The sequence below is a fragment of the Chiloscyllium plagiosum genome, chromosome 1 (assembly GCF_004010195.1).
Source record: "Chiloscyllium plagiosum isolate BGI_BamShark_2017 chromosome 1, ASM401019v2, whole genome shotgun sequence".
NCBI classification, from domain to species: Eukaryota; Metazoa; Chordata; class Chondrichthyes; order Orectolobiformes; family Hemiscylliidae; genus Chiloscyllium; species Chiloscyllium plagiosum.
In genome coordinates, this window is record NC_057710.1 from 114,372,333 (window position 1) to 114,444,421 (window position 72,089).

A 72,089-nucleotide genomic window follows, 5' to 3' on the forward strand; every position below is an offset into this window, starting at 1 on the left:
ACTCTTTGCCTTCTATGGCAAGCCAATTCTGAATCCATGCAACCAAGTCACTGTGGATCCCCTGCATCTTAATCTTCTGGATGAGTTTACCAAGGAGGACCAAGGAGGTTTAGGATACATTTCAGGTTGCGAGCAGTGCTGAAATATAATCGGCATTGCCATTAATTTAGAATTTGAGCAGAGTTCAATTTGATTGGACATCTGCCCATTTTGCACCACCCATGGGTTTCTGGCTGATATGTAATCTTGTATCTTCAATCTAATGGGGTACGGTTCAATATCAGGAAGAGACTCTGAGATGTCCCAGCCAAGTCACATTGAAAGACAACCATTGGCAGCTGGGCACCATGAATACACCCAGACCTGTTGCCGCCTGTTGAATACTTGATCATCCTCATTGGCCCCACATACTCAGCTGAGACCATTTAAGGAAATCGGTTGGCACAATCTCGGTCTGAAAGCCATGAACATGACCTCATCAATTTCACCTTAAACCTAATACTGTATATAAATCGATCAGATTGAATGCATTTTAACTTGGGGGTAATGTTCTGCAATTCATATTGGAGATGTGCTGAGCACTAAACGAATTTATGTGAAATGTGCAATGTTCCTGGTAAATGGGACTTCAAACCTGGAACTGCAGTGCTCTGAGAAGAATATGAGAAAACAATGTTTTACTTTTGACTCATGTTGGCTTTATTCACAGCATTTGGTTTTCTGAGATTATTGATTTAAAACTGTGGATATCTCTCTTCCTTTATTATCTGAAAGATTCTATGTTGCCCCCATGCTACACATTACAGCAGGAGGCCATCACAATTGTCTGTGCCAATTTCTTTTACTGGAGTTAGTAAAAGTAATCCTGCTGCACCCTTTTCCTCATAGATATTTAAGTCAATTTACTCTTAAGAGATAAAATGGTTTCTGATTCAAACATTATCTGTGAAAATTATTTTATCTTTCAACAGCCTTTTACAGAACGTTAGAGTTCGACAAGACCACATCAACAAAAGAAGCTTTGTAATGTCAAAGGCAAGTTGCCTTTGCAGACTCTGCTTCATCAGCCTTGAATTTATTTCCTTAATCTGACCTACAATCAAATCAAACCGTTGGAGGATATTGTTTGGTGCACATCAATGATACCACAGCTTTCAGCATTTATGCATCTGACATAAATTTTAATTGCTTCAGAGGACATCGGCAATATCAGCCAAAAAGAGCACAAATTTATCAAACAGATGACTGGAGCATTGTTCTTCACATGAAACTGCAAACAATGTCATCTGTGTTGGCAACATATATTTATTTTGAATGGCAGATTACCCAAAGTCCAGGATATCCTTGACAGTATACAATTCACAGCCTTTATGAACATTAAGGCATTCAATTCCATCAATGCACAGGTTATTTATGACAATCACAATGGAATAATGGAAGTGAATGCTGCCTCCCCAGTTGTGTACTTTTGTTTTACATAACTCATGATCATTTTTAAAGGTAGAAGTGTTCAAGGGTTTCTTCTGGAGATTGAAGTTGCCACTGTAGCTCTAACATATTAGAGCTGCAACTGCTATTGCCTGGAAGGACAGAAGCATTTGATGGATGGTAAAATCCTCATGTACAAGTTCCCCTCCAAGCCACAGAAAACCCTGATTTGTACTGAATTGCCCTTCTTTCACTGTCACTGGGTTAAAATCCTGAAACTACCTTCCAAACAACACTGTGGGCTTCCCTATCCCACGCAGGGCAAGGAACAAAACTCGCAGGCTCCTATGTGTTTCCAGTTCGAAGCTGGCCTAAACACAGCAACCTAGTCATAGAATAGAGACAAATCATAGAATTCCTACAGTGTGGAAACAGGCCAGTTGGTCCAACAAGTCCGCACTGACCTTTGGAACAGTAACCCACCCAGAACCATTCCTGAACTACTCTACATTTACCCAATGTACTAATACACCCAACCCACACATCCCTGAACACTATGGGCAATTCAGCATGGCCAATCCAGCAAACCTGCACAACTTTGAATTGTGGGAGGAAACTGGAGCACCTGGAGGAAACCCACACAGTCATGGGGAGAATGTGCAAACTCCACACACAGTCGTCCGAGGCTGGAATCAAACCCGGGTCCCTGGCGCTGTGAGGTAGCAGTGCTGCTAATTACTGAGCCACCGTGCTGCCTAGAGCAGGTACTTGGCCTGAGTGTCCAAGACCCCTGGACTCCGCTCATTGGGCCTTGATGTATACCTTGACTGGGGCCGCCAGCCCAAGGACTCCGGAAGTTCAAGAAAGCATCTCTCCATAAGCTTCTCCAGGGCAATTAACAATGGGCAACAAATGTAGCCTAACCAGCAGTGCACACCTCCCATGAATGAATAATAAGAAACAGCAGCCATGAACAACAACAGTCCTGTAAGAATCATAATCAGGCAGGCCATATATATTTTAAATACAGTTTCAGATGCAAAGACACATAAAGGAAACATTCACCTACAGATCATGACCTCTTGAATTGTAATATCAAGCTTTTGTCACATAGGACAGATTGATTGTGGTATGCAGAGGGTATTATCTGTTGAAGGATATGTGGGTAGCAAAATAACTGTTGGAAAATTTGTGCCTCTTGAAAGAACTGGTTTGCGTCTTCGTTTTTGTTAACTAGGCTGGAACACTTGCTTTAGAAATTCTCGATTTTCTAATATCCCATTTACTAAAGTCAGACAGAGACCACCCTCTAAGTGCACTCCAGCTGACTCAGGCCAAGGTAGTGAGAGAGCAGGGAAACATTTTTTCTTACCACCTGGTGGAATCAAAACGTTGCTGCAGACCTGAAAGGGAAGCAACAGAAGTAATGGTGGGAGTTTCTGGCTGCTATCCAAAAAAAAGTGAGTAGAAGAGGCATGAAGCCCAGAGAACAATTTTTGTAACCTCCAAAGAAAACATGACACTTCCTTCTTGAGCTATGCAGATCCATACTGATGTATGTTCGCTGGGTACTTTGCAAAGCAAAACCAAGCCTTATAGGTTTAAATTCTGCAGGTTGCTGAAATATGGATGACATACTGCTGGCTGGGAATGGTTTAACAACAGGGTGACTGTTTTGTGAAGCTGCAGCTGGAGGATTCCCTGCTGGGACAGAATAGAGGCGGAGCCTAAGCGTTCACTTGGACATGTGCCAATTTTACTGAAGTGCAGCTGAGGTAAACTTCAATGCTGAATTAGATTTGGTTGCTGGTACGGAAAAGTGACATGTGGGGAGATTTTGATATTAAGCAGTAAACTGGACAACACCGATAACTGAAAAAAAAGCTACAACTGTTTCATTAATTTATTTGAAGATGCTTATACTTACTTTGCCATTGAAGTATTAATTTACAAAGATCCACAAAAATGCAAATTCTTATTGATGTAAAATAGCTCCATCTTCTAACGATAGTGGCTAATGGAGTATATGTTGACATATCCAAGTTCCTCAGTAGGACTTTATTTGTATTGGAAGATGAGCATTCAGAGATTTTGATCATGGTTTCTGGTGCAAAAGCTGGGCCTCAGCAAGGGGGATGGATTTGCAGACCAGTGACCCTGTCAGCTGAGGCTGCAGCCCGTGACCACAGAGTGGGTTGTTGCAGTTTCCAGTTCAGTTTGTTGTACTGTCCACGAAAGGTTTTGGACTGTTTGGAATTTCACAATTTCAGGCAGATGACAAACATGACCCATTCTAACTGATATGTATCTTGCATGTTCCATATTTTATTTTCACGGAGAGGACTGGGCGTTGCCACGGGGAGAAAGACATGTAGGCACAGCCCTTCATTTTCCAATGGCCCAATGTAACAAATTGGTCCAACCTGAATTCTAAAACCAATCATTACTCTGCTCGATTGGTATTCAAAATGGTTGGTTATAGGACCATCAGCATAGAAGGAGGGTACATGGGTGCTGGGGAAAATAAGAACTAGCGGTGTTGAAAACAAATAAAGAATTTTTTTAAAATATAGAAGGAGGATGTTTGCTGGGCAACATCAGTTACCTTATGTAAAGGGATGAAATTTGCAAGGTACAAGCTATATAATGCACAAGATTGTGCCAAATCTCTGGGCTGAAGCTAGCCATATTTTGCCTAATAGTCATTTTCATTGAGGCTCATGAGGGTTTCTATCCACAAGGCTTAGTGTTTTGTTTTGCACTTTCATTCCCAACCTCGCCTCATTAACCAGCTAGCATGTCTGTATGCAATACCTCTATGGCACTACTCTCATCCAATGCCAGCCCGATTCTCTCACTCTGTCAGTGGACGTACTTGACACTGTCAGGACATTCCAGGATTCCCTGTGCTGGTGACATATTTAAAAGCTCCTGTTAGCACACGGTCAGTCCAGAACCACCCTGCAAAGTTTGGGACATTTGCCCAGACTTAGCAGACAAGGAGATATTATGTAGCTGCTTATGGACAGCAGACAGGGTGGCACAAAACAGGAACATCCTCTTGACATTTATTTCGAAAGGACTAGAACATAAAAGCAGGGATGTATTTCTGAGGTTTTATAAAGCACTGGTCAGACCACATTTAGAATGTTGTGAGCAATTTTGGACTCCATATCTCAGGAAGGATGTACTGGCCCTGGAGCATGTCCAGAGGACGTTCACAAGAATGATCCCAGGAATGAAAAGCTTAGTGAATGGGAAAGTGGAGTCTCAGGTAGAGAGGATAGTGAAGAAGGCTTTCAGTATGCTTTCCTTTATTGGTCAGAGCACTGAGTACAGGAGTTGGGAGGTCATGTTGCAGCTGTACAGGACATTGGTTAGGCCACTTCTGGAATACTGTGTGGAATTCTGTTCTCCCTCCTCTGGGAAGATGTTGAGAAACTTGCAAGGATTCAGAAAAGATTTGTAAGGATGTTGCTGGGGTTGGAAGGCTTGAGCTTCAGGGAGTGGCTGAATAGGCTGGGACTGTTTTCCCTGGAGCATCAGAGGCTGAGGGGTGACCTTATAGCAGTTTACAAAATCATGAGGGGCATGGATAGGGTAAATAGACAAAGTCTTTTCCCTGGAGTCCAGAATTCAAGGGCATAGGTTTAGGGTGAGAGGGGAAAGATATAAAAGACACCTACGGGGCAACCTCTTCACGCAGAGGGTGGTGCATGTATGGAATGAGCTGCCAGAGGAAGTGGTGGAGGCTGGTACAATTACAATATTTAAAAGACATCTGCATGGGTACATGAATAGGAAGGGTTTAGAGGGATATGAGCCAGGTGCTGGCAAATGGGATAGATTAATTTTGGATATACAGTCAGTATGGACAAGTTGGACTGAAGGATCTGTTTCCATGCTGTACATCTCTATGACTCTATGACACGCTCTGCCACCAGACCCTGACAAACGTCTCCACTCTGCCATCAACTTCTCTCTGCTACCACAGACTCACTCTATCTCTGCTACTGCACCCAATTCCAAACAAGGCTCATGCTCTATCACTCTCGCTATCTCACCTCACTAGCTTTCCACTACCGAATTCCCCCAGACTACTAAACCTAGAACAGAGTACAAGATGGGGAGGTCTTGCTAACACTATGCAATGCAAACCACACCGAGAATTCATTGAACTGTTTCGTTGCCTTTATCTAAGGAAAGATGTACTCAGCATTGGATGCTGTCCAGAGAAGGTTCACTCAGTCAATCTCAGGTATGGAGAGATTTTCTTATCAGGACAGTTTGAGTAGGTTAGGTGTAAATGTATTGGAATTTAGAAGAATGAGAGCAAATCTTATTGAAACATAAGTTTTTCAGGAGGCTTAACAGAAAAGATTTTCTCACTTGTGAGAGAACCTAGGAGGAGAAAGTGAGGTCTGCAGATGCTGGAGATCAAAGTTGAAACTTTATTGCTGGAACAGCACAGCAGGTCAGGCAGCATCCAGGGAACAGGAGATTCGACGTTTCGGGCACAGGCCCTTCTTCAGGAAGAGAGCCTAAGACGCAAGGGCAGAATTTTAGAATGTGGGGTCGTACATTAAACATTGAAATAGGGAGAAAGTCTTTTCTCTCCAATGTTGGTGAAATTATGAAATTCTTTATTGCAGAGAGCTGTTAAGACTGCATTGTTAAGAATATTGATGGCGGAGATAGATTTTTAATCAGAAACGATATCATGGTTAGGAGATGAAGCAGGAAAATGGAGTTGAGGATTATCCCATTGGATGGCAGAATGCACTCAATGGGTCAAATGGACTGGTTCTGCTCCTTTGTCTTACAGTCTTGTAGATACCAAGACTGTTCTGGCTGGATATCTCACCCAATCTTTCCAAATTTCTCATGATGGGCCATATCATTCAGGGGCTAGGAAGACTCTCTTATTGGCTGTTAATGATGTTGGCATTTACCAAATTCTATAGGCTTCATTAATTGACTTCCCTCAGGCTATCTGGCCCTTGTCAAGCTTGGAAGTGAACAGTTGGAGCATTCCTTTTGGCCCCTGTTTGTGAGTGTGGAGGGCAGGAGGTGGAGTTGACCTTATACAAAAAGCATGCATAAAGTATTGCAGGGTGTAGAGATAGTCCTGAGATGATGGCAGAGCATGCAGATAATCTTTTTCAAAATGACTTGGAGATGTCAGTGCTGGACTGGTGTGGGCAAAGTTAAAAATCACACGATGCTAAATTATAATCCAACAGCTTTATTTGGAAGCACTAGCTTTCGGAGTGCCGCTCCTTCATCAGGTGGTTGTGGATGTTAAGATCATGCTCACAGAATTTATAGTCAAAGGAGTCCAGTGTCGTGGAGACGTGATACAGTAAACAATCTTTGATTAAAATGTTCATCGTTTATAATGGGATAGGCTGGTTTCTGTTCTTTGATATGTAAATTCCAGAATTTTAAATTACATTCTCAAGTTGTCTCAGCTTTTTAAACAATAAATGTGAAGTCTGTCTGTCCCAATGTTATGTCAGACTGACAAACCCTCTGTATAGTTTTAGAGTTTAACATGGATTCATGCAGTTTTTGAGCAAAATAAGATGTAATTCTGCAAAGACAAATTCACCCCCTACATGTGTACACATGTAGGAGCAACAGATTGATTGTGCGTATGAGTGTGTGCATGTGGGTGTGTGCATGAGATAGAGTGTGTGTGTGTGTGTATATATGCGTGTGTAAGCTTGGTTAAGTGTATGTGTGAGTGTGATGGGATAAGTGTGAGAGGGTGCGTGTGTCAGTGTGAGTGCAGAGGATGCATGCATATGCAAATGAAAAGAGCTTGTGTATGACGGTGGGTGTGTGAGTAGATTAGATTAGATTACAGTGTGGAAACAGGCCCTTCGGCCCAACAAGTCCACACCGACCTGCCGAAGCAAAACCCACCCATACCCCTACATTTACCCCTTACCTAACACTACGGGCAATTTAGTATGGCCAATTCACCTAACCTGCACATCTTTGGACTGTGGGAGGAAACCGGAGCACCCGGAGGAAACCCACGCAGACACGGGGAGAACGTGCAAACTCCACACAGTCAGTCGCCTGAGTCGGGAATTGAACCCGGGTCTCTGGCGCTGCGAGGCAGCAGTACTAACCACTGTGCCACCGTGCCGCCCACAAATGTAGGGTGTAGGAGTATGTAGGGGTGTGAGCGTGTGTGTCCTACATCCACACACATCCACGCAGACCCTTCCTCATACGCAAGTTGTCTCTTATGTGGACACATATACAGCACCTGCACTCACACCAACACACACACCCTTTCACACATATCCCATCAAACTCACACACACACTTAACCAAGCTTACACACAGTCACATATATACACACACAGACTCTATCTCACACACACACACTCAATCTGTTGCTCCTCCATGCATACACATATAAGCTTAGGGGGTGAATTTGTCTTTGCAGAATTACATTTTTGCTCAAAAACTGCATGAATCCATGCTAAATTCTAAAACTATACAGAAGGCTTGTCAGTCTGACATAACATTGGAACACAGTCAGACTTCACACCTATCATTTTTAAAAGCTGCACTGTCTTGAGAATGTAATTTTAAAGAAGCCCTGGGATTTACATATCAAAGCACTGAAACCAGCCTATCCCATTATAAAAGATGAAAGTTTTAATTGAAAATTGTTTATTGTATCACGTCTCCATGACACTGGACTCCTTTGACTGTAAATTCTGTCAGCATGATCTTAACCTCCACAACCACCTGATGACGGAGCAGTGCTCCAAAAGTTAGTGCTTCCAAATACTGTAAACTTGCTGGACTATAACCTGGTGTTGTATGATTTTTAACTTTATCAAAATGTATTGCTTGTTATTAGAAGTGTTGGTCTGAACTGCTAACCTTTTATCTTTCTACTAGCTCTGAATCTATCTGATCCGACTGAAACTGAGAACTCCATTTATATTAGATTGAAAAACAAGCTTGATTCAAGAATTGTTTAGTTCTGTACTGAGTCTTACACACGTCTCCAGAATAGCAGGGATATAGGAAGTTTTTTTTGTGTGGCCTAATAAAGAATTCCCACTTTATTGTCTGGATTTCAATTTTGTTACTTGTGCTGTTTTTTTAACACTTTATTTTTCATCAGGTGTGGGCAATACTTGCAACGCTAACATTTCTTGCCTATCCCTATTTGGTTTGCTCGGCCATTTCACTGAAGAAAGGTTACACCTGAAACGTTGACTTCTCCACCTCCTGGTGCTGCCTGGCTTGCTGTGTTCTTCCAGCTTTCTGCTTGTCTACCTTGGATTCCAGCATCTGCACTTTTTGTCTCCAGCCATTTCACAGTCAGTCATTTTTCTTATTCATTCATGGGGCATGGGAATAGCTGGCTTGCCAGCATTTATTGCCCATCCCAAGTAGCCCTTTAGAAGGTGATGGTGAGCCGTCTTCTTGAATTGCTGCAGTCCATGTGCTGTAGGTACACCCATTATGCTTTTAGGAAGCGAAATCTTAGGATTTTTACCCAGCAACAGTGACGTATTTGCAAATTGGATCGTAAGTGGTTTGGAGGGGAACTTGCAGGTGGTGGTATTCCCATGTATCTGTAGCCTTTGTTCTGTGGTCATGAGGGAAGGTGCTGTTAGGATCCTTGGTGAATTTCTGCAATGCGTCATCATGATATTACAAACTGCTGCTGTTGCGTGTCGATAGTGTAGGGAGTGAATGTTTGTAGATGTGGTGTCACGAGCAGGCTGCTTTGTCCTGGATGTTGCCAAGCCTGTTGAATGATGTTGGAGCTGAACCCATCTAGGCAAATGAGAAATATCACAATCCTGACTTGTACTTTGTAGACGGTGAACAGGCTTTCGGAAATCAGGAGGTGTGTTAATTGCTGCAGGATTCCTAGCCTCTGATGGGCCCTTATAGCCACTTCATTTATATAGCTGGCCCCTCCAATTCAATTTCTGGTCAATGGTGACCTCAGCAATGTTGATAGTCAAAAGCTGATTGGGTGCAGATGTTCGCAGGTAAAGGGACGGCTAGAAATTGGGAAGCTTTCAGAAATGAGATAATGAGAGGCGAGGCAGTATATCCTTTTTAGGGTGAAAGGCAAGACTGGTAAGTGCAGGGAATGCCTGATGACTAGAGAAATTGGTTTTGGTTAAGAAAACGAAGGAAGCATATGTCCGGTACAGACAGCAGAGATCAAGTGAATCCTTACAAGAGTATAAAGGCAGTAGGAGTAAACTTAGGAGAGAAATCAGGAGGGCAAAAAGGGGATAGGAGATAGCTTTGGCTAATAGGGTTATGGACGATCCAAAGGGATTTTATAAATATATTAAAGACAAAATGGTAACTAGGGAGAGAATAGGGACCCTCAAGGAGATGGGGGAGATACTAAACAAGTATTTTGCATCAGTGTTTACTGTGGAGAAAGACATGGAAGATATAGAATGTGGGGAAATAGATGGTGACATCTTGAAAAATGTCCCTATTACAGAGGAGATGCTGAATGTCTTAAAACGCATAAAAGTGGATAAATCCCTGGGACCTAATCGGGTGTACCCTAGAACTCTGTGGGAAGCTAGCGAAGTGATTGCTGGGCCTCTTACTGAGATATTTGTATCATCGATAGCCACAGGTGAGGTGCCGGAAGACTGGAGGTTAGCAAAAGTGGTGCCACTATTTAAGAAAGATGGTAAGGAAAAGCCAGGGAACTATAGACCGGTGAGCCTGACATTGCTGGTGGGCAAGTTGTTGGAGGGAATCCTGAGGAACAGGATTTACATGTATTTGGAAAGGCAAGGACTGATTAGGGATAGTCAACATAGCTTTGTGCGTAGGAAATCATGTCTCACAAACTTGATTGAACTGTTTTAAGAAATAACGGAGGATTGATGAGGGCAGAGCAGTGGACATGATCTATATAGGCTTCAGTAAGGCATTCGAAAAGGTTCCCCATGGAAGACTGGTTAGCAAGGTTAGATCACATGGAATACAGAGAGAACTAGCCATTTGAATACAGAACTGGCTTGAAAGTAGAAAACAGAGGGTGGTGGTGGAGGGTTGCCTTTCAGACTGGAGGTCTGTGACCAGAGGTGTGCCACAAGGGTCATTGCTGGGTCCACAGTTTTCATCATTTATATAAATGATTTTGATGTGAACAAAGGAGGTATAGTAAGTTTTCAGATGGCACCAAAATTAGAGGTGGACAGCAAAGAAGGTTACCTCAGATTACAACAGGATCTTGATCAGATGGGCCAATGGGCTGAGGAGTGGCAGATGGAGTTTAATTTAGATAAGTGTGAGATGCTGCATTTTGGGAAAGCAAATCTTAGTAGGACTTATACACTTAATGGCAAGGTCCTAGGGAGTGTTGCTGAACAAAGCAACCTTGGAGTGCAGGTTCATAGTTTCTTGTAAGTGAAGTCACAGATAGATAGGATAGTGAAGAAGGCGTTTGGTATGCTTCCCTTTACTGAACAGAGCATTGTGTATGGGAGTTGGGAGTTCATGTTGCGGCTGTACAGGACATTGGTTCGACACTTTTGGAATATTGTGTGCAATTCTTGTCTCCCTCCTATCAGAAGGATGTTGTGAAACCTGAAAAGGTTCAGAAAAGATTTACAAGGATGTTGCCAGAATTGGAGGATTTGAGCTATAGGGAGAGGCTGAATAGGCTGGGGCTGTTTTCTCTGGAGGATTGCAGGCTGAGGGACATGGATAGGTTAAATAGACAAGGTCTTTTCCCTGTGGTGGGGAATCCAGAACTAGAGGGCATAGGTTTAGGGTGAGAGGGGAAAAATTTAAAAAGGACCTAAGGGGCAACTTTTTCATGCAAAGCGTCATGCTTGTATGGAATGAGCTGCCAGAGGAAGTGTGCAGACTGGTACAATTACAATATTTAAAAGACATTTAGATGGGCATATGAGTAGAAGGGTTTGGAGGATATGGTCCAAGTGCTGGCAAATGGGACTAGATCAGGTTTGAATGTCTGGTCAGCATGGACGAGTTGGACTGAAGGGTCTGTTTCCCTGCTGTACATGTCTATGACGCTATGGAGGAAGTAGTGGTAGCACTGAGTGTGGTAACAATGTTAAATGTTAAGAGGCCATGGGTTAACTTCTTTCTTATTGGAGATGGTCATTGCCTGGCACCTGTGTGATGTAAATGTTACTTTCTAGTTAGACGGGTTATGCTGTATTTGGACATTGACTCCTTCAGTATGTGAGGTGAAATGTAATAGTTAAACCTCTAGGAAATGACTAGATCACAGTCAGTGATCATCACAGCTATCACTGAAGCAGATCCACTTTCACTTTGTTTCAAAATGTATTTATGATTCAATTCAAAAATTTCATTATACATTTAATGAATAAGGTTTGGCTTAAACCATTTTAAAACATCTGGAAAAACAAACATAATTCATTTCACCATAGCAAATTTGGTCAATGTGCTCCCTTCTCATTTGTACCAGGGAGAACACTATGTGGCAAACTGTAAAGGAACCAGGAGGCAATCTTCAGTTCCATGTACACATTAAACTTAATCTGCCATGACAGGTGTTGTCTGCCTGAAGACTCCCTAAATTCAATTCAAATATCTTTAAAAGTGTTTACACAACAAATATGCTGATAATGTAAGTTGTGGTGGGTGAGGTCAAGGGTGTGGTTGGGATATATTGGAATGTGGAGAAACCATGCTGAGTCATGCCATATCTAACCTAAGATTCTTTTAGTGCTATTAACTCTTAGCTTGACCTAAACACGAAGGGCTTGCAGCTGTGTGAAAAGAGGTGATGATTTTCCTACAGAATGAGTAAATTTTCCTTCCTTAGGTTGTATTCGTTACTGCTTTGTTATATTCAAGCTGGTGTAACTTTAATACATCTGGTTATAATATATTCATACTATTATAAACACCGCAGGAAACTTCCCTCTGGTGGTTAGTTTAAGCAGATTCACTATCCTGTTCCTTTCAAATTGATTCTACAATTTTGCTTGAATTATCAATGCAGGAAACCTTCCTGCTCTGTTTTTTCTTGATAACACAGAGAGCGGATTCCACAATCACTTCACAATCATATTTGTGCAAACAACTTATGATTTTGTGTCCATTATTTCTGATGCATGAAGCATTGACTACAAGGTGCTTCCTGTGAGAGGAGCTGCTCACTGGAAATGACACGTTGTGGAATCACCGCTACAATGACCAGCAGAAATCATTCCTCTCGATGGCTGCATAAAAAGCAAAATTTGCTATCGTATCCAAACAATATAAAAATACATACAAATAAATCAAGGTCCTGAAAGTGGATTACAAATGCAAGAATTATTTACATGTTCACCTGATATTCTTTCTATAATTTAGCAAAAGGTATTATTTCTTTGCCACTATTTTAATTGAGGCATTAAATTTGTTGAAAAGAAATTTTAAATAATTATATTAAGTCTCCAGATTTGAGTATCCTGTATTCATAATGTCAAAGGCCAAAGAGAGAACATTTATTTCATTCTGCCTCTTGTGCAGCAGGAATGTTTTACCATGTTTCAGTGTGTTATTCACGGTTTTGCATTGGGAAAGCCACTTGTGAGCATTTTATTGGGTTGATTTATAACAATGAATATCATGCAGTTTGCATGGTTTACCAGCGAGAAGGACTGCCAACAGCTGCAGTAGTGATTAGATTTTACATTTATGTGGTTCACACCCTTCCTTTCCACACCCATGGCAAGGTTTCAACTCCATCCAAGCATGTACAAACACAACATTTTCAAAAAAACTTCTGCAATTCATGCTGACATGACTCTTCAACTCAAATGTTCCTTTCGCCAGCACATTATGCATAAGTACCCTTGCATCGTCGGGTCCGACTGCATTTTATGTTAATTAGAAACAAGCAGACGTTTTTAGAAAAATAAATTTCATCATGTATAAACATATATACATTTAAGTGTTAATTTTAACTGAATATAGTAAATAAAAAAGGCACGTGCATCACAATGCACACTGATCAGTCTATACAGAGATCTGGTTCAGGGTCCGTGTACATATTTAGAGCTATTGAATTTAAAAGCCAGATTATGTTGACAGAACTGGGAGCGCACATCCCATTTAAAGAGAAAACAAATTGGAATATTGAATTGAAAAGATTTCTGAAAATTGTTATCTTCATACAGCAGAAGTTGCACGAATGGATATATGCTTGAAAATGTCATCTTTGACATCTCAATTGCATCTCTGAAAAAAATGCTAGTTAAACACAATCAATCTATTGGATAACTGTAAGTGAAACATTTTAATTCGTGTAAGCCTGATGAATCCTATATTCCTTAGCCAGAGTGTGGTTTGCCAATGTTGGAGGTGGGGTGCTATCAATAAAAATGGCCACCGTGATCCATTTGTGCACCTGCAAGGCATTTCAAAAGGTCACAAGCCTCAAGATCATCAAGTAACAGTTGTTAAACAAAAGCTGAGGGACTATAAAGTACAGTCAAATCAATTTCCAGCACAATGAAATCAAAATTGAGTAAACAACAGTAAATTACTCAGGATCTGTTAAAATATGGTGAAAACATGCATACAAAATTCGCCATCAGCACTTTGAATGTTACTCCCAAGGGCATCGCCCTAATGTATTTGCATTTCTTTGGCCCTGGTGACCTTCCTTATATTTCTTTATAATGTTTGTCACTTTTTTGCAGGATGCAAGTTCAAAATCAATATTCCAAGAGTTCTTATGGTGCAGTAGTAGTATCCTTAATTCTGGGTTAGAAAGTCCTGGTTAAAGACCTGCCTGCTCCAGACATGTGTCACATCATAACTGAACAGGTTGATGAAAGATATATCAAAACAATACACCGATTTAGCGCCTGCGCATATAGTGCTCCATCTAGTGGTGCTGATAACCACAAGTAGCACTGATAGCAAGCTCAGAACTCACCTAGAGCCCTGACATTGGGACATCCACCAACCAATTAAACTCCAACCCATCTCTTCTCTGGTCAGGAGCTTTAATTCAGCATTGTTGAGATGCAACCAGAAAATGCTGAAAGCATTCAGCATGTAAAACAGTATTTGTGGACAGAAACAGGGTTAATTTTTCAGGTCAAGTTGACTTTTCATTTAACAATATCATTCATATTCATAGAATCACATCTTAACAGCCAAAGTCCCAGTCACTTCCATCTATGGATATGTCATGTCCACTAGCAGATCACATGTACTGGGATGGCAAGGTAATGATACGTATAGGGAAGTGGTTGTCCTGGGACTCCTCAACATTAACTCTAGACCCAATGAAGTCTCATAGCAAAAAGTCAGACTTGAAAAATGAAACATTCTGTTGATTACCACTGACCACCCTCCCTCAGTTTGCTGAATCATTGCCACCAGTCCTCCTTTCTCAAAGCTAAGTCTAATTATCAGTGATGGAAGATAAATTACTGGTAAAAGTATAGACAGTTATCTTACATGTCAATATAGTTTATTACATGACAGCAACATGTACAGTTCACATTAACTTGCCAAGAAGAATTCCTAAAAACCCTGAGAAGCTGTGCTGAAAACATTTGCTACCTTTGGTATTTGAGCAGAACTCCTCTGTTTCCAACCAAAGACTGTATGGCATCATCAGATTGGATTGAGCTCAGTTTAACGTGAACATGATCTCCTTCAGAACCATGACATGATAAAATATTACCTTTCGCACACTACACAAAATGGTGTTAGGCTGGAAATGAAGGCTGCTCTAATCAGAAACAATTTATTTTTCTTGCTGTTTTGCCTCTGCTTTGTGCTGACTGGGCAGTGCAAAATCTGATCCTTTAACTTAGTTTCTCACTGAAAAGAGCTGTGTATGGCTGGAACATGTGCTGGGATGGTTGTACAAGACAATCTCACCTGAGACAGGTTGAAGTGTGGCAGATAATGGGTGTCACAACCTAAACCTGGGTGAGGTTTCCCAGATCATGTTCCAGGCAGGATATCCAAACTGTTAAGCTCCAGGTAATGAGGGATGAATTGCCTCCCCTTCTTTATTTACCTGCCCCCTTAGTGGGTTGCAATAAGATTAATTTAAAATAAATCTCTTCTCTTGTTGATACATTTATTTGAGCCTGTTTTAAAATGAGCCAATGTAACCAGGTTTCCTTGAATTAACAAAGAGTAGTTTATTGCCTATGCAACACACATTGACATAGAGTAGAAATAAGAGGCAATTCTAGACAGATAAAAGGGGGAAAAATATAAGGATCAGTTTCAGAATTATTCCAAAGGTCAGATAGTTGAGTGCTGTGGCCATTGCTGTTGTGGTTACGGATACTGTTGATGAACAATCAGCTTCATGAGCCTGAGTTTTATAAATTGATTGAGATTCTGTAGTTCTGATCTCTTTCGAACAACATTGAATTCCAGCACTCAGGGTGATGCAGAAATCTTTTGTGTGAGTTAGAATACAGGAAGCTGAGCTTTTCGTGAATTCAAGTTTGGATTCGGTGAAAAATTGAGGTCAGCCAGAAGTAGATGGAACAGTGAAGTCCAAAAGCAGATGAGTTGGGGCACAGGCAGAGAGTATGATGTTATGGCTAAGTAGGTGGTGTTGGAGATGATGTGTGGTAGGAAGCTAATCTCAGTCAAGTGATATTTGCTGTGCCCTTCTTGCAATGCTTCCTCTTCCTCCCACATAATTGACCAAGAATCATCTAATCTATGCCAAAAGCCTTTATCACTGGCTTCAGAATTCTTGTTCCTCCTTTTATTCTCTCAAGATTATTTTCATTGGGAACTGAAATGAATCAGCAATCTCAATTTCTCTTCTGCCTTTCACTGACTCTCATGATGAACCTTCTCTCCATAAACTACACCATTCCTTTCTCTCCAGTCTAATTTTGAAGTTGACATTAAACTGGCTGATAAGAGACACACAACTGTTACAGAAGAAAATTGCTAGACATGATTTGCTTTGATTGATTTTAGTCACATGTACCTAAGTGCAGTGAAAAGGTTTGTTTGCAAGCAATAAGGCAAATCATAGTAAGCAGATCAAAGGGGGCTTAGACAGAGTGAGGCATACAGGTTACACTGCACTGGAAGTGTGTGAAGCAATATCAGCATTAACAAGATCAACATTATTTGAAATTAGAGAGTCCATTCATCAGTCTAATAACGGAAGGAAGAAGTTGTTCTTGATCTTGTTGGAGCATGTATTCAAGCTTCTGTAACTCCTGCCTGACGGAACAGGTTGTAGGAGAGCAATACCAGGGTGGGAGGGGTCTTTGCTGATGTTGGCAGGCTTTCTTGGTCTGGACTATGCACACAAGTTTCTTGTGGTCATAGGCAGAGCAGTTGCCGTGCCAGGCCATTGTACACACGGATAGTACGTTTTCTATGATGCATCTGTAAAAGTTGGTGAGGGTCCTTATGGACATGCTGAATTTTCTAAGCTGCCTGAGGAAGAAGAGGCATTGTTGTGCTTTCTTGACCATGGCATCTGCGTGGAAGGTCCAGGACAGGTTGTCGGTTCTCATCACTCCGAGGAACTTGACGCTGTCAACCCTCTCTAACTCCACTCTGTTGATGTGGATGGTGGTGTGTTCTCATCCTTTCTTCCTGAAGTCAATGATCAGTTCTTTAGTTTTGCATCTGAAATAGAAAAGGAAAATGCTGCAATCACTTAACAAATTCTGATGAGGTCATAATATACCTTGAAGCCACTAAAAGGTAACTCCAATAAATCTTCTCTCTCCAGACCACAATTTCACAACCAAATAAAAAAAAACATTATTTTTCACATGAGCAAGGACTTCCATCTCGTGTGGAAATATTCACTCCTTAGCTTCCAAATGCACAGTCCCACAACCACTTTTACACTTTTCCCAAGATTCATAAATTTTGCTGCAATAGACCTATAATTTCAGCCTGTTTTGCTCTGTGGAACGTATTTCTTTCCTTCTTGTCTCTATTTTCTCGCCCTTGGTCAGCCTCTTCCATGTAGTTCAAAGCAGGGTTATCTTCATTACTGCAGCATGGTTGGTGGAAGACTGTTGACGTTCTCTGAGGGAAACTGCAGATGGCCTAGCAGGATGACTTTGAGCAGATTAGAGCTGTTGGGGCTCTGTTTTGTATTGCACCATCTCAACAAGGACAGTAGCAGTCCTAGCTGACTGGCTGAGGGGTATTGGCAGAGGTACAGCTAGAATGGCAGTGTTGAGAATATGAATGTTGTCACAATGTGGACACAATGTGTGCCACAGAGACACTGTTAGTTCCACTCTCTGGCTTGCCACCTCAGCAATTCTAGTCCAGATGAATTAAATCCCAAATTGTTTCTAGAAGCAAGGGAAGAATTTGTAGAACTATTGGTCATCACTTTCCATTCCTTTCTCACTAAAGAGAGGCTCCAAGGACTGGCAGACTGCTCATATGTGCTGTGTTTTTTTAAAAAGGGAGATAGGTACATACCAAGTAATTTCAGGCAATTCAACCGTGGCTCAGTGAGGTTATACTAGAATTGTGCAAATACTTGATCAGCCGCAACACAAGTACAATGTATAGTTCAGGATGTACAAAGTTAAAAATCATACAACACCAGGTTATAGTCCAACAGGTTTATTTGAATGCACTAGCTTTCGGAGTGCTGCTCCTTCATCAGGTGATCCTTCATCAGGATAACTCACTATAAGGTACAAAGAAGACTTACACAGATGTTCTCAGCAATGGAGAATTTTATCCATGAGGAAAGACTGAATAAGTTGGAAGCTTGTTTTCTGTGAAGCTTTGGAGATTTAGGAGAGATTTAATTCAGGTGTCAAAATGATAAAGGTCTGGGAGGATGGAAGAGGCATAGTTTTAGAACCAGAGGGTGTAGTCTGAGAATTAGAGCCAGACTATTCAGGATAGATATTAGAAAGCACTTTTATACACAAAGGGTGGTAGGTGTTTGAAACATATTCACAAATAGCAGTGGATGCTGGATTACTTGTTACTTTTAATTCTGACATTTTTGTAAAGCAAAGATATTAAAAGGCCCATATGGAGTTAGGCCATAGACAACTATGATCTTATTGAATGGCAGAACAGGCTCAAGGGGCTAAATTGCTTATTTTTGTACTTATATTCCTATATTTCTACTAACAGAGATGTTAGTAACCAGAATGCATATATTCAAATAAATAGAGGAAGAATTAGAGGGATTGGAAAGTAAATATTTCCGCCAGAAAGTAGTGGGCTCTGAAACTCACTGCTATAAGGGTTGCACAGCCCTTGTTACAGCACTTTTCTCCTGGAACAGATATGATCGGTTGAATGACCTCCTCTTTGCCTTAGATTTTCTGTGTTCCTAAATAGTAATCTCTTGAATACTTGAACGTACTGCTGTGAGAGCAAGTATGCCCTATTGGGCGCTGAGATCTATAACCATAATGGCCGCTGACCGAACCTGGTTGGCAGCAAGCATGGATCTCATAATCTCAGCCTGAGTTACACCCAGCACTGAGACATTGGGAGCATGCTGCCTGTACTGCAACGGAAGCAAGGATTAGAGTCCCCAGATGCTAGGTCCATAAATGCTGTCAAGGGGTTGTCCATCATATCCACACCGGGAAGGTGCTGTCCAGCAGACCTGCCGATTAGATTAGATTAGATTACTTACAGTGTGGAAACAGTCCCTTCGGCCCAACAGGCCCTTCGGCCCACACTGCCCCACCGATGCGCAACCCATCCATACTCCTACATTTACCCCTTACCTAACACTACGGGCAATTTAGCATGGTCAATTCACCTAACCTGCACATCTTTGGACTGTGGGAGGAAACCGGAGCACCCGGAGGAAACCCACGCAGACACGGGGAGAACGTGCAAACTCCACACAGTCAGTCGCCTGAGGCAGGAATTGAACCCGGGTCTCTGGCGCTGTGAGGCAGCAGTGCTAACCACTGTGCCACCGTGCCGCCCACCAAAATATATACAGCATTTTGGTTGCATCACTATCAATGCTCTCCATTAGTTTGCTTCATCTGTATTACCTGCAGCAGACGTTGTCTGCAACCTTTCCCTCTGGGGAGCTAGCATGTGTATTATCTTTTCTTCTCAGTGTGGCTGCATCCCACTCAGACTCTGTGAATCATCACATACAGACCCTGACTGTATACTACCATTAAATCACCCCACAGTCTCTGCTTCATAGCCATGATTATTAGCCTTCCATCCTCCTGAGTGCTGAGGATTAGCCCCATGTATTTTCAGTTATGATGCACTGCTGCTGCCTTTCCCAAGGTCGTCAATTTATCCATCTACCAGGTGGAAAATAAAACATAAAAATTATAGCAAAGTCCTAGAGTCTAAGTTTGACAGAACTTCCACATCCTGATGATTGCAGTGTTGTTTGGGCATTTCTGTCCTCTGCATCTTCCCATCCTTCTGTATATATTGGGGTCAATGTGTTAAAGCAAGTTATGTGTTTTACTATTACTATGTCATTTAGGCAACATCCATTAGTAATTTGAACTTAGCTCTTGTGTTTTATAATATGCTTTGCACCGTTTGATCCTGTTTTAACCTTGTAACAAATTTCAAACCAAATGTTATACTATATGCAACAGCATGGGAGAATACAGAAATAGATTTGCTGATCCCATCTGTGACTCCATGAGTCAGAAATATTTAGAAGGCTTGGGTGGCTGGATTATGTGTCAGGACCTGCAGCATGGAGACAAAGATTCTTTTTTGAGCAATAACTGAACTTTATTATCTTAGTTTGAAGGCTCAATAAGATTCCCAGTTACAATAACGAATTCTATTATTTAGAAGCAAACATTAATTTTCTCAATAATGTGATATTCATGTGGTTGTATAAATGAGAGTATATTTTCTCGATTAAAGCCGAGTGCGCTTGGCTTGATTTAGAAATTAGGTTATGAAGTGCCAATAAAAATGAGATTCCTGCAAACTTTAACAATGTATTGATCACTAATGGAACTATGTATTTGCTGAAATGTTATATAATCTTTAGTGAGAGAGGCCTGAGCAGAGTACAATAATTAAAAGGAAAGCAGGGATCCTGCTGATTCACAGTTAGCACACATCCTGCAGTGAAATTAATGTCACACACCTTTGACAACAACCACTGTAGGTAAAAAAAACCTTCATGCTGACAAATTGTGAATCACACAATGTAGTTATAAGGAATAAAATAGTATACAAATTAAACTGGAGTACACAGAATGAATACATCTTGCACCTATTCTCAAATGTTTAGAAAGGCAGAAACCAGCCAAATAGAAGAGAACATCAAACCATAATAGCTACTCATATAAAGTCTCAACTTTAATATAAATCAATTGTTTGATTTTCGAGAAATGGTTGTGAAAGTATTGTAGAAAATAAGTATTAACTCACAATTCCATAAAAATGTTGATGAGCATAGCAAATGTGTTGTGCCTTTCCACAGACTTACATTCTATCATTCTATAATTTTGATTCAAATGACAAGATTCGACAGCAGCACTAATTTAGCTGTTATGTTTCAAGTGGGCATGACAAGAAAACCAAATGGTGGTAAGAAACTCTGTATGATATGATGTGTAAATTCTGACCAAGATGGGCTCCAGTCATGTTATGACAAATGATGACTCATCAATTTAGAGTAGATCATAATTATAACTTGTGTGTGACTTGCTTTCCTCACACAGTTAAAATCTCCCGAAGCAACGTTTGCATGCAAGATGTTCCCAGATTACTCTAATTCAATTTGCAGCTATTATTTTGAGAAATAGCTGACAGGTTTAGAAAAGATCATAATGTACAGGGTGAAGTGGTTTGCTGAACACATATCTGTTTCTCAGATATGCAAATTGACTCATTTCAAAATAGGTCAGGGAAATACCTGGAATCTGAGAATAGAACCAATTTTGGTTGGTGCAACTCTGATGCTATCCAACACATCTAACATTTGCTTTTCATTTAAAATATCATTGCTTGAGGGCAGCATGGTGGCTCAGTGGTTAGCACTGCTACCTCATAGTGCCAGGGACCTGGGTTCGATTCTAGCCTTGGGCAACTGACTGTATGGAGTTTGCACATTCTCCCCATGTCTACGTGGGTTTCCTCCGGGTGCTTTTGTTTCCTCCCACAATCCAAAGATATGCAGGTTAGGTGGATTGGCCATGCTAAATTGCCCATAGGGTCTAGGGATAGGTAGATTAATCTAGATGGGAAATGCAGGGTTACAGGGATAGGGTGGGGTGGGTCTGGGTGGGATATGGGTCAGTGTGGACTTGATGGGCTGAATGGCCTGCTACCACACTGTACAGATTCTGTGGAAAACTTGGCAATTGATGCTCAGAAAACTGACTAACCTCTTGTCCTTCCATTACTCCGACTGACTCTGACATAAACTATACACAGGAATGTACAGCATTACTGCCAGAAGAGAGATAAAAATACTCCCAGCAACTGTCCTGAAAGTAAATCTTCTATTCCATTTATGTCAGTGCTGCACCAAAAATAGAAGTCCTCTGTTAGCCATTTGTCATGTAGAGTGAATCTGAAATTCTCCTGAAGGTATGTTTTTATAAAGCAAAATTCAAATGGAGGAAAAGACAACTGCAGTACAGTATTTCATCAATGGCTAAAAATGGAGAAGAAGATTCCACACAAAGCCTCTGGGAAAACAACAGGAATTTCAGCTTCCAACTTCGGCTTTTCTTTGGGAAAGGAGCAAACTCCCATTTTGCCTTTTTCTGATCAGTCTGCCTATTGTAGCTAGTTGGTTCATCAACTTCTCCAGTCTTTTCCATGTTTATCATACTAACAATAATCAAATTGTCATCCATGGTTTCAGGAATTTTTTTGTTGCCTTATTTCAAGTGCAACACTTGTACTAAGGTGAGTGAACAACAAAAAGTACAACATAAAATAGAAGATGCAAAAGAGTTCAAATCAGGAAAGTGGAATTTAGAGCCTGCAGTGACATTCAATGGCTGAGTTGCAACAGCTTGTGCAAGCAACATCATCAGAAGGCTGTAACTGACATAAGTTTCATTCCTTATTGATTCCAACAGGCAGCAGATGTACTGCCATTTTACTTTGAAAGAAGACTATTTTGCAATAACTAACCTCATTTATTCTAAGTGCACCATAAATTTAAATATTCTAGTCCACAAGAAAATCATATTACCTTCGTTTCAAATGGATTTCAATATATGATGAAAGTAATTTAGGAAATATTCCATATTTAAGTGCTTCAGTGATATAAATTTCATAACTCAAAATAACTAAGATTACTGCTTTATAGCCACACAATACAAAAATGCAAAAAATTAGGAGACCAATCCCCAAAGCCCAGTAAAATTCAAATAAATCCTACAATGCCATTTTGTTCAAATACCTGTATTCTATCCTGTGTTATGTTCCATTTCCCTTATACTCCTGTCCATGAAGAACTCCATTGATTCCCCACCTTGAAGTGTCCTGAATTCAAAATTACTTTTCCTGGTTGATAAATCACTCTACAGCCTCACCCCTCCCTGCCTCTCCAGAGCTACACACCAATGGGAACTGGCATCCTCTAATCTTCTGACACTCTCCTATTTTTCATCACCCTTCACTCTGTTCCTCAGAGACACTCTCCAAACATCTGGACTCTACATTCTTGAACTCTCTCCCTAAATCCTATTTACCTTTCTCTTTCTACTTAAATAAACTACTGTAAATGTCTGACCATGCCTCAGTCATTATTTTAGAGACATTTCTGCTTCTGTGAAGCATCTAAAGACATTTAGAGTGCTGAGTTTCTCTTGAATGTTGAAGAAGCCTGATATCCAAGCCATTTATTTATATACAGATGCAAATGTCAGCCCTTTGCTGGTAAGAATGATGACAAATTGTACATGTACTAATATTCAAGTCTTTGTAAGAAATTAAAATATTAAAATGAAATTCATTGGTTTGACAAGTTTTGCTCAGATTTGTTATAAAACCTGACCAGGAATAACTAAACATCTTAAATGATAGATTCCTACAGATTTTTACATCATTGCTAATTCTGATCTGCATTCAAATAATGGCAGCTGAAAATATTCCCCTCATATTCCTTTAAGTGTCATGCATTTGGGATCAGAAAATCAAAGTGTGACTTTTTAGTTTCCTGTGCATTTACAATAATCATTTTTCAATTGAGAATTCATCATTTTATCATTTTGGCAAGCACAACAAAGAATAAGGCAGAAAAATAGCAGCGAGTGCCTCTTTCTCAACAATGGATAGACTAATAGCCAAGAAAAATAATTACAATGGATTTTGTTCAAAAGATTATGCAGTTTCAAAAATATCTGGGGATTGCACTCATTTTGATGTTAAATAATACCCATAATATCAGGGATTCAAAAGTCCATTACTTCTACAACATCATATCCAGATAATTACAAAGAAACTGTGCTGGTCATAACAAAAAAAGTGAAATTAATAATGAATCACTACTCCTTAGGGAATCATTGACTAGAGCAATAATAGTTCACAATTACATTCCTGCATTGTATTGTGCAGTAACAGTGTTCAACAATAATAATAAAGTGCATTTATATCACTTCTTTAATGCAGAAAGTGTCCCAAAGTGTTTCACAGAGGAAATAGCGATTGAACCAAAGAACATAATGTTAAAATTAAACTCAGAAAAACAGATTTTCTTTTGCCTTAGGAGCAGTAGCCAGGATGGCTGCTATGTGTAGTTTAAGTCAGCCCTACAATTCATCTGTATGGTCTTCCTTACCACTCCTATTCTCTCCATTTTAACAAGGAACCATCTCTGTGATAATCTTAACTTAGTTTCCCAGTAGAGGTACGCTTCTGACAACAAAGCAATTACTAGTCCTGTTTCCTACCTCTGTAGTGAAAATTCAGCCCAGAATTAAATGTTAATGGATGGAGGCAGTGTGCAATGGTAGGTTTGGTAAAAGATCAGAGCATAAAATCTAGTCAGCCAAAGGCAGAAACATTCGGTTGAATTGCCAAAATGAATTTTATCGTAACCCATTAGACTGTCAGAGTGCCAATAAAAATCTGTGGCCACAACTATTTGATCATTTCCATGCTCAGAGTTTTAATTTGATTTCACATACAAGTATTAATATTTATATACTCATGACAAGTATTTATTTCATATAAGACGGATACAACAGCAGTCTGTTTCTTGATGAGATGCTTTAAATATGCAGATTTATTTTTCCTTTATCAGCTTCTGGTAAAAATTAATAAAAGACAAGCCAAGCATTCAAAATTCAAAAATTTCAGGTTTATTCAACAAACCAATTTTGTAAGAAATAAATAAAGAACGTCAAATAAATAATAAATGCTCACATCTGTTTTCACAAAGCATGATGCCCAGTACTAGTTCAATCCTCAGCAGCGCCTCCCTAGTGAAAGCCTTTGAACGTGACTCAGCTGATTAAAGGTGAACCTTGTGTTAATACTTCTGTTGGATACATAATGTGGTGAAAAGCTTGCTATACCACGCATGGAAAACAGCTGGAGAATCACAGCCCAACTACACTCTGCTTATAGATTTTATCAGAGAACTTTGTAATTCAGTTTTTGAGGGAGGAATCAAAGATCAACAGCTTTATTTTTGATCAGGTTATTTTTGTGTACACTTTTTTCCTGTAACTTTATATGTTAATTTATGATTACCTGTTTGTCTTTTCTATATTATTTCCTGCTGCTATTCACTGTTTTCCTTGAGCCTGACAGAACTGTTTTTCTACATTCCTTTTCCCCAAACTGTCTTGCTGACAGCTGCTATTTTATTTGCACCGAGTAAATTGGTCAGCATGGGAATTCCTTCAGGCAACACTTCAAGGATCGTAAGAGGAAAGAAGTCTTTCAGCACTGAAGGAAGGAAAGCGTGATTTCACCTGATACATTTGGCATCCTTTTCACAAGTCCCGAAATACATGCGGCCTATTAATTTCCAAGCTTTCGTACAAACATGCAGGTTAGGAGCAAGCTTAGGCCATTTGGCCCATTGAAACTGCTCCACCATTGAATAAGATCATGGCTAATCTATTGTAACTCCAACTCCACATTCCTACCTACCCACAATAACCTTCACCCCTTTGCTGAACAAGAATATATCCACTTTGTTTAGAAATATTCAAAGACTCTGCTTCCACCATCTTTTCAGGAAGAGAATTCCAAAGACTCACACACCTCTTCAGAACAAATTTATCCTCATCTTTTTTGTAAGTGGTGACTGCTTAATTTTAAATAGTGGCCTCAAGTTCTAGATCTTTCTCTATGAGGAAATCTCCTTTCTATATCTATACTGATCTTATAGATTTTTTTTTAATTTCAATCAAACCATCTCTTACTCTTCCAGACTTCAACAGATACAAGCTTTGTCTGTCTAACCTCTCTTCATAAGCCAACGCACCCATTCCAGGTGTCAGTTAATAAACCTTCTCCGTACTGTTTCCAACATTTACATCCTTCTTTATAATAGGAGACAAATATAGTACCAGTACCCCTTTGTGTTCTCACCAGTCCACAAGTATAACTGAAGCATAAATCCCCTTATTTCAATTTTCAATTCCCCTCACATTAAGTGATAAAATTCTATTAATTTTCCTAATTTCATTTTGTTCATGCAGACCAGCTTTTTACTCTGAACGTATTATGATATCCAGATCCCTCTGTATCTCAGAACTCTGAAATGTCTCACCATTTAAATAACATGCTTTTTATACTCTTCATGTCAAAATGGACAATTTTATATTTCCCACATTGTACTTCACCTGCTGGATCTTTGCCTACTCACTTAAACAACCTGTAGCACTGTATCACCTCCTTCTTGTTACCTTCAGAGCTTACTTTCTTATCTATCTTTGTGCCCTCAGCAAATTCCTCTGGTCCATTCAATTAAGTCTTATAAATATCTTGTAAAAGGTTGATTCTCCAGCCTGATTCCTGTCACCCAATTCATTACATCTTGCCAATTAGAAAATATCTCATTTATGCCTACTGTCTATTTCCTGGCAGCTAGTAATCTTCTCTCCATACGAATATAATACCCCTACACTGTGAACCTATACTTTCTGCAATAACCTTTGATATGACATCTTATCAAACACTTTCTGGAAATCCAAGTACTGTATACCACTGGCTTTTTTGTTATCCACAGCTCGCTACATCTTCAAAGAATTCCAACAAATCGGTTAAACATGATCTTCTTTTTACCAAATCATGTTGACTCTGCCTGATTACCTTGACCTTTTTTGAAGTGACTTGTTATAAAATCTCTAATAATAACTTTTAACATTTTCCCTATGATCGTTGGGGCCAAGCTTAATGGCCTGTAGTTTCCTCCTTTCTCACCCCTGTCTATTTGAACAAAGAAGTTAATCCCTGTCCTCTAATGTAATGAAACTTTTCACAAATCCAGGCAATGTTGAAACATTAAATGCAATGATAGCTCACTCACTGCTTCTGTTAATATCCTAGGATGAAGTCCATCAGGACCCAGAGACTTATGAGCCTGCAACTCTAATTTGTTCAGGAGCAAGAATGGGACAGTTGCAGGCCAGAAGTTGAGGCAAGTACTCCATTGTTCTGTTCTAGTCATTAACCCACCTAATGTGGTTTCAGAGTGGACCAGAAACAGGAAGACAGGACTCCAAGGCAAAATTTGACTTAAATGTGCATATCAGGGTTTCAAGTTTTATATAGGTTTCCAATTCAACTTTCCACTGGCTGACATTGCAGATCAGTCTGCAAATATGATGGCACATACAGTAGACCTGAATTCTGTAGGCCCAAGACTCCTCCTGATTTCTTAATTATAAGAAGGATAGAATTTTTACCTCTTATGTGGTAAGAATGATGACAACTAAAGTGATCTAATCAGGTAAAAGTCCTAAAAATCAAAATCTTGACATCAAAAAAAATTTCTAGATTAATTCCTCACACCTCAGATAGCGATGTTCAGAATCTTGCCATTAAGTGATGGGAGCTTATTTCCATGCATTAGCAACTCACTAATGTCCCAACTTGCAATAATAGCATCATATTTTCTATTTTCTTCTTTGTAATCAAGAAACTCAATGGCCCAGAATCCCAAGTGGTAAAACAGAGCTTGTCTGGTCAATGTCCATTACCACTTGGCAAATGGTTGTGCTAGCCATCAGGCCCATCTTCACATGGAACCACTGCTTCTGCACAAGGTGTTCCATGGTCAATGCCCAAATATTTCATGGACACCTCATCCATTCAACTCAACACCTGCAAAGCGCCAGCCTCCAAATCACCATATTTCCTCTCAGTACAACTCAGCCACTATTCCAGGGGATTTCAAGCCTTTACTATGGAGCTGACAGACAGTCAAGACTTGCATGTCTGAGGCAAGCTGGTTTGTGGTGAGGGAGCATCAGGCATCATATCTATCAATGCAGGATTTTCAGCACTGACATGGAGCCAGTAATAATTCTGGGTTTTGCTTGCATTTTAGAGCACAATGTCATTATCAATTACTGATAGGCAGGCAGCCTCTGTAACATTATAGTGCACAAGTTTTTTTTCACTGAACTAGAGGCAGGCAGCCTTTGTGATAGAGACAGATTTTTAGTCCAGAAGGTAAAACAGACAGCTCAAGGTGGTGAGGTATATTTTGAATAAATATTTCAGTCTGAGGGAGACTGGACATGTCACTGTGCTATATCAATGTCAGAACTGCAGCACCCTATGTGGCAAACACACTTCGAGTGCTTGAAGGAAATGGCAGTCCATTTATTGGGATGAGCATGCACTATGGACAGTCAGGGAGTACCGCCACAGTCAATTAAAGCACTGATCCCATTCCAGTCCGAGGTTTAGCCAGGGTCAGTTAGGCACTTTGTACCATGTGAATCCATGCCTTTCCAGCCAAGTTTTTGGCCATTGTTTGTCCTTGAGGTCACCTGTAGGCAGCCCAAGGATTTCATGTTGATCAGGCAGGGAACTCTTTAGAGATTAGCCCTGGGTTGAATAATTAATGGGCCGTGGACAATTGGGGTGTTCTGCCAAGTCAGTTTAAGAGGTTGGTTATGGACAGACATGCAAATATTGTCAATATTAGTCAGAGGACCAATCAGAGGGCAGTTCATGGATTCCCAGAGAAAGAAGGCAGATGGACTTCATTGTACTGAATCAGTGAGTGAATAATAACAGTGATTAGGGTCAATTGTAAAACATAGGACAGCACTTCACTGATAATGGAAACGGACTTGAAGTTCTTGAAGTGGGAGAAGTGGTTCAAGCAGGTCATGGTAACACTGGCCTCTACATAGGGAGATGGTGTAGGCCCGTAAGGTCATGGGCTTTAGGGGTGAAGAAAGCAGATTAATAGTAATGTAATAGAACTCAACTGTGACCAATGTTTCCAAAATGTTCCCTCCAATGAAACACCAGATTCAATAGTGGGTTTCCTCCGGGTGCTCCGGTTTCCTCCCACAGTCCAAAGATGTGCAGGTCAGGTGAATCGGCCATGCTAAATTGCCCGTAGTGTTAGGTAAGGGGTAAATGTAGGGGTATGGGTGGGTTGTGCTTCGGCGGGGGCGGTGTGGACTTGTTGGGCCGAAGGGCCTGTTTCCACACTCTAAGTAATCTAATCTAATCTAATCTAATATTGCACCTGGTCCTGTGGGCTAAAAAAATACTGATCAAGGAAGTTCCCTTCTATAAATTTCATGAATTCCTCCCAATATTTGTTCTTTGTTTTGTAATTTATTTTCAGGGAGCATTAGCAGACATGAATTGTGATCTTATTACATAGCCCTAATTTGCCTAAAATATCCCCTTTACCTCCCCACTTAGTTATCTGTATACCATCTCTAACTTCTCCAAGCTTCTCACCATTCTGACTTGGAAATATGTTGCCATACCTTCTGTGTTGCTGGGTCAAAATCCTGGAAATCCCTCCTGAAACAGCATTGTGGGCCTCCTATAGCACATGGACTGCAGTGGCTAAAGAAGGCAGCTCACCATTACTTTCTCATGGACAATTAGGGATGGGTTACAAATTAGGGCTGGCCCAGACAGTGATGCCCACATCTCAGCAATGAATAAATATAATGAAACAGGGGGAGGCTGAAAGGTCATTAGGGCTACAGGAACAGCAACATTAAAAGTGAAACCGGGTACTTGCATCACAAGGCACTAAAGGAATGTAGCTCTGAAAGAATCCATGAAGATATGACATTTGGGTCATCTGCAATGCATTCCCTCACGAGAGCCACCAGGTTAACAGGGAGGGAGATTGTTTTGACTCTTCTGTCAACTGTAACCTTCAATACTTCAGAATGTGCAGAGGCTTTGGTGCTGTCTTTATACCTTGAACATCCTTTTTGACAGCAATTAACCTGCAGGAGGCAGTGTTTTTCTCTTAGACCACTACATTGAGGGACAGTGACTATGTGAACAATCCCTGAGCATCTCTCAGATTTGAATGTCACTGAGCTTCCTTGAAAAGCTCATATATAGGAACAATCAGTCATCAAGAATATTTGCAAGCCAGGTCCTAGCTCATTCCCTGGAATGCGTCCTCTATAATAATGTGCAACACCTCAGTTGCAGTCCTCAATGCTCAGCTTCAAGGATCCCTGACATCTGAGGCTATCAGTAGCCAAAAACCTGGTTGCTTATGGTAGATGGGCTATACTTAGTGATCTTACATCCTTGAGATATAAGAAGAGGTCTGTATTCTCTCACAAGCCTGAGTTAACCAGATTCTATACCAAAAGTAACATTACAGCAGAAATTGTAACAAGTGAAAATATATTAAGAAAAGTGATTGGATATTTACAATGATGTGCCACCTACATGTCCTCTTCTTCCTCTTCCTCTCACTATGTCTAGGTGTAGACCTGGATGGAGGGAGCCTGGTATTAACTTGGAAGAGCAGGATGGTTACCACCAAGTGCCTTTTGCTGTAGAGGGCACAGATCTTCTCAAACTTCTCCTCGTCAGATATAAATTCATCTCCTTCTGTGTGGGCAGTGGGGGTGGCAGTGATTCAGAACATCTCTGTGACCTGGGAAGAGATTTCTGAGGGCCCTGTCTGAGGGTCATCCCTAAGTTTTCATTTATTTTGAGGTGGGAGAGTATCTATTCATCCATGTGGTCACTCTGTTGTATTGACAGTTTTGTCATTATGAAAACTATGCAATGTTTAGCATCTAGAAGAGAATCGAGTAGAGAGCAAAGTGATGCATAACTGAAGCCAGCAAGATATAAATATCAGGGATGGGCACAGCTGCATACTGCAACCCAATGGAGGAGATTGTAAAGTGACCAACATTGCGACTGTAGCTTTGCTAAGGTCAATGAAGGAGATCATGTCCTCTGCCTAACCTTCGTCATCACCACCATCCCCTCATCTCAAAATCTTTTCATGTATACCTGGAGATAGTCATTTACCTCCTATTTTCCTCTGATTCCCTTACTGTTGTCCTTTTCTTCTTTCATTTCTCCAAGAACTGCAACCTGGTCAGTTAAGGGTGAGACAGCAACAACAAAAAGAACAGGAAGCCAGGAATGAAGAGTACTCTCAGCCTCAGCTCCAATAATGATGCAAAACACATTTTAGAAGAAAGCTTACATCTGGGATCCACAAATAGTAAGACAGTGCATACAATTGGTCTGTAGACAGAGTAAAGGATAAAGGTAGTATAGATTCCAATTATCCGGAAGCTAATAGGCTGAGACTAAGTGGAAGTGTTAGCTATTCTGATGGAACTGTGGGATGCCCTACAGAGAGAGAGAGAGAGAGAGAGACAGGAAAGAGTGGAGCTGCAAGGTGTATTTTTCTAAAGTGTGTTGTACAGAGAATGCTAAGTCAGAATGTGAGGAATTATCACCTGAAAACGTTTTGTCACTCACCTTTCCCATCCTCCTGAGCTCCGGGATCCTGTTGATGCACTGTCTCCAGGTTGGAAGGTACATACTGCTGACTTCCTTGGTCACTTCCATCTACACCTGCTTGGTTGAAGTGGTTGCCTCTTCTTCTCATCCTTTTGTAAAATTGATTCAATATATTGCCTCAGATACCACAGCAGAACCTCCCGGTTAAGAGTGAGAAAACCAGGCAGCAACCATCCCAGATCCTCTCTCCATTCTTGTATTTGCTGCAGCCTCAAAATCCATATAAAAGTCTGCCATTATGACCCAACACAGGGTCCTTTTACTTAGAAATCTTTCTTTTCATTGTACCCACATTTCCTGAATGCTTGTGAATGGCAGAGGCAAGTGAAAATACCATGAATCATTTAAAAGAGTGGGAGCAAAAATGCTGAAGCTGTCAACATCTTCCTGACCTGTTACTTGCCAGGCTGTTTATCCAGGGACCACTAATTGAAAATTACATGCATCAGAATCAAGATAGTCTGGGAAGGGAGTGATTCAGGTTGGAAGTCTAATTGGCAGATAGCACGAGAGATAGAATTACTAGGAGCTGGACAATTTGATTTTAGTGGTATTTCCAAAGTGAATCCAATCTCCTTTAGTCATTATTAATAAATCGTTATTTGTTCTACGTTTTAATACTTAATACTCCCACAGGGATTTTTTTTGGGGGGAAGGTTTATTTCTTCAATTCAGATTGAAGAGGTCTTTGCACTTCCTTAGCAGATTGTTGTAGTTCTTTGAGTCAAATAATGAAACTAAATTAAGGATACTAGAGTAAGCAAGGGATTTTATGTTCCATCATCAGTGTATTTGCATGCCCTATGGAAATTTAAAGTGTAAACCAATAATTCAAGTAAACAAATTAACCATCATGATCAGATGAAATTGTCTGTCCGTTCCTTTTGTGTGAACACTTATGGAGGATGCAGCCACATAAGGCAGCCTGATTCTGTAAATACAAGGATGGCATCATCCTGGACTTTATTATTCCCCTGACATTGGTTCTGCTTCTGGCAAGATTGTGTGTGGAAAAGATTTATGTCAAAACTGCAGATTGCTAAGTTAGGAATCTACCAGGAAATAAATCTAACCAGGAGGGAGTTTTCTATTGACTAGGAAATAGATTGAATTGCTGGGAGTTAGCATAAACTGTCACAATTTTTAATACTGTTTCAACATAATAAGAACAGAGAAATAGAGGATAAATTAAAATTCTCATTTATGCATTTTCTAATCTCAAATAGATCATCTTGTCCATTTTTGATTTTCATGATAAAAACCTACACTGAACTTTCTTAACTCTTATGCGAGGGTTTCAACATCAAGCAGATTGGATCTTCTGTAGATTCTTAATATTCAGAGGGCAGTGATACCCTAAGAAACCTGTCATTGCAGTCACTCAATCCTGCATAGCACTGAAATCCTCTCTTTCTCAAAAACTGGTTCCCAATAAATGGAACAAATGTTGTTGGGAATCTGTGCACATTTAACAAGGAGTTGAAATGAGAAAAACAGAGAGTTGAGGTCACAGCAAATTGTTAAGGCCTGTGAGTGTGCAGTCATGACAATGTTTTGCCATTTCACGCCTGCATGTTTCTAAGGTATGTCACCCCATTAGTTTCTATGCCTTCCCAGCTCCTACTCTCCCTCATTTCATCCTTTCTTCATTGCTTTTCCTTTCTAGATGGATACCATTCTACAGGACTGTATGTAAGTTCATCAATAATAAATAAAAGAAAAAATAGAGGATTTCCAACACAAACATCAGGTACAAATGAACTTTATCCATATTACTCAAGCTGGCAATCAAGGTAAGAAAGATAGAATCCAAAGGCTGTCGCTAGCACACAAAAAAGCCAGAGAGAATAGAACACTACACTTCTAAAACATCTCAACAGAGCATGGAGTAGTAGCTTCATACAGAGAAGCGTGGGTCTGCATGAGAAGGGCAGCAGTGGTGGGAGATAATAACAAGTGACAGAGAGCCCCTTCTACCTTTTCTGCCTGTCAGAGTTGAAATGCGGTGACATAGGAAAACAGGCAGGTGATTTCTTTTGTTTGGCCAAGTAGTTTATATCAGGAGACAGTACTTTAGCTGAAACTTGAAATTAAGAAATTAATTTTAAAAACATTTGACATTCAAATTAAACCATTAAATAGAAGAGGAATATCTGAGCAGGTGATGTGTTGCATCTGTAGTATGTGGGAATTGGTGGTTGTCAGTGTGATCCACGATGACGACATCTACAGCAAGTCTTGGCTGCTTAATGAAGTTTGGCTCAGAGTTGATGAGTTGTCCAAACTGTACACTGTTTCAGGAGGTAGTCGTACCTTGAGACTAATTACATCAAAATTGGCTCATGTTTATGGACAGGTGGATGTGACTATAACATGAGGTAGATGAGGAATTCAGATGTCAGATTTGGAGTAGGATCAGTCATTGCCCTTGCCAAATAGATCTGGGGTTATTGTTCTGAGTGTGTACAAAAGTACAGACTACAGAGAGGGAAGCACGCTGGCTGGGAGCACCATTCAAGTGAAAGGAGAAAAGAGAAATGTAGTAGTAATACTGAACAGCATTGTTAGGGGAATAGATCCTGTTCTGTGTAGCAAATATAGACAGTCCTGATGGCTGTGTTGCCTACATGGTACCAAGGATAGGATCATCTCTTCTGGGCCAGACAGAAACTCAAAATGGGAGAGGAAAGATCCAGTTGTCATGGTCCACGCTCCAACAACATCAACAGGACTGGGAACGAGATTCTGCTGAGGGATTATGAGCAGCTCAGGCCTAAATTAAAAAAAAATACAAAAGTAATAATCTCTGGACTATTACTTGAACTTTAGTAAACTTGTATTGGATAAAAAGGGACTGTACTATTGGGATGGCCTAATTTTAACCATGCTGGGGCCAGTGTTCTGGTGAATTGTATAACGAGAATTTTAGATAGGCTTTTAAACCAATTATTGAGAGTGGTGGTGGGGTCTTCAGTTGAAATTAAATTAAATTAAACAAAATGAGAAAACAGAGGGACAGCGTAGTGAAGAGATGAATGATAATCAAAGCACGATAGGAATGGGCAGAAACTAAATGCAAAAGAGTGCACCAGAAATTAGAAGAGAGAGTAATAATGATAAGAAAATTTAAAGTTTTTGGCTCTTAATCTGAATACATGTTACATTTTTGGATCTTTGGAATCTCTTCTGGGGTAGAATTGACCTGTATTAGAAGGAAGGTTTCCGACTGAATTGGAAGAGGACTAATATACTGGCAGGGAGATTTGGTACAGCTGCTCGGCAGGATTTAAACCAGTAAGGTAGGGGTGGACCCAGGGAGAAAGTGAGGAAAGGGATCAGTCTGAGACTGGTGCAGTTGGGAAAAGGAGTAAGTCAAAGGAGCACAGTCAAGGCAGGCAGCAACAGAGCAGAGAATGAGGTAAGACTGATAAATTAAACTGCATTTATTTCAATGCAAGGGGCCTAATAGTGAAGCAGATGAATTCAGGGCATGGTTAGGACCATGAGACTGGGGTATCATAGAAATTACATGGACATAGCTCAGATATGGACAGGACTGGCAGCTTAATCTTCCAGGAATGCTATAGGAAGGATAGGAAGGGTGGCAAGAAAGGAAGGGTGGCAAGAGAGGACAGGTGTGGCATTTTTGACAAGGGATAACGTTACGGCTGTACTCAGGAAGGATATTCCTGGGAATACTTCCAGGGAATTATTTGAATGGAATTGAGAAATAAGAAAGGGACCATAGCTTCCCAAAAGTCAGTGGGAAATTGAGAAATAAGTTTGTAAGGAGATCTCAGTTATCTGTAAGAAAAAAGGGTGGTTAATGTAGGGGGATTTTAACTTTCCAAACATAGACTGGGACTGCCTTAGAGTTAAGGGTTTGGATGGAGAGGAATCTGTTTAGTGTGGATGAAAAAAAAATTCTGATTCAGTATGTGGATGTACCTCTAGAGAAGGTGCAACATTTGACCTACTCTTTGGAAATAAGGCAGGGCAGGTGACTAAGGTGTCAGTGGGGGAGCACTTTGGGGCCAGCGACCATAAGTCTACTAGTTTTAAAATAGTGATGGAAAGGTTAGATTGGATCTAAAAGTTAAAGTTCTAAATCGGAGGAAGGCCAATTTTGAAGGTATTAGACAAAAGCTTTCAAAAGTTGTTTGGGGAAGAATATTCACAGGTAAAGGGAAGGCAAGAAAATGAGAAGCCTTCAGAAATGAGATAATGAGAGTCCAGAGACGGTATGTTCCTGTTAGGGTGAAAGGCAAGGCTGGTAGGGGTAAGAATGCTGGTTAACTAGAGAAATGTAGGTTTTGGTTAAGTAAAAGAAAGAAGCAAATGTCAGGTATAGACAGCAGGGATCGAGTGAATCCTCAGAACAGTTTAAAGGCAGTAGGAGTATACTTAAGAGGGAAATCAGGAGGGCAAAAAGGGGATATGAGATAGCTTTGGCAAATAGGGTTAAGGAGAATCCAAAGGACAAAAAGGTAACTCGGGACAGAATAGGGCCCCTCAAAGATCAACAAGGCAGCCTATGTGATTTGGATACAAAACTGGTTTGAAGGAGATGGGGAAGATACTAAACAAGTATTTTGTATTTTGTATCAGTGTTTACTGTGGAGAAGGACATAGAAGATATAGAATGTGGGGAAATAGATGGTGATATCTTGAAAAATGTCTAGAGGAGGAGGTGCTGGTTATCTTAAAATGCATAAAGGTGGATAACTCTCCAGGACCTGATCAAGTGTAGCTTAGAACTCCATGGGAAGCTAGAAAAGTGATTGCTGGGTCTCTTGCTGAGATACTGGATCATTGATAGTCACAGATGAGGTGGGAGACTGGAGGTTGGCTCACGTGGTGCCACTATTTAAGAAAAGTGGAAAGAAAAAGCCAGGGAACTATAGACCAGTGAGCCTGACCTAGGTGCTAGGCAAGTTGCTGGAGGGAATCCTGAGAGACAGGATGTACATGTATTTGGAAAGGCAAGGACTGATTAGGGATAGTCAACATGGCTTTGTGTGTGGGAAGTCATGTCTCACTAACTTGATTGAGTTTTTTAAAGAAGTAATGAAGAGGATGCATAAGGGCAGAACAGTTGGAGTGATCTATATGGACTTCAGTAAGGCATTCAACAAGGTTCCTCAGGGTAGACTGGTTCGCAAGGTAAGAGCACAGGGAATACAGGGAGAACTAATCATTTGGATACAAAACTGGCTTGAAGGTAGAAGACAGAGGGTGGTGATGGAGGATTGCTTTTCAAATTGGAGGCCTGTGACCAGTGGAGTGCCACAAGGAATGGTGCTGGGTCCACTGCATTTCGTCATTTATATAAATGATTTGGATGTGAACATAGGACGTATAGTTAGCAAGTTTACAAATGACACCAAAATTGGACGTTTAGTGGACAATGAAAAAGGTTACCTCAGATTACAACAGGCTCTTGATCAGATGGGCCAATGGTCTGAGGAGTGGCAGATGGAGTTTAATTCAGATAAATGTGAGATGCTGCATTTTAGAAAGGCAAATCAGAGCAGGACTTAGACACATAATGGACAGATCCTGGAGAGTGTGGCTGAACAAAGAGACCTTGGAGTGCAGGTTCAATGTTCCTTGAAAGTGGAGTTGCAGATAGATAGGATAGTGAATAAGGCATTTGGTATGCTTTCCTTTATTGGTCAGAGCATTGAGTATTGGAATTGGGAGGTCACGTTGCGGCTATTAGGACATTGGTTAGGTCGCTTTTGGAATATTGTGTGCAATTGTGGTCTCTCTGCTATAGGAAGCATGTTGTGTAACTTGAATGGGTTCATAAAACATTTACAAGGATGTCGCCAGGGTTGGAGGGTTTGATATATTGTGAGAGGCTGAAACGGCTGGTGCTGTTTTCCATGGAGCATCAGAGGCTGAGGGTGACCTTATAGAGATTTATAAAATCATGAGGAACATGGATAGGGTAAATAGACAAGATTTTTTCCCTGGGTTGGGGGAATCCAGAACTAGAGGGCATAGGTTTAGGGTGAGAGGGGAAAGATTTAATAGGGAACTAAGAGGCAACTTTTTCACACAAAGGATGGTACATGTATGGAATGAGCTGCCAGAGGAAGTGGGGAAGGGTGATACAATTACAACATTTAAAAGGCATCTGGATGGATATATCAATAGGAAGGGTTTAGAGGGATTTGAGCCAAGTGCTCACAAATGGGACTATATTAATTTAGGATATCTAGTCGGCATGGACAAGTTGGACCAAAGGGTCTGTCTCCATGCTGTACATCTCGATGACTCTGTTTGTAACCACATAGATGAATTGAAAACACAAATACCTGTTATGGAAATGTAGTTGCAGGGTAACCAAGACTGAGAACTTTGTAGTGGAGCGTACTTGACATTCTGGAAAAATATGAAGAAAAGAAAAGGAGTTGTGGTCGCATTGTTAGTAAAGGTGTATTCAGTACAAGGCAAGTGGTGATATCGGTGCAATAGATTGTGATGTAGAATCAGTTTAGGAAGGAATAAGTACAGCAATGGAAAGAGGTTATAGGTGGGAATCATCTATCATCCCCTGAAAAGTTGCCTCACTATAGGACAAAGTTTAAATTTGGAAGTAATGGAAAAGCACTGTAATTTTTGAGTGGTTTTAATCTGCATATTTACTGGATAAACCAGATGGGCAAGGATAACATGGAAGATGAATTTCTGGAGTGCATCAGAGATTGCTTTCTAGAGCAGTACATGACAGAACCTAACTGGAAATGGGCTGTCTCAACAGAGCTGACTAGAGTAAACTTGGAAAATAGATGAAAGGGAAAGATAGTGGATGAGTAATAACAGACATTTACGCAAATATTTTGTAACACTCAGCAAACTTTATTCTGATCCAAAGGAAGGAGTCAATGAGAAGAATGAACCACCCATAGTTACCAAATGTAGCCAAGGAGATACCAGCTTAATACTAAACCTGATGAAATGGAAATAGACAATAGACAATAGGTGCAGGAGTAGGCCATTCAGCCCTTCGAGCCTGCACCGCCATTCAATATAATCATGGCTGACCATTCCTAATCAGTATCCTGTTCCTGCCTTATCTCCATAACCTTTGATTCCACTATCCACTAGTGGTAAGCCAAATGAGTAGGAGTTTTAGGAACCAGCAGTAAATGACTATAGAGCTAAATAAGAGGGAGAAAATTGAAAGTAAATTTGCAAAAAATATTTTTTTAAAAAAGCAAGACCTTCCGGGGTATGGAAAGAAAGACAGTTGTTCAACTAAGAGTAGAACTCTTGAAGAATGTAACTGGAGAATTAATAACAGGGAACAAGGAAATAGCAGATAATTTATACCAACATTTTGTATCAGTCTTCACGTAAAGAACATTGATGACATCCCAAAGATACTATTTTAGCATGCTAATGGGAGGGAAGGTCGCAAAGAACAAAGCTTTGATAATGTAACTAAAGGCAGACAAATCAACAGGATCTGATGGTCTACATCCAAGGATTTTAAAGAAAATGGTTGAAGAGATACAGGAAACATTGATTGAAATATTTCAGAACTCACTGGACCCAAGGAGAGATTCTGCAGATTGAAAAACCACCTCTGTTCAAGAAGGGAGGGAGACAAGCATGGAACCTATTACAAGTTATTCTAACATGTGTCATTGAGAAAATGCTACAGTCCATTATTAAAGAAGAAATAACAGCATATTTAGAAAAAATTAACACAATTAGTTTGATAAATTTGCTAGATTACTTTGAGTAAATGACAAACAAGTTTGATAAAGTGGAACTGGCTCAAGGGTTAGCACAAAGAAGACAGAGTGGGAGACTAATAAATTTGGTTCAAGTTGGAAAGATGTAACTCGTGGACTGTCATAAGGAACAATCCTTGGGCCTCAATTACTTACCAACTATAATAATGACCTGGAAGACAGGACAGAGTGTCATGTATCTAAATTTGCTGACAATATAAAAACAGATGGGAAGGCATGTTGTGTTGTGGACATAAGATTTTGCAAGAGGATATAGATAGGTTGAGTGAGTAGACAGAAAATTCGGCAGGTGAAGTTTAACGTAAGCAAGTGTGAGCATGTACACTTTGTTGAGGGAATCAAAAGGCAGATTATTATGTCAATGGCGAAAGACTTGAAAAAGTACAGCATTGAAGAATTTGGATGTTATTGTGCCTGAAAACATGGAATTAATATGCAGATACCGCAAATTGTTAAAAAGGCAAATTGAATTTTCCGCCTTTATTGAAAGGCATTTAAAAGTACTGAAGTCTTGTTAGAGCTCTCCAGGCTGTCAGGGAGGCTTCAAATTACCTTGTAAAGTTTTAGTCCCTGCATTTACAAAAGGACATATTAATATTGGAGGCTGGTAAAAGAGATTTGCTGGGCAGATTTCTGGCATGGAGTGGTTGACTTATCAGAACAGTTAAAAAAATTAAGTCCTTCGTCAATAGACTTCGGAAGAATGAGAAGTGATTGAAACATATAATATCCTGAGGGGGCTTTATAGGGTAGATTTTGATAATATGCTTCCATTAGTTGGAGAGTCTCAAATTAGGGGACGTAGCTAGGGGACATTTATTTAAAACTGAGATGTGAAGATATTTCTTTGCCCAGAATTTGGTATGCACTTGGAATTCTCTACCCTCAGAGAGATATGGAGGCTAAATCACTGCAGTCATTGTCAATGCATTTTTGAAATATCAGGGAATCGGGGAATGGGCTGAGCTGGCATGAAAGACAAGTTGAGACCTGGGCTAGTTCAGACAAAACTTTGTTGAATACTGGGGCAGGCTAAATGTAGGGCCAAATGGCCTCTTGCTGCTTCTGATTCCAATGTTCTTATGTTATGTGGAAATGTCATCTCATTAAAGAGCTGGAAGGACTCATCAGTGTTGCTCACCAACAACTTACCTATCAATACTCAGTTCAGTTCATCAAGGAACATGGCTGCAGTGTTATCATACTCTTGATGCAAACATGGACAGGAGTTAAACAACAGAAGATAGGTGAGAGTGGCCCTCCTTAGCTTTTAGTCAGCTTCAATCAAATAAGGTGATAAAAATAATATTTCAAGGTAAAGGAGGGTCAAAGAGAAAACTTTCAAATGGCTGAGTCCTGCCTATTCTTTTCCCATAACCCAATTAAAACTTTTCTCTTTAAATATTTATCTTATTCTTTATGGAAAGTTGCCAATGAATGTGCCTCCACTATCCTGTCAAGTATTGGGTTCCACCTCGATATGTGAAAGAATTTCTCCCTCCATATACTCACTCTGGATCTTCTGTTAGTTGCTTTAAATCTATGACCGCTCATTACTGAATCATTGACAACTGTGCACAGTTTCGCCTAATTAACCCTGTCAAACACTTCATAACTTGGAACATATATGTGAGATCTCTCCTAAACCCCTCTGCCCATGAATTTTTTGAACTTCTTTTCTTCAGAAGGCAATGGAATAATTGAAGGCAATAATTTTAAGGCAGAGCTAGACAGATTTTGAATAAGCAATGGGGCGAGAGGGTGAAAGGTTATCAGGTGTCGGCAGGAATGTTGACTAGTCAGCCATGATATTATTGAAAGGCAGAGCAGACTTGAGGTGTTGAGAGGCTTATTCTTGCTGCTAATTCATGTATTTATATGCTCATATATTCAATATATTGCAGATGTCCAATCTGTCAACACCTCAGTCACCCACCAGGATGGTATGGGGGCTGTTCACTTCTACTTTGAATAGAAGCCTGATTGAGCTTGTTCGCTCATTGAAAGATTTCTCCCCTAACTTGTTTCATTTGTGCCAAATAAAAATCATAGCACTGGACCTTGGTTATGCCTGACCTTTTGTGTGGGATGGGAGTGTGGTGCTGGAAAAGCACAGCAGGTCAGGCAGCATCTGAGGACCAGGAGAGTCGACGTTTTGGGCAAAAGCCCTTCATCAGGAATGAGGCTTGTGAGCCAAGGGGGTGGAGAGATAAATGGGAGAGGGGTGGGGCTGAGGGGAAGATAGCTGGGAGTGTGATAGGTGGATGAAGGTGGGGGTAATGGTGATAAGTTGGAGAGAAGGGTGGAGCGAATAGGTGGGAAGGAGGATGGACTGGTAGGACCTGTCCTGTCAATCTTACCTGTCCATCTTCCTTCCCACCTATTCGCTCCACCCTCCTCCCCGACCTACCACCATTACCCCATCTTCATCTACCTATTGCACTCTCAGCTATCTTCCCCCCCCCCATTTATCTCTCCATTTGGCTCATAAGCCCCATTCCTGATAAAGGGCTTTTGCCTGAAATGTCGACTCTCCTGCTCCTCAGATGCTGCCTGACATGCTATGCTATTCCAACACTGGACTCTCGACTCTGATCTCCACTTTCTCCTTTTTGTTGGGTATATTGAACATTGCTTGTTTCAGTCCTGCTTGAGACCCTCCTTCAATTCTTTGTCGACTAAATCAATGACAGAATTTGTCCTGCTTTTGTCTGGAACTGGGAAGAGAAATTGATTTTGCTTCCAAATTCAATCCTACTCTCATCTTCACCTGCCCCACCTCTGACATTTTCCTTCCCTGCTTCAACTTCTCTGTCTTCATCGCTGTTTACTAATATTCATTACAAACCCACTAATTTCCACATCGTCCTCAACTTTACTTGTTCACACTCTGCTTTCTGTAAGATTCCATTCCATTCTCCCAGTTTCACCATCTCCATTGTACCATTCAAGATCACGGACAGTTACAGAGAGTGGTGAACTCGGCCTGGACAATCACAAAGGCCAACCTCCCATCTACAGAATCCATCTACCAAGCCCGCTGTCAAGGAAAGGCCGCCAGCATTCTCAAAGATCCATCCCACCCTGGCAATGTTTTTCTACAACCTCTACCATCGGGGAGAAGGTATAGAAGCCTGAACACATGCACCAGCCGGTTTCAAAACAGTTTCTATCCTACTGTTGTTAGAATACTGAATGGACTCACAAACCCTTAAAAACACAGATACTGGCGAATGTTGTTTTTGCCGCTGTTTATCTATTATTTACTTATCTATGCTACTTAACTCTGTGATCTGCCTGTATTGTTCGGAAGACAAAGCTTTTCACTGTGTCTAGGTACACGTGACAACAAATTCAATTCAATTCAATTCAATTCTCTGTACTGGGGTGACCAATTGCAGGCTGGGTAACCAATTTGCAGAATATCTCTGCTCTGTGTGCAAGTACGACCCCTAAGCATGTTCTCACTTTCTTCTTCAATACACCATTTTGCTGACACGCTAACATTTATGTACTAGGTCTGCTGTGGGTTTCCTAGGAAGGCCAACACAAGTTGGAATACACAGACCTATGCTGAGGCAATTCACAGCTTTCTGGACTCATCATTAAGTTTAACGTCCATTTTATTACACATTTTTCGCCAGTGTTTGTTTTCACGGCTTTATTTTCAGTAAAGGTGACTTATACTGTGCTTTTAACATCTATTCTAGATCCAAAATTTATCATTCCTCTCCAACCATTACCACATCTTTTTACCTTTTGTTCTGTCTGCGAGTCCCCCTCATCCTCTTGTTATTTGTTTCACCTGCCTACCACCCGCACCACCCCTATTCTCCCCCAGCATAATATCCATCACTCCTCCAACTCATTTTAAAAAAAGTCATATTGGACTTGAAATGTTACTCTCTCCGTAGATGCTGCCAGACTTGCTGAGTTTATCCAACAATTTCTGATTTTATTATATTGCCGTATTTATACTCGAATAAAATACAAAATCTTACTGAACAATGTTAATTTCAGGTATGTTTTTTCATGACTTTATTTATCTGCAAATGGCAGAGATATTTGCAAAACTCTTTGGCAAGGTAAACCAAGTTCTGTAAGGGCATTATCAAAATGTAAATCATTTTATTTCCCCCTGCGTTAAAGCTCATGACAATCACATAATCTAGAATATGTTGTGCATTGACAGAATTTAATTTGAATAAATTTGGAGACACCAAAGATCTTCAAAATGACATTATTAATGACACTGTTGTACGTAGCCAATAACTAATTTCAAACTCCACAGCACTTCGCTTTTTATAATTATTCCTAATCATTAAAATGCAAATGAATTTCCTGAGAGAAAAGTAACTGAGGCACTTCAGTAGGGCATATAACATAGCTGTAAACAAGCCTGCATAGTAAGATTTCAGCTAGTCTGGTAACGTTTGACTTAAGGTCACAATGTACCATTTGTTCATTTTCTCTCATGTCATAGTTGGTCCTATTTTACATTTCTGTCATTTTTCCTCAGTTTGAATGTTCATTATTTTAATCCAGCTCTAACCTTCATTCTTTATTTGGAGAAAGATACTCTCTGAGGGATTAGAGTGATTAAAAATTGCCATTGCAATGTGGTCATGGCCAATATTTGAATTAACTGAGATTACAGACACTGCAAATCTTGCTTCTTCCAAGATGATTCAGCACTTTGTGGCACTGAAAGATGTATTCTAGTTTAACCTTAACAACTTACACACATCAGCCATCTTCTTTCTGGCTTACAACATAATGAGCTGAAAATCAGGCACAGCAGGTTTACAATACCGGAAGAGTTTTTATCTTTGACTTGCAGATTAATTAAGTTATAAAAATATGAATGGAATTGTCAGGTTCAATTTTTTTACTGATCATTAGAGGTTGTGTTGATAGATTTCTTATCACCAGGGGAGTCAAGGATAATGCTAAGCAGAAACAAAAAAGGAGTGGAGGCCACAATCAGATCAGCCATGAATGGTAGAGCAGACTCAAGGGGCCAGATGGGCTACTGTTACTCCTAAGTTTGTATCCTTGTGTGTACTCTCGTGTAACTGAAGGGGGTAGCAATGAATTTGGAAATACAGTATATGTGAAGCATGTGACGACTTTGGCTGGCAGTGTGTATTTGATTTCTCCAAAAACCTTGTTGAATTCTGTTGTTGGCTTCACTTAACCACCAGCTGTTAAACACATTGACCATTTTCTCTCCTGCCCACATAAGGATGTCACTGACCCTTTCCTCTTCAATTGCTCCTTTTAGAAAGTTACTAAACGCAAGTCTGCACTTTTGTTTAAACTTCTCAACAGCAGGCATCAGGGTGTAGTCAACGTTCTGCAGTGATTTGAGTCCTTTAAAAAAATCACAAAACAATCAAATTCAATATGGGCTGGATCCAAGTGCCCACTGTTGTGGTGGCATCCATTTTTTTTTCAAAGCTTCACTCACCTTTTGGGACTGATTTGATTTTTTTTTATATCTAATTTCATTTAAAATGCTTGAGAATTGTTGACTCACAGACACCAGCTGCCTGCATGTTTTCACTTCTAGTTTCCATAAGTTAGAAATAATAACACTTTAGATTCAAATGCTGTTTATTCATTGTTGCTGTCCATGTGGTTGATACACTGATAGACTGAAACGTTGTTACCCAGCATGTGACTACAGTACAACTGTGAATGTAATACCCTAGGACATAATAATATTAAGTTTCTAACTCTTTACAAACAATTTTATAATATAACAGGTGGCATTCCCATATGCCGTGCCCCTTATTCATCTGGGCTGCAGCGGCCACAGGTTTGGAAGTGATATTGAGAGGTTTGTTCAGTTGCTGCAATGCATCTTGAAGGTAGTGAACACTGCAGCTACACTGTGCTGTTGGTGGAGGGAATGAATATTGAAGGTGGTGGGTGAAATGCTGATCAAGCAGGCTGTTTTGTCTCTGATAGAATCGCAATTCTTGTGTGCTGGAGCTGCACTCCAAGCAAGTAGAGAGTACTCTATGATCACATTTCTGACTTGCACTTTGCAGTTAGTGGAAAAGTTTCGAGATATCAAGAGATGAATTATTCACTGTAGAATTCATGCAAAGATTTTGAACAGAGGATCTTCTGGTCCCATATGGATACTGCATCTCATCTCCACCTCCTGCTTCCAATACCATGTCAGTGCATCTTGGAGTATATTGTTAGCCCAAATGTTCATTTCTAACATTCTTTCTGCTCAGGTACCTTTCTCAGCCATTTCTAGTACTTTCTAAGAAGGACGGTCTGAATTTACATAGTGCAGATTAAATTTCATTTGTGCAAGCCTCTCACAATTTTATGTGTTCTGTTGAGACACGTATCTATTCAACAATGCTGCTTCCAGGTTATAAACATGGCAATGAACAGGTAGCACAAAGTTAACGCACTACCCACATGAGGAACAACAGTTTTATCACACATTTTTGGCTCTTACCAAATTTCCTGGCTAGCACCTCTTAAAAAAGGAAAAGGGAAGGTCTTCCATGCTTTGAAGAGATAGGCAATCTCTTCAGAGTAATATAGAGACCATCTGGAATTCTCCTCTGAGTTTAAAGTGATAATCAATTGTCAAGACATAACGTGCATAAATTTGCTAGCCCCATGATAAACCTCAGGGGAAATTGCATTGAATTAGGGTCATCCCGATCCAAACTGAATGCAATCTCATTAGGGTTAAATGGATAAAAAGGTGTGTTTGCTGTAGATTTCAGAGATTTCCAAAAAAAGGACTACAATTTAGGATCAACAGACTTTTCTTATGGCCAAATATAGAAGTACTCTGCTTAGATTTGTCATCAGTTAATTTCAGTTGGACAAATTGCTCAGCATGTGATGAACATAATTTATTGGGAATTTTAAGTCATAACTGATTAGCTAAGTCAAATTCTTCCTCCAGTTAAATTATTCAGCTAGACATTTTCTCAATTGGCATCCTGTAAATTGTGGAACATTTCATCTGCACAATATGTCTAAGTTTTTGCTTTAGAGATATTTATCATGATAGACTACATAAAATACATTTACATGCATATAACATACATATATTTTACAAAGTCATGAGGGCAGCTCCCACTATAAAATTAATAGTCTGAAAATCCTGGTGAAAATCCTGCCTAAACTCTTGATGTGAGTTCTGTTACATGAAGTCCCATTCAAGATCAAATTTGTCAAACCCACCCCCTAGTTACCACAGATTATCTGCTACCTAAAAATGAGCTGGCACTTTTAGATTATCTTATATATAATTTGCTGATCCACTGAGCCTTTTCAAATTAAAATCATGTCTCACCTTTTGGCTCATTCCCTCTTAACTGTTATAACTTGATTCAATTATGGTGATGATTTCCTTTTGAAACTTATTGCTTTTGGCTTTATGTTAAATCACAATTGATGTTAACGTTTTCAAAATATGATCTTAACAGTTCTAGTCTTGTACTCCTTTAGTCTAAGCCTCTCTGCTGCAGTTAAAGTTTAAAATGGTTTGTCACATCATCAGATGACTCTATCTCAAAAACAAAATAAATGTCTTCACTGCATTAATCTCAGCTTGGTTCAACAACAATCCCAAGAGTTCCTGAAACAGATGCAGCCATACTAATTAGATCTGCTACTTTCCTTACTGCCCTGTGCAAAATCAACACCTATTTTGAGCTGATTCTCTAGGGTTAGCAATAACCCTCGTACCACCTGACAGAACGTGCTGTACGATTCTGAGAAGAAAATGCAATGAGCAGTGATTGCACACTCCATTACTTCACCAAAAGCCCATTGCACAAGTGGTGTGGCAGATGTGTCCTTGCTTGCTAAAGTACATGAGTGCAATTGCAATCCCCAAACCATTCTAATCATCTACCAAGTCCAAAAGCAGTCTTCAATAACAACTACAGCTTCTGGCTAACTGCAATCTTGCAGTGATGCCAATTTATATTTACCTGACAAATTCTGAACCAAGATCTATTCTTTTGTTATCAATTTATATAAAACAGAAGATGGTATGCTCATATTGTCACTTTATGTATTATAGTGCTTCTTTTGTTCCCATTTATTTTCTCAGTGTCAAGACTGATTAATTCAGTTCCTATGCTAATACTCATATTTCATTTCATATTTCTAATCAATTTACCTCTTGGATCTTTGAAATTATTTTATAATGAATATGTAATTTTTCTCTGCTAGTTCTCTAGGTTTTCATCTTGCTTGAACACGTGGATGCATTCATAAACTGTCTTTCTGTTCTTAATCTATCTCAAATTTGAAGAGACTTTCTTATGCTCCGACGAAAATGGCCCTTCTTAACATTTAGTTTTACGATCAAAATTGCATCTCCTTCCTTTATTAAGGAGCTATATTTTAGAATGATATATGCTGATGACCAGGATTTCATATCAAATAAAACAGAATAAAACCATTATCCTGATAAATAAAACATGTACAATAATTTAGAACACAAACTGGGCTTGCTGAGCACCAAATTTGACAAATGATCTTCATTTCTTGGCACTAAAATAAAGTGATTGATTTTGTGTTATTTCTCATACCCATTTTATTGAGGTTTAACATTATTTAATTTGAGCACAGCAAACACACTATAACATCCAACAAATGAATCATCCTTACAGAAGTTAGATATTTCACAATGAGTTTTATGCACATTACTTTTGATTTAAGAACAGAACGGATAAATGATAACATTGGTTAGAACGAGGCAAGGACTGACTTCAAGAATACGAAACTCCCCTGCCAACCCTACGTACCATAGGAATTTGTGCACATCTTTAATTTAATTAAATAAATAATAATATCTATTGATTCAGGCCTTTTTCTCAAACAATGAGAACTCTTTCCATTATGAACCCAGTGTTTCAGAGTGAGCTAAACTTGGGGAGTTTGAACATTTCCTGCTAATAATAAGCTTTGGATGAGTTAAAGTCAGTAAGAAAAATATTTGGCTTCAGTTAAAATAAAATTGAATGATGTTTTTAATCAAGAATTGTATATGAGGGTTGAGACTACCCAGTAACCTAATCTATTTTATTGGCTGTAATATTCAGGTAGGGATGAAATGCAAGGCACAGACAACATATAGAATTTTAATGCACTGCTGTGCCTCTCCTCACAGCAGCTTCTCAGAAGCAGTGTGAATCAATGTGGCTCCATGTCCATGTCCGAAGAGTCAGAGGTGACTTAATTGAAACATGTAATATCCTGAGGGGAATTGACGAGGTGGATGTTGAAAAGATATTATTTCTTATGGGAGAATCTAGAACAAGGGGTCATAGTTTAAAAATAATGGGGTGTCCACTTAAACAAGAGATGTTTAGTTTTTTTTTCTCTTGAGTGTTGTGTGTCTTTGGAATTCCCCACATCAACAGACAGTGGATGCAGACCCTTTAAGTATTTTTAAGGCAGAAGTGGATAGATTATTGATTTAAAAAGGGATGAAAGATTTTGCAGGAATGTAGTGTTGAGGTTAAAATCAGATCAACCATAATCTTATTAAATGGCAGAGCAGGCTTGAAGGGTGGAGTGGTAAAAACAATGACTGCAGATGCTGGAAACCAGATTCTGGATCAGTGGTGCTGGAAGAGCACAGCAATTCAGGCAGCATCCGAGGACAGACAAAATCGACGTTTCGGGCAAAAGCCCTTCATCAGGAATAAAGGCAGAGAGCCTGAAGCGTGGAGAGATAAGCTAGAGGAGGGTGAGGGTGGGGAGAGAGTGGCATAGAGTACAATAGGTCAGTGGGGAAGGAGATGAAGGTGATAGGTCAGGGAGGAGAGGGTGGAGTGGATAGGTGGAAAAGGAGCTGGGCAGGTCGGACAAGTCCGGACAGGTCAGGGGATCGAGTTTCTGGTGGAGTGGCCTATTCTTGTTCCTTGTTCATATGTTAATCACAATGCAACTGTCATAGCAAAGAGGCAACAAAAGAATACATTATGAGGTCACTATGGAGGCCCTGAGTCAAGCATTGGTAGGACCAATAATTTCAATTTTAAATGTATCTTTAGGGCTGGAAGCTCAAGCAAGATGGACAATAAAACAATATGGTTAAATTCAAGTTTTGGACAAGGATCACAGCACCTGAAACCTGATTGTGTAGTGTAAAACCAGATTAATGCATATCCTAGTTGGAACATTTCATTTTTCTACTTTCTGTAGACTGCTGCAGGACAGTGGCTGTGATTTTAACTTGCCTGCCTGGTTCTTGCAAAATTTAATATAAACATGTGCTGTGTAAGATAATGGTTCTGATAAAGTTGATGCTAAAGGATGCATTAAGTTTCACCCAATCTGAGGATGTCATCAGAATCTGGATGTGGAATGGCAGATTTCAACCATCTTGAGATTTCAAAGTGCAAAGACCTGTTTTCCCTGCAGGAAGTCCTTGTCATGGATAACAACCAATCAGCTACACGATGCCAGCCCAATATCCATTTGCGGCTCCCACCCGTCTCTAACTAGGTTTTCCCTACTACTTGAACCAACGGCTGTGTAAACAGCACTTATAATGAGAACCTGGTAACATGCTTTTAAAAACGTGTAGCAATCATTCTACAATCATTAGCTTTTAAACCAATTATTTTCTAATTTCAGTCAGTCAAAATGTAGAAAAATAAGAATGGTACAGTTTTTAAACAGGGTACATCTGGAGTGTGACCTAGTGTCAAGGCTATGGAGCATAGGATCAACCTCAGTTTGATTTTGAACAGCAATGACCCAATGGGATCAAAGATAATAACATCCCCAGTCATCTCAGAGAAGCTGATTAACATCAAGGAGACCAAACATTTGCAGGAGGAAGTGATTGGTGTTTTCTCTGACTGTGTATTCATATATTCTATGGCCAGACAAGCTCAGTCCATGGAATAGGAGGTGCATTGCAAGCAGGTTAAAAACAATGACTGCAGATGCTGGAAACCAGATTCTGGATTAGTGGTGCTGGAAGAGCACAGCAGTTCAGGCAGCATCCAAGGAGCAGCGAAATCAACGTTTCTGGCAAAAGCCCTTCATTAGGAATAAAACAGTCCAGTTATCTGAAGCATTTTCTCAGAATCTGAAACCTCTAATGAAATAATAAAAAGACCCAACAAGTTAATATGTTGTTGAAAACAATAGCTTAGACTGTTCGAACTGAAGCTGAAGCAAAGCAGCCCCTGAATGCTACTATATTAAAAATTAGCTGCTAATGAGGAAATGAAGACCTGGCACACCTACTCTCGAAGACCTGCAAACGAGAAGATACCAATGATCTGCCGAGTAGTGGTACTGCCAAGGCAAGAAATACTGTGTCTAGCACACAAAATTCCCGTGGTTGGGCATACAGTCTACACAAAACACAATCAGTTTCATAGATCTCCAAACTATCCTAGTAACAATGTGTATAACATGCTACAATGCAATAAACTACATCTTATTTAAAAGAAGGGCCTCTTCTCATTTGACTGCCTAGTGATTCTCCCATTACTTCTCTTCTACCACTTTAGAACAAGTAGGCACTGTAAATCCAGTTAGAACAAGGAGTGCTCACATGACAATCTTTCCCAAACTGGAGGGATCTTCTTTCAATATTTGTTGGACGTTTGGATGGGTGGACAGTGATGGATTTCCCATCAGGCCAGATCTACGTAGGTTGATTGTGAGTCTGAAGAGGACCAAAAAGTAAGTTCATATATCTAATGTCTGGTTTCCTTGTGTTCCACGATGCCTCACAGCAAATCCTTGCACCTCACTTACTTGTTTAACTTCGCCCATCCATCCTTATTTTCCCAAACCCTCTTCACGCTACTTGATCCTGTGGTTGCTTGGGTGGTGATCTTTTCATATCGTGATAGTCACAGAGTCATATAGCATCAGTCCAACCAATCCATGCCAACCATGTACCTAAACTAAACTAGTCCCATTTTCCTGTGTTTGGCTCAAATCCCTCTAAACCAAGTGGACGTGATGGCCAGGAACACAGTTTATGGTAGACACCGTCAGCCCAAGGCTCCACCTGGTCACCAGGTATCACCAGAGCTCCATGCCCTTTTTATCTTGCATACACCAAGAGTTGGTGTCTACCTATCACCTTCATGTGGAGACCCATCACGGTGACCTTCATCTACAACTATCCTCCCTGCCCTTGGTACCCTGTCATGCATGATGCCCTCCTGCTCCTCTCTACTCTCCCTGTGGAGGCCATGATGGTGTTCATCAGTCGTAGCTCTTCGTAGTTTACCATGTTCTCCATTGGCTGTTATACTTGTCCCCATTCACCTTGAATCCTCCCCCCCTCCCTCCCATCACTATTCTTGCTGCCATCACTACGTATGCCTCCTGTCTTCCACCTGGCCTTGACTCCCCCACTCTATCTAGCAGCAATCCTCTGCTGTTTCTACAGCCCCTGACTGAATATTCCTGAATGATTGCTGGACCCAGAGAATTCCAGCCGACTTCGACAAGCAGTCCCTAGATATGTTTGTCCAAACCCTTTACTGCTGTATTTACAGACTGACAATGAGCAATTCCCCTGATACTGGTGCTGTCTCTACAGGGCTTTCAGCTGAACAACCCCAACCACTCCCAAATTATACTGGAATAGATCCTTTGACCATGAGTGCCTCCAGCGGATAACTGACCACAGTGAAGCCCCTGGATTGTGTATGTATTGTGCCCCTGACTGACAGCACCAGGACTCCTTAAATTATGGTCCCCATCTCTACCAGCTGGGCTGAGAACAAGCCCACTTTCCACATAGCCATTTTGTTAATTGAACAACTGTGCTTTTGTTGCAGTCAACTGACAACAGTAGATGTTAGATTAACATCACAGTGTGCCTTCCACTAACGCCCACCCTCACTAACTCAGAATGATCCCTACTGACAAGTAAGAGAAGCAACATTCTGTGTGTCAATACAAGATAGTACCTCAACATGGCAGCAATGACAGCCTGTAGCTCTGGCTGAAACAGCAACACACTTACAGGCAAGGCAAGGATACTATAATTATGGAGCGAGGCACCTAATAAGCAAATGGGTAGTGAGCAAATGAATAGCCTTGAGATGCAGCCTAGTCTAACCCTTGAGCTAAGTGACTATCTGTCCACACAAAATTTCCCTTTCAATGTATACTACTGATACACCTAGCTTAATAAGGCTGTGCTTCATAAGTGAACTGCAAGTATTTCAGAGAGGTGTCATGATAGTCAAGATAGATTGGCAATATCGAATGCCAATGTCCATTTATGAGGGGTACCTATGGATCATGCCCTGAATGCAGGTTGGATGCAGAGGAGGTTCACAAGAATGTTGCCTGGGTGTTTCACCAATGAAGAGAGAATACGTAGGCTTGTTTGCTTTCCTTACAGCAGAGAAGGCTAAGCAAGGTATTTATTGGGTATGGAAAATTATTATTGGCATAGACACATAGACAGGGAGAAACATTTCCCCCAGTAGATGGATCAATAACTAGGGGCCTATTAGGCTAATATCGAGTATAGAAGGATTGACTCTGAAGAGAGGTTGAGCCTAAGCCCATTAGAATTTATAAGAATGAGAGGTGATTGTATTGAAACATACAAGATTAATAGAGGACTTGACATAGAAGATGCAGAAAGATTATTTCCCAAGTAAATTAATCTTGGACTGACAGGCATAATCTCAGAAAAAGGAGTTGCACATTTAAGACAGAGTTGAGATGGAATTTCTTCTCCCAGAGCATTGCCAATCTGAGGAATTCTTTAAGGATAGCACAGTGGCTCAGTGGTTAACACTGTTACCTCACAGCGCCAGGGACCAGGGTTCGATTCCAGCCTGAGGCGACTGTCTGTGTGGAATTTGCACATTCCCCATGTCTGCATGGGTTTCCTCCAGGTGCTCCAGTTTCCTCCCACTGTCCAAAGATGTGTTGGTTAGGTAGATTGGCCATGCTGATTTGTCCACAGTGTTCAAGGATGTGTGGCCTAGATGGATTAGCCATGGGAAATGCAAGGTTAAAGGGTGGAGGGTGGGATTTTTTCGTGCGATGCTCTTCAGAGGGTCGATGTGGACTTGATGGGCAGAATGGTCTGATTCCACACTGTAGGGATTCTATCATTGTTCAGGCTGAATAATTAAGTATATTCAAGGCTGAGATAGACAGATTTATGTAATCTGTTACAGGGAAAAGGCAAGAAAGTGAAGTTGAGGATCATTAGATCAGCTATGATTTCCTTAAATGGCGGAACAGACCTAATGGGCTAAGTGGCCTAATTCTGCTCATATGTCTGATGGACTTATAGATTTAATGCAAACGGCAGGGACTGTTGAGGAATTTTAAGGAAAAAAGTTTGACTCAGATGATGGTGGATGTCTAGAACTCACCACCTGATATGTTGATAGAGGGAGGAGCCATCACAACATGCAAGAATATTCAGATGAGCACTTGAAGTACCATAGCAAAAATGCGAAAGGTCAAGTGCTGGAAAATGGGTCAAGATTAAATAGTGTCGTGATTTTACTGAGGTCAGCCAGGTGGACCTCATAGAATATAAGTGCCCTGACTGGGCCTGTAACTTGGTCCAATCAGAGAGCCCTGGCTGACAGATAAGAACAGGAGTGTCAGACATCCTGTTCACTCTGAGAGCTGACTCTAAGGGATCTGGATCAGTGTCATGTTCTCGCCACGTGCAAATGCAGGGTGACTTGATGATGGGACCTGCCTTTGTGGAGTTATTTCAAATAGGTACTGGATGACTGGCACAGGCATGATAGATTGAAGGGCCTCTACCTGATGAATCTTTGTAGTTTAGTTGTTCGCAACTCAGAGCAAGTGAAGAGCTGAATATGCCACATTTTCCTCTAGTTTTCATGTCAGTTTCTCAACATCCAATTTGTTTGGCAAGTTTGATAAGATAAATCTAAATATTAATGAAGTGAGTCATGTTGTTGACAAGACAGTTCACAAGCAATAGTCCTCTTTCATTGGTAACTTGCTGCCTGGTGACAAACACACCACATCGTTTGTTAAGTGCATAAAAGTTGGCTCATCCAATGTCAAGATGGGCCTCACTGGATTTCTCATCTGATTCTGCCTTGCATCTCAACGTAGTCAACCTCTCTCAGACTTGTATAGGATTCACCTTCCATGGATTCTGCCTACTAAACCTTTGTAAGGCATTTTTTTTCTTCTTTACAGTGTAAACATTGAGAAAAATATACAAATCCATTCCATGTTTTAAGATTCAAAATCAATTTTGAACTGTTAAAATGTGACTTCAATAATTCTATGGACTAAAATATAGAAGCTCTCCATTAAACATTTGTTTAATGTTTAGAATATTCCTGCAACATAAAAATAATCCTCAAGCAACATTAAAACTTGAATCTAGGAGCTCCTGGCATTTACAAACCTTGGACATATTATCATATTAATAGAGCAACATTTAATTACAGGATTAGCACAGTACTGGAAGGTAAAAGAAGACCCTGACGCTGAGATTTACTATCATTCACTTCCCATAAAGCATTGGTGATTTACTGCCTCATATAGAAGCTGCATCCATATCACTTCGAACTTCATTAACCTCAGCACCATATCAGAGTAAATGAATGCAAATATGCTGCATTGCTCGCAGGTCAGATTCTGCCTGGAATTTATGCTTCCTCGCTTACGTATGCTGCAACATCATCCCATGTACCTAGTCACCTTGGAGTATGACTATATGAACAAATTCTCCACACAGAACAAAAGCAATTCAGTATTGACATTTAAATTTTTTTGAAGAATGTCAATGATGCCAGTATGCAGATTTTACTTTAGCATTCAGTGAGCAAAATTTATAAATGCTTTCAATTTTGATTTTCTGCATTGCTGTGAATAACATATTGTGATTTTCATAACTGCATTATTTCTGTAGCCTGTTTACACAGGAAATACAAGATACACACATCAGCAATTTTCCATTATCTAATGTTCTTAACGTAGAAATCAACTCAAAGCATGCAGTATAAGAATATGAGTTAAAGGTGAGGGTTGGAAATGTAAAGGGTTTTGATTTTTGCATAGGTTCACCTGCTAATTCATGAAAACTATATTTTTATGTTATTTTCTTGGTTCCTGTAATATATGTGTTACAGGGAAGCAGGAGAACTCCTGCAGAAATTGGCTGACAGTGACATATCTTAGGGCAAAAATGAGAGAGGAAAGGCAGAGAAAGAGTGAAAGTACAGGTGAGCAGAAAAAACAGGGATAAAAATAGCTGGAGAAAAATTGCTGGAACTACTCCGTAGGTCAGGCAGCCTCTTAGGAGAGAGAAACAGAGTTAATGTTTTGAGTCTGTTCTGAAGAAGAGTGATTCCAACTCAACACATTGGTTTTGTTTCTCCTTCCATAGATGCTGCCAGACCTGCTGAGTTTCTGCAGTAATTTGTTTTTTTTAATACAGATTTCCAACATCTGCAGTATTGTATTTTTACAATACAAGAGAAAGCCTATTAGGGGGATATATGAAATAGGATTACATAGTTAATATGCCAATGTGCAAAGCATTAGAAACACAGTTAGAGAACTAGAAACAGTAATTAGAAGGGAGGTGTCTTTGTTAGGGATGGGGGGGGGGGGGGGTCATTATGTCAGTATACCTGTAAGAGATATGCTTGTGATATCATCACTGCGTGTGAGCATTTGACCAAAAAGATCTCATACTCCATCTCATGTAAAATCACTTGAAACTTTACAATCATCATGAAGCATACTCCCATATTGTAAACTAATTACCAAGATGTTACTGAGACTGGATGGTTTGAATTATAAAGAAAGGCTGAATAGGATGCGTCTTTTCCTCCAAGAAGGTAGGAGGCTGAGGGGTGACCATATAGTGGTCTATAAAATCATGAGGGGCATAAATAAGGTGAATAGCCAAAGTGTTTTTCCAAGAGTAGGGGAGTCCAAAACTGGAGGGCATAGGTTTAAGGTGAAAGGGGTAATATTTAAAAGGGACCCGAGGGGAAACTTTTCCACACAGAGGGTGGTGCATATAAGGAACGAACTACCAGAGGAAGTGGTAGAGGCATGTACAAATACAGCATTTAAAAGACATTTGGATGGGTGCATGAATAGGAAGGGTATGGATGTATTTGGGCCAAATGCAGGCAATTAGGTTTAGTTCAGTTTAGGAAAGCTGGTTGGCATGGACAAGTTGGGCTGACGGGTCTATTCCTGTGTATATGACTCTATGACTCTATAATAATAACCAAGACAGTTCTGTACATGTGAAATGTAATATTTATATAAAATACTTGAAATAAATTCCATGCACGGTTTCTTGTGATTCGAGAATTAACATAAGCATTACCTTACCATTTAAAAGTCCCTGTTGGAAGCAAGCTTACACCATGTTAGCAGCAGTGGTCATCTGTAAAATATCTTTGTACCAGATACTTGGAAATCTATTGAAGGACCACTTGGACAATAGCTTTGGATAATGGAGAATTTGGACAAATTTCTCATCTTTGAGCACCACCAGTTTCGATGAGTTCAGCCAAATGTACACATCTGTAAGTAGGGCATTAACCACCAAGACAGCAGAGTTAATTTAATTTTGACTAGAATATTTTTTTTTAGACAAAATACCTTTCTAATATTGCCTTAATTAAAAGAAAGAAAATAAAAGACTGTAGCAAACTTTTCAGCTGCAACGCAAAACCAGTGCAGTGTAATGCTGAAGCTGGAAGAATTGTCTGTTTCTGACAGTTAATACATAAGTAAAATGTTTTGATAACAGCATCTTCAGGGACTTTGGTTTCAAAGAAGGAGAAACTTTAAATTTACACTGACACAGTCAGGAAACATACATGATTTAAAATTGTACGATCCACCCATTTTTAAGGCGGAATCGTAGACAGCAGGATCCTCATTATGGATTGGGCACCCAGTAACACCTTTCAAAAGATGTATCAGTTCTATGTCATAAATCAAGCAGTAGATGATGCTGAGAAGACACTGCTGAAAATCATGCTTCCTATTGGCAAGAAGTAGTGTCACAGAGTTAATGTATTTCATCTTTCCATGGAAAATAAGATTTTTTTTAATATGGCAAGTTCTCAAAGATCACTCAAGGTAAGAACTAACTTCAAAATATAATAAACTCCATGTGTTATCATACAGAAAACAACCCTAGGTGATCAGTTTGTCAGAAGATGACACAGCAAAGGGTATGAGTGTGACTTTTCTAGAAAGGACATCAATGAGGTTCAGAATCAACCATGTGAAAGGCAAATTTAAGAAGGTGATCAAGCTTTCTATATTATTTGTCTTGTGCACCATGTTGATGGTATAACGTGATCAAAAGCTTTTGCAACTATTAGTATCATACATTGGGAAAAAGTATGAGGGCATACACTAAAGGCTTGAATTCACTTGGGAACCAGTAGCAACATGTTACCATGACACAACCTGAATGACTTGTACTTCAACAAGTGCACTCCATTGTACAGCCTATGAGAGAATCTTCCACAACATATAACAAATTATCAATCATGTACATTGCAGAGCCAAAACCAAGCTCAGCTTGGCTTCCAAAAATCTTCTACCTCATGCATACCAATACTGATCTTGATATTGTCACAGTTCATGAGATTCAAGTCACACACACTCCAGCGGAACAGATGACGCTTGATGCTATCAATTCAATCAATGGTCTCAAACACCTGTAAGCAAATGATTTAATTCAGTTGATAATTCTAAGGGTGATGCAGTATTGCGTCTTAAGGATGAAGCAACCCCATTTATTGCTCCTCCAAGGACAATATCTTGCACACTTAGGAAATGTTTTAATTAGAACTGGATGAGATGCAGCAAAATGATATAATTCATCAGGTGGACCACCAGATAACTTGGATGTAGCTTCATCACATGCATCTTAAAGAAAGATAGCACCATAAAAGTTTTCCCAAATCCAAGGTACCTCAAACTTTCATTTAAAATGTGTCTACGCAAAAGACCAATGCTGGAAGAATTCAAAATTGCTTTCCTAGAGCAAGATTATTTTCCAAGCTGGATGCAATACATGGATACTTACCTGCTCTTCCAGCAAAAATATCCCAAAGGCTCACAACATTTCGGATGCCATTTGGATGATGCTGTTTCCAATGGTTACCATCTAGGCTACCAGTTAGCCAAGAATTATTTCATAACTATAAGAACAGGATTATTCAGAATGTATCCGCTTGTATATGCATTGTGTTGATTTTAGTAAGACAAAGGCAGAGCATGACCACAGCTTTCACTTGTTGACAGGGGCAGCACAATGATAAGGGTTGGGATTTAACAGCAGAGGTGTCAGTCAGATAAACTTCAAGTCCATTTCCTGTGCGCAAGGAACCATTCTGGTCCAGGTTGAATCGAGAATGATTTAACAAACATGATGATCCTACAGGATAAAGAGGATCTGCAATGATATCTTAGACTTCTCTTCCTGTTTGGACAAGGTATCTCTATTGAGAGATTTGCTCAAGAAAGGCATCCACTTCTATGTGGCAAGATGACCACTAATATGTTTTTGATTCTTTCAAATAGGTTCTGTCAAACCCTTGCCTACTGCAATACTATAACCTAAGGAAAGTCATGATTCTTGTAGTGGATGTATTGCAAGAAAGGGCGAGGTATGTGTCCCTTGTAAGATGGTTTGTCATCCGCTCAAGCCAACTATTCTAATACACTCAGTTTTGCTATAATGCGTGTTTCTTCAGCTGAATTGGTTATAACGTCATTGAAGAATTTCAACCATTATTTGCAGAACGCGAACTTTCCTTACCTGTATTGGCTATAACTGTGAATCTGCTCCCATTGGTTTAAATAGTGCTGTGATTACACAATCTTCTTATAATGCAGGATCACACACAAATGGAACTATCACATTATATAAGAATAGACTGTAGAGAATGTTAGATATTAGCTGTGGTATTCAACATCATACAGTTTCACATATCCAGAGGAACCTCGATTATCTGGCATTCAATTTGATATAGGATAGGTATATACTGCAGGGCAGAGGCTATTGTTGAGGGAAAGGCAATTATGATGCGATTAGGCAAGATTTAGGATGCATAGGATGGGGAAGGAAACTGCAAGGGATGGGCACAGTTGAAATGTGGAGCTTATTCAGCTACTGTGGGTCCTTGATAAGTATGTACCGGTCAGGTAGGGAGGAAGTTGTCAAGCGCAGGCACCATGGTTTACTAAGGAAGTTGAGTATCTTATGAAGAAGAAGAAGAAGGCATATGTTAGGATGAGATGTGAAGGCTCAGTTAGGGCACTTGAGAATTACAAGTTAGCCAGGAAACACCTAAAGAGAGAGCTAAGAACAGACAGGAGGGGACATGAGAAGTTGTTTGTGGATAGGATCAAGGAATACCCTAAGGCTTTCTATAGGTATATCAGGAATAAAAAAATGACTAGAGTAAGATTAGAGCGAATCAAGCATAGTAGTGGGAATTTGTGCTTGGAATCAGAGGTGATAGGGGAAATGCTAAATGAATACTTTACATCAGTATTCATGCTAGAAAAAGACAATGTGGTCGAGGAGAATACTCAACACCTCAATCCCATCTAGTCTAGGCTAGATGGGATTGAGGTGCATAAGGGGGAGGTGTTAGCAATTGTGGAAAGAGTTAAAATAGATAAGTCCCCTGGGATGGATAGGATTTATCCTAGGATTCCTTGGGAAACCAGGGAGGAGATTGCCGAGTCTTTGGCTTTGATCTTTATGTCGTCATTGTCTACAGGAATAGTGACAGAAAATGTTGTTCCCTTGTTCAAGAAGGGGAGTAGAGGCAATGCTGGAAATTACAGATCCGTGAGCCTTTCTTCAATTGAGGGTAAAGTTTTGGAAAGGGTTATAAGAGATAGGATTTATAATCATCTAGGAAGAAATAAGTTTATTAGGAATAGTCAACACAGTTTTGTGCCTCACAAGACTTATTGAGCTCTTTAAGAAGGTGATCAAACAGCGGATGAGGGTAAAGCAGTCAATGTGTTGTATATAGATTTCAGTAAGGCTTCTGATAAGGTTCCCCATGGTAGGCTATTGCACTAAATAAGGAGGCATGGGATTGAGGGTGACTTATCTGTTTGAATCAGAAATTGACTAGCTGAAAGAAGACAGAGGGTGGTGATTGATGGGAAATATTCATCCAGGAGTTCAGTTACTAGTGGTGTTCCAAAAGGATCTGTTTTGGGTCCATTACTGTTTGTCATTTTTATAAATGACATGGATGAGGGCATTGGAGGATGGGTTAGTAAATTTGCAGATGACACCAAGAGCGGTAGAGTTGTGGATAATGATGAAGGATGTCACTATAGATAAGCTGCAGAGCTGGGCTGAGAGATGGCAAATGGAGTTTAATGTGGAAAAGTGTGAGGTGATTCACTTTGGAAGGTGAAAAAGGAATAAAGAGTACTTGGCTAATGGCAAGATTCTTGGTAGTGTAGATGAGCAGAGAGATCTGGAGTGCAGGTTCATAGCTCCTTGAAAGTGGAGTCACAGGTAGATAGGATAGTGAAGGCGGCTTTTGGTATGCTTTCTTTTATTGGTCAGAGTATTGAGTACTGGAGTTGGGACGTCATGCTGTGGCTGTACAGGACATTAGTTAGGCCACTGTTGGAATATTGTGTGCAATTCTGGTCTCCTTCCTATCGGAAAGATGTTGTGAAACTTGAAGGAGTTAGTAAAGATTTACAAGAATGTTGCCAGGGCTGGACAATTTAAGCTATGGGGAGAGGCTGAACAAGCTGGAGCTGTTTTCCCTGGAGCGTCTGAGGCTGAGGGGTGACCTTATAGAGGTTTATAAAATTATGAGGGGCATGGATAGCATAAATTTACAAAGTCATTTCCCTGAGGTGGGGGAGTCCAGAACTAGAGGGCATAGTTTTAGGGTGAGAGAGGAAAGATATAAAAGGGACCTAAGGAGCAACTTTTTCACGCAGAAAGTTGCTCTAACCGGTCCCGTAGCGGTGGAGGAGGTCGATCATGCCATTAAGGCGATGGACGTGAAAACCGCTGCCAGAGGAAGTGGTGGAGGCTGGTACGATTGCAATATTAAAAAGCATTTGGATGGGTATATGAATAGGAAGGGTTTGGAGGGATATGGGCTGGGTGCTGGCAGGTGGGACTAGATTGGGTTGGCATATCTGGTCAGTATGGACGGGTTGGACTGAAGGGTCTATTTCATGCTATACATCTCTATGACTCCATGTACAAAACTCTGCTGCAGCCACATTTGGAGTATTGCGTGCAGTTCTGGTCATCGCATTATAGGAAGGATGTGGAAGCTTTGGAAAGTGTTCAGAGGAGATTTACTAGGATGTTGCCTGATATGGAGGGGAGGGAAGGTCTTATGAGGAAAGGCTGAGGGACTTGAGGCTCTTTTTGATTGAGAGAAGAAGGTTGAGATATGACTTAATTGAGACATATAAAATAATCAGAGGGTTAGATAGGTTGGACAGTGAGAGCCTTTTTCCTCAGATGGTGATGCCTAGCACGAGGATACATAGCTTTAACTTGAGGGATGTTAGATATAGGACAGATGTCAGAGGTAGTTGTTTTAAGCAGTTGTAGAGTGGATATTCCAGGAGTGATGCAGTTGCTCAAAACCCCTGGGTTTTAAACAAAACAGAATTTATTTACAGACTACCAAATGAAACACAACCAAAGGGTACAGAATACAGAATAATTTAACCTATCTGAAAACCCAACGGACTATCCTAACTTAATGATGCTGTTCCAAATGCCTGAAACACTTCCCATAAACACCCCCTTGGCAAAAAAGGTGAAATCAGACACAGGTTTGTACAGGAGGTGAAATCAGACACAGGTTTATATAGGAGAAATGGCAGAGAGATTTGGCATGGAACCTCCTTCCCCAGCTTAAACTGACCAGCAGCTCCTTAACATCTAGACTGCTCAAACCAAAACAAACCAGGGTAAAACTGAGCTGGAAGAACTGGACACCCCCCATTTTATTGTACATATATAGTTTTTAAACTTAAATGCTTCTTCAAGTAGGTAAACCCAGACATATCGGCAACTCTGCCTCGCATAACCCTTTTAAAAAAAAACAAGGACGACATGACCTTGTAAAAGGAGCAGCATCATCATATGGTAAATAACGACAAGCCATTTTTAAGTGCAAGAAAGGCAAATGATCAAAATATTAGCCCAAGACAGCATGTCCAGGGAGACATGGATATTGAATGAACATGACAGCAAGCACACATAACTCTATGGCCTGGCCAGGGATGAATCAGGATGTTCAACTCATGATTGCACATGAGGTATTTCAAATGTATCAGCGGAGGAAGCGTTATATCCACATTCTGTTCAATCAACTCTTTGGATGAAAGTAACAACAAATCTCTTCACAGTGAACAGGAAAGATTACTTTTTGGTGATGGATTAGTACTCTAAATTTTCCATTGTTTAATGACTTAGCAATGCGTTAAGTAAGGTTGTCGTTGAAATGATGAGAGCTATTTTCCATTTATTCAGTATCCTGGATTCAATAGTGTCTGACAATTGATCACAGTTCACCAGCAAATCATTTCCAGACATGTGTACTAAGTGGGGAGTGATGCATATAACATCATCACCCATTTTCCCAAGCTTAAACAGCATACAGTATTGACTATCAAATCGATGGCCATTAAGTGACAAGTAACAGAGCGCAAGCTTTTTGTACAGAATTCCTGCATTTTTGTGCAGCATGAATAGAGAAGGGATTACCATCTCCAGGACAATTTATGCTTGGAAGACAAATGTGAACAACCTTTCTGGCCACCAATAATCTAACCATTCTGAGACACATGGCATTGTTCAAGAACGAAAAAGATACATGTCAAGTTAGCAGTTAGAAATCTACCAAAACTGAATATTGGTCAGAGAGTGAGAGTCAGAAGATTTCTAAAATATGTAACCAGACCAGATCATACAAAGTCATTACTGATCACGGTGCTACATTGCAAAAGAACAAAAGCTAGCTCAGCCCAATATAATACTTTAAGTATTTACAGACAGAGTAAAGAAAATCATTTTGAAGATAAAGATTTTGCAGTGATGTTGATTGATGTTGCAGCAAGACAACTAAATTGTCAAACAGGTACAACAGAGAACAGTGCATACATCTCCAGATGGGTATAAGATCACCAGATCAGGACAAGTAGTCAAACCTCCACAGAATTAATTAAAGTTTTCAAAGTTAGTCTTGTAAACTCTAGTTTGTATGGATAATTATTGATTTGATGACGTTTAACGATACACAGCTATGGGAAAAGGTTTGATCTTTGGAAAAAGGCAGAAGCTTTGTTGTGTCTCACAGTCAGTAAGGCACATGATCAAAATATCATTGCAGCATCATAGCATGTGACCTGAGTACAAAAATCTCATTCTCCTTCTTACCTTGTATTACTTCAACCATGACATTCAGCTGGAAGCATGCTCCTCCATTGCAAATCACTTAAACTAGCCCAGACAAACCCATGCCAGAGGAATGTCATGTTTATGCATAGTATTTAGTTTTAATACATTTTTGTCAGATTTTCCAACTTTTTTTTATTACTATTCACTTGTGGGGCTTGGTGCAGCTGACCAGCATTTATTATCCATTCCTTGTTGCCCTTGAGAAGGTGGTTCTTGGAAACTTCTTGAACCGCTGCAGTCTATATGCTGGAAATTGACCCACAATGCCCTTAGGGAAGGAATTCCAGGATTTTGACTGGGGATGGTGAGTGACTTGGAGGGGAACTTGGAGGTGGTATTGTTCCCATATATCTGCTGCCTCTGTCCTTCTATATAGAAGTGGTTCTGTGTTTGGAAGGTCTAAAAATCTTCGGTGAATTTCTGCAGTCCATCTTATAGATCGTATACACAGCTGCTGTTGAGTGTCTGTGAATGTTTGTGGCTGTGGTGCCAATAAAACAGCTGCTTTGTCCTGGATGGTGTCAAGCTTCTTGAGTGTTGTTGGAGCTGCACTCATCCAGGCAAGATTATATTAGATTCCTGAGAGTGTGGAAACAAACTCTTTGGTCCAACAAGTCCACACCGACCCTCCGAAGAGCAACCCACCCAGACCCATCTCCCTTTGACTAGCTTGGCCAATCCACCTGACATGCACATCTTTGGATTGTGGGAGGAAATCGGAGCACCCGGAGGAAACCCACACAGACATGGGGAGAATGTGCAAATTCCACACAGACAGTGGCCTGAGGCTGGAATTAAACCTGGATCCCTGGCACTGTGAGGCTAAAGTACTAACCACTGAGACACCATGCCACCCTTTAAAATGTGGGTTTATTGAGACAGGATTTGTGAAGTTTGAGCAATAATACAACCAACAGAAAGTCATTTAAAATCGCCAGCAAAGGAAACGGAGTCAGCAGGACTTGAACCTGCGTGGGGAAACCCCAAAGGACTGATTGCCTAAAGCACAGCCACGCCTACAGGGGCAACTGGGGAGGATTCCATCACATTCCTGACTTGCGCCTTGTAGATGGTGGACAGGCTTTGGAAGTCAGGAAATGAGTTATTCGCCATGGTATTCCTAGCCTCTGACCTGCTCTTGTAGCCACCATGATTTAAATGGGTTTCTGGTCAGTGGTAATCCCACAAATGTTGATCGTGATGAATTCAATGATGGTAATGCCATTGACTGTCAATGGGCAGTCATTAGATTGGCTGTCAATTGGGCAGTCAGCCCAAACATAGATTTTATTGTATTTAAACATGGATGACTTCAGTATCTGAGTTGTTGTGAATGCTGCTGAACATTGTGCTAACATTGGTGAACATTTCCACTTCTGACTTTATGATGGAGGGGAAAGTCATCGATGTAGGAGCTGAAGATGGTTGGGCCTAGGTTATTAGTCTGTGGAACTTCTCAGAGATGTCCTGGAGCTGAGATGACTGACCTCCAACAACCATAACCATCCTCCTATGTGCTTAGTATGACTCCAACTACTGGAGAGTTTTCCCCTGATTCTCAATGATTCTAATTTTGATGGGGCTCCTTGATGCCACACTTGGTCGAATGCAGCCTTGATATCAAGGGCTTTCTCACCTCACTCTGGAATTCAGTACTTTTGTCAATCTCAAGCCAGTTTATTTTACAGGAGAGTACATAAGCATTGCTGAATCACTCTAGTAAAACACCCCGTTGAAGACAAACTCCATCCAGGAGGGACATGAATGTTATAGCTTTGATAGAAATTTGGCTTCAGCCTGGGCGTCCATTAAAAACAAGGGAATTGAAAGTTGAGATGAGGAAATTGAAAGAAGGTTGATGGTCAACACAAAAGCAAAATAAGCATTTTTCTAAATACAGAATTCAAACTAATCAAGGACATTATCACTTAGAGATGGAGCTTCAAGAGAGAATACTGACAATATTAGAAGGATCTGGTGGAGCCACTAATAATAACATGCCAATGTGTTTTTTAAACCAGTAATTATGTCATAATGTTGACCATAGCATCACTGTTCTAAAAATGGAAATGTGCAGGAAACCATGAGCAAGTCAACTTTGTTGTTTTCAATTGTTAAGAGTTGGGTTGGTAGAGTCAGAGAGTCATACAGCACAGAATCAGAGCCTTCGGTCCAACCAGTCCATATCACCCATAATTCCAAACTGAACTAGTCCCACGTGCCTGCTCTGGTCCATATCCCTCTGAAGATTTCTTATTCATATACTTATCCAAATGTCTTCTAAACATTGTAACTGTATCTGCAATCACCACTTCCTCTGGAAGTTCATTCCACACACAAACCACTCTCTGTGTAAAAACAATTGCCCCTCCTCTTTTTGGATATGGAGTCATAGATTAATTTTGAAAGATTTTTAAGAGAGGCCAAATTTTGTAGACAGAAAATCGTAAGTTGTGACATTTAATGTTTAATAGCTGAGCCAAAAAACTAAACATTTAAAATAATTGGATAGATAGATAAAATGAAGGGGCTGTAAAGAATAAGAGTGATGAGATGAATACAGATGCAGATTTAAAAGCCTTTGGAGGATGGAAAGACGGGAACAATAAGGAAATTCCTATTTCTTAATTAACAGAAGACTTTAAATTGGGAAACTACACAACAAATCTTGATTGCAACATAGTTCAGATGCAGGAAGAGGAATATTATACAGAACACGGTATTTAGAGAATTAGAAAACCAACAGAGACAAGAGTCAATGAGAAATAATTCAAATAGTATTGCTAAAAAATTAGAATCGCATCTATGAAAAGATTGATATTGTTCTCTCTACAGGTTTGTTAGGCTGAAACATATTTTTATAAGTAGTAGCATTATCTTCATTCATTTCAATCCTCCAGCATTTCTGCTGTCTCTAAGGTGACAGCAAATATTTTCATCAACAATGTATTTGTGTGCGATGACAAAATAAGCAACAGGGAACATAAAATGATTAAATGAATACATTTCATGATTGAAGAAGACTTAATAATTTCCTCTCTAGCCTAGCAAATATGTCAATGTAATAATTACACTTTTAGATTAGGAAGATCCTAGATTCACATTGTAGCATGAGATGACTTTATGGGCATTAGAAAAGCCATGATTCCCAAGGACAGAATGTAAAATTGCCTCAGGACATATTTCTGAGGGTAGCATTTTACACCCTGCACTCCCCACACCCCCACTAGGAAAATACTGACAGATGGAGGCTATATATCCCTTACTCGACTCCAGCAATGGGGAAGAAATTGTGTGGACCATTGGATCAGTTCAGGCCCTTAAGTAACATAGAAACATAGAAAATTGGAGAAACGTAAAAATTTGGAGCAGAAGGCGGCCATTTGGACCATCAAGCCATCTCCCATATTCAACAGGATCATGGGAGGATCATCTCTCTCAACACCCTTCTACTAACACGACATAATTCTTGACACATTTAATTTCTAGAAATCTTTCTAATTCAGTAACATCACTGCCACAACTAAATCGTAGAGAATTTTACAGGTGCACCACTCTCTGAGTGAAGAAATCTCTCAACTCAGTCTAAAATTGCCTACGTCCTATCCTGAGACGGTGACACTCTTGTTCTGGACAGCCGGCTCGGGGAAAGATTATTGCTGCATCCAGTCACTCCAGCTCGGTCAGAAGTGTCAAAGTTTCATTCAGACTCCTTTTCCTTCCTCTTACCTCCAGTGAGCACAGGTGCAGTTGACCCAATCTCTCCAAATAGAAGCGGCATGGTAGCTCAGTGGTTAGCACTGCTGCCTCACAGCGCAAGGGAGCTGGGCTTGATTACAGCCTTGGGCGACTGTGTGGAGTTTGCACATTCTCTCTGTGTCTGTGTGAGTTTCCTACGGGTGCTCCGGTTTCCTCCCATAGTCCAAAGATGTGCAGGTTAGGTGAATTGGCCATGCTAAATTGTCCATAGTGTTAGGTGCATTAGTCAGGGGTAAATATGGGGAATGGGTCTGTGTGGGTTACTCTTCAAAGGGTTGGTGTAGACTTGTGGGGCCAAAGGGCCTGTTTCCACACTGTAGGGAATCTAATCTAATCTCTCCTCATGTGACAAAGCTGCCATTCCAGGGGTCAGCCTGGTGAGCCTGTGTTGCCCTGCCTTTATATCAAATATATAATTTCTCAGGTAAATTGGCCAAAACTGCACACAACACTCTAGGTATAGTGTCACCAAGGCCCTGTGCAGGTGTAGTAAGACTTCCTTGCTCCTGCACTCAAACCCTGAGCAATGAAAGCCTACATGCCACTTGTCTTCCTAATTCCTTGTGGCACCTGCAGGTTTGCTTTCAATGAATGGTGCACAAGGACATCTAGATCCTTTCATATATCATCTATTCCCAATCTATCACCTTTTAAATTTCTTTCTCTTTGTCCTGGCCTATTTGTAACAAAGTCAGCCGTGTGGACATCAAATGAGTTCCTTATTTGCGGCTGTTGATCTGGTCCAATCAGGAAGCCCTGGCTGACAGATATAAACAGGAGTGTGAAGGGCAGTGTTTGTCACTGGCAACCTGGGTGTTTTCCTGTCTTCCTGGTGGTGGAAATTGAATAAAGATTCATGCACTTTGTGTCTTTCACTGTGTCTCACACGTATACACAAACACCATGGGTGCTGGGGATAAAATAAGCACTACCGCACTGAGGTGGTAGTGTGGGGGTAAAAAAGAAAAAAAAAATATAAACAGAAGTTTTTTTTCAAAAAAAAAATAAACAGGAGTGTGAAGGGCAGTGTTTGTCACTGGCCACCCGGGTGTTTTCCTGTCTTCCTGATGGTGGAATTTGAATAAAGATTCATGCACTTTGCGTATTTCACTGTGTCTCACACCTGCACAAGAGAAAAAGAGAAATAAATAAATAAATAAATAAATAAACAGGAGTGTGAAGGGCAGTGTTTGTCACTGGCCACCCGGGTGTTTTCCTGTCTTCCTGGTGGTGGAAATTGAATAAAGATTCGTGCGGTTTGTGACTTTCACTGTGTCTCACACCTGCACACACACACCATGGGTGCTGAGGAAAAAATAAGCACTACCGCACTTAGGTGGTAGTGTGGGGGTTAAAAAAAAAGAAAAAAGAAAAAAAAAGAGAAAAAAAAATAAACAGGAGTGTCTCCCCCTCCAACTCTATTTTGATTTAGTCCCTACACTCCCCTTCACTGTTTTGATCACTGGCCACCTGGGTGTTTTCAGCAAAAAAAAAGAAAAAGAAAAAAATAAACTGGAGATTCACTGCCCTTTGAAGTGAAGGGCAGTGTTTGTCACTGGCCACCCGGGTGTTTTCCTGTCTTCCTGGTGGTGGAAATTGAATAAAGATTCGTGCACTTTGTGTCTTTCACTGTGTCTCACACTTGCACACACACACCATAGGTGCTGGGGAAAAAATAAGCAGTACCACACTTAGGTGGTAGTGTGGGGGTTAAATTTAAAAAATAAATAAATAATTAGGAGTGTCTCCCCCTCCAACTCTATTTTGATTTAGTCCCTACCCTCCCCTTCACTGTTTTGATCACACAGCACTGCCCTTTGATGTGAAGGGCACTGCTTGTCACTGGCCACTCGGGTGTTTTCCTTTCTTCCCGGTGGTCGAAATTGAATAAAGATTCGTGCACTTTGTGTCTCTCACTGTGTCTCACACCTGCACACACACACACCATGGGTGCTGGGGGAAAATATAAGCACTACTGCGGTTAGGCGGTAGTGTGGGGGTTAATTTAGAAAAAAATAATAAAATAAAATAAAGAAGAGGAGTATCCCCCTTCACCGTTTTGATCACACAGCAAAAAAAAGAAAAAAAAATCTTTAAAACAAAAATAAACAGGAGTGTCTGCAGCAATGCCCTCTGAGAAGGGCACTGCTTCTCGCTGGCCACTTGGATGTTTTCTTTCTGCCTGCTGGTGAAAATTGAATAAAGATTTGTATACCTTGTCTTTCGCTGTGTCTCACACCTGCACACACACAAGTGCTGGGGAAGATATAAGCACTACTACGGTTATGCAGTAGTTGGGGGGGTAAAAGGAGAGAAAAAAAAACAGGAGTGTCTGTGGTGGAATACCGTCTGCGCTTACCCCTGCCCGGATGGAATTTCACATTGGCGCCAAGGTCCCGTACTTCCCGCGGGAGCCTGTGCCCCACAACCTGAGCTGCCTCCGGAATTTTAATTTTGTCTTGTTCAAGGATGTGAAAAGAAGGGCCCTGTATACACTGCTGCTGCACACCGTCCACCTCTTCTCCCTCATCCACCGTCCGGACACCCCTTGGCGTACCCATTTGCCACCGGGCGGTGGGGATCCCCAGTGGAGGGCTCTCTACGCAGGAGTCCTCCCCCTTTCTCTCGGGGATCTGGGGTGGAGGGTGCTGCACGCAGCAGTCCCCTGCAACCGCAGGTTGCGGTGGTTCATGGACTCCCAGCCCAACTGCTTGTTCTGTGGCGCTGTGGAGTCCATGGACCACGTGTATATTGGGTGTGTGCGTTTGCACTCCCTTTTTGATTTTCTTAAAAACCTCCTCCTCAGCTTTTGGCTGCACTTCAGTCCCACGCTGCTGATCTTTGGGCACCCGGTACGGAGGAAGGAGGGCAGGTCTGAAGACCTCCTCGTGGGTCTGCTCCTGGGTCTGGCCAAACTGGCCATTAACAGGTCCAGGCAGCGTGCCGTGGAGGGGGTCGTTAGGGCCGACTGCCTGCCCCTCTTCCGTGGTTACGTTAGAGCCCGGGTGTCCTTGGAGAAGGAGCACGCGGTGTCCACCGGCACCCTGCAGTTGTTCAGGGAGAGGTGGGCGCCGCAGGGAGTGCAGTGCATTATTTCTCCCTCCAACTCTATTTTGATTTAGTCCCTACCCTCCCCATCACTATTTTGATCACACAGCACTGACCTTTGATGTGAAGGGCTGTGCTTGTCACTGGCCACCCGGGTGTTTTCCTATCTTCCTGGTGGTGGAAATTGAATAAAGATTCGTGCACTTTGTGTCTTTCACTGTGTCACACACCTGCACACACACACACCATGGCTGCTGGGGAAAAAATAAGCACTACTGCACTTAGGTGGTAGTGTGGGGGTAAAACTTTAAAAAAAATAAATAAACAGGAGTGTCTCCCCCTCCAACTCTATTTTGATTTAGTCCCTACCCTCCCCTTCACTGTTTTGATCACACAGCACTGCCCTTTGATGTGAAGGGCACTGCTTGTCACTGGCCACCCGGGTGTTTTCCTTTCTTCCCGGTGGTGGAAATTGAATAAAGATTCATGCACCTTGTGTCTCTCACTGTGTCTCACACCTGCACACACACACCATGGGTGCTAGGGGAAAAAATAAGCACTACTGCGGTTAGGCGGTAGTGTGGGAGTTAATTTAGAAGAAAAAAGTAAAATAAAATAAAGAGGAGTATCCCCCTTCACTGTTTTGAACACATAACAAAAAAAAGAAAAAAAAAGTCTTTAAAACAAAAGTAAACAGGAGTGTCTGCAGCAATGCACTCTGAGAAGGGCACTGCTTCTCGCTGGCCACTTGGATGTTTTCTTTCTGCCTGCTGGTGAAAATTGAATAAAGATTTGTATACCTTGTCTTTCGCTGTGTCTCACACCTGCACACACACAAGTGCTGGGGAAGATATAAGCACTACCATGGTTATGCAGTAGTTGGAGGGTAAAAGGAGAGAAAAAAAAACAGGATTGTCTATGGTGGAATCCCATCTGCGCTTACCCCTGCCCGGACAGATTTTCACATTGGCCCCAAGGTCCCGTACTTCCCGTGGGAGCCTGTGCCCCACAACCTGAGCCACCTCCGGAATTTTAATTTTGTTCCCTTCCAGGGAGTAAAAAGGCGGGCCCTGTATAAACTGCTGCTGCATACCATCCACCTCTTCTCCCTCATCCACCACCCGGACACGCCTTGGCGTACCCATTTGCCACCGGGCGGTGGGGATCCCCAGTGGAGGGCTCTCTACACGGGAGTCCTCCCCCTTTCTCTCGGGGATCTGGGGTGGAGGGTGCTGCACGCAGCAGTCCCCTGCAACCGCAGATTGTAGTGGTTCACGGACTCCCAGCTCAACTGCTTGTTCTGTGGCGCTGTGGAGTCCGTGGACCATGTATATATTGGGTGTGGGCGTTTGCACTCCCTTTTTGATTTTCTTAAAAACCTCCTCCTCTGCTTTTGGTTGCACTTCAGTCCCACGCTCCTGATCTTCGGGCACCCGGTACGTAGGAGGGAGGGCAGGTCTGAAGACCTCCTCGTGGGTCTGCTCCAAACTGGCCATCAACAGGTCGAGGCAGCGGGCCGTGGAGGGGGTCGTTAGGGCCGACTGCCTGCCCCTCTTCCGCGGTTACGTTAGGGCCCGGGTGTCCTTGGAGAAGGAGCACGCGGTGTCCACCAACACCCTGGAGTTTTTCAGGGAGAGGTGGGTGCCGCG